General features: G+C 41.6%; 4 protein-coding genes across 5 annotated transcripts; 3 read left to right on the top strand and 1 right to left on the bottom strand.

Moving 5' to 3' along the window:
* The first annotated feature begins 1023 nt into the window (after positions 1 to 1023).
* LOC118372630 (programmed cell death protein 4) lies at positions 1024 to 10069 on the top strand. The gene is given in 19 exon segments (XM_052526084.1): positions 1024 to 1027; positions 1939 to 2005; positions 2007 to 2025; positions 2176 to 2289; positions 2528 to 2588; positions 2591 to 2651; positions 2653 to 2679; positions 2681 to 2732; positions 7152 to 7229; positions 7231 to 7249; positions 7942 to 8021; positions 8023 to 8058; positions 8429 to 8536; positions 8733 to 8760; positions 8763 to 8842; positions 9072 to 9114; positions 9117 to 9210; positions 9306 to 9320; positions 9322 to 10069. Coding segments are annotated over 19 exon segments (1029 nt in total). The 3' UTR covers positions 9365 to 10069.
* A 55-nt stretch (positions 10070 to 10124) lies between these two features.
* On the bottom strand, positions 10125 to 11537 carry LOC127932357 (BBSome-interacting protein 1). The gene is made up of 3 exons (XM_052527936.1): positions 11462 to 11537; positions 11190 to 11254; positions 10125 to 10657 (listed from the first exon to the last, which is right to left on the bottom strand). The coding sequence occupies exons 2-3, from the start codon at positions 11233 to 11235 to the stop codon at positions 10494 to 10496; spliced, it is 210 nt and encodes a 69-aa protein (XP_052383896.1). The 5' UTR covers positions 11236 to 11254; positions 11462 to 11537; the 3' UTR covers positions 10125 to 10493.
* Positions 11538 to 15007: 3470 nt separating this feature from the next.
* On the top strand, positions 15008 to 44251 carry LOC118372625 (leucine-rich repeat protein SHOC-2). 2 transcript variants are annotated; one of them, XM_052527934.1, is made up of 10 exons: positions 15008 to 15165; positions 29251 to 29927; positions 31113 to 31548; positions 32521 to 32658; positions 32993 to 33123; positions 33209 to 33397; positions 33704 to 33826; positions 34074 to 34211; positions 36961 to 37078; positions 37824 to 44251. In XM_052527934.1, the coding sequence occupies exons 2-10, from the start codon at positions 29664 to 29666 to the stop codon at positions 38030 to 38032; spliced, it is 1746 nt and encodes a 581-aa protein (XP_052383894.1). In that variant the 5' UTR covers positions 15008 to 15165; positions 29251 to 29663; the 3' UTR covers positions 38033 to 44251. The 2 variants fall into 2 exon arrangements, with proteins under 2 accessions (XP_052383894.1, XP_052383895.1); XM_052527935.1 differs by lacking the exon at positions 15008 to 15165 and adding an exon at positions 15514 to 15655.
* Positions 44252 to 46706: 2455 nt separating this feature from the next.
* Positions 46707 to 49253, top strand: LOC118372626 (alpha-2A adrenergic receptor). Its single transcript, XM_035758564.2, has 2 exons — positions 46707 to 47049; positions 47189 to 49253. The coding sequence occupies exon 2, from the start codon at positions 47380 to 47382 to the stop codon at positions 48697 to 48699; it is 1320 nt and encodes a 439-aa protein (XP_035614457.2). The 5' UTR covers positions 46707 to 47049; positions 47189 to 47379; the 3' UTR covers positions 48700 to 49253.
* Positions 49254 to 61265: the final 12012 nt, after the last annotated feature.

Here is a 61265-nt window from a genome sequence, read left to right as displayed (position 1 = left end):
ATCAGCCACGGCACAGACAACATTCTAAAGGGGCAGAGCTATATACAGGCGAAATGTAACACACACACACACACACACACACGCTGGGTGGGACTTATAGGAGGGTGGGGGGTTTTTTAAAACATGTAGGCCTAGACACGCTGAGCTGCTTTGGAAATGGCTCTCTTCTTAAATAGACTGACAATCTGTTTCTACAGAGCCACCAACAGATGTGGCTTTGTGTAACTTACTTACTAATGAGGAATGACCCCTTTTTTAAAATATGTGGTCTGTCACCAGTTGAGCCTTTAAAGTCTATCCTTTCTGACAACACACACTATATAGGAAGTGTCATATCGAGGAAGGGGTATTGTTGTGCTCCCCTTATCTGTACCCCTGTATAGTTAGGCCAGTTCCTGTTGGTAATGTTTCATATTGGCCTCTGCGATCAGTAGTGTCTCCGTCTGCCTGTGGTGTTTTGTGACGTATGTTCTGTCTTTCTGGAGAAGGGGGTTTTCAGTGTTTCACTTCAGTTGTATTGGAGACATCCTGTCTGAAGCACAGAACGCTGCTGCGTGTGTGTGTGTGTGTGTGTGTGTGTGTGTACTGTTGATCTTCTTTCCTTTGTCAGCACAGTGTTTGTGTGCCGTTCAAATGTAGGCTGCATTGTAATGTCAACCCGCTGCAGGTGACCACATACCGGCTACTGGATAGTAGTATGTTTTTGAAAGCTCTGGGGTGACTCAGATCCAGGATCACCTTGCCTTCCCTAAATCCTAACCTTAACCCCAAGAGGGGGAAATGCGAAACTGACCCTAAAACCAATGTCTAGGGATGACTTAATCTGAGCAATGCATCAATAGTAGCAACCTTTTTATAACTCACATTGCTGAAGAAAGGAGCATTATGTGGCTATTTTTATACTGAACAAATATATAAGCAACGATTTTATGGCGTTACAGTTCATATAAGGACATCAGTCAATTGAAATAAATCATTAGGCCCTAGTCTATGGATTTTACATGACTGGGCAGGGGTGCAGACATGGGTGGGCCTGGGAGGGGCATAGGCCCACTGGCTGGAGCCTGACTTCCCAGTTAATCAGAATGCATTTTCCCCACACAAAATACTTTATTACAGACAAATACTACTCAGTTTCATCAGCTGTCCGGGTGGCTGGTCTCAGATGATCCTTTAGGTGAAGAATCTGGATGTGGAGCTCCTGGGTTGGCGAAGGGTTACACGTTGTGAGGCCTGTTGGACGTACTGACAAATTTTCTAAAATGACATTGGGAGGCGGTTTATGGTAGAGAAATGAACATTTAATTCTCTGGCAAGAGATCTGGTGGACATTTTTGCAGTCAGCTTTCCAATTGCACGCTCCCTCAACCTGAGACGTCTGTAGCATTCTGTGTGACACAACTGCACATTTAGAGTGGATTTTATTGTCCCCAGTACAAGGTGCATCTGTGTAATGGTCATGCTGCTTAATCAGCTTCTTGTTACGCCACAAACTGTCAGGTGGATGGATTATATTGGCAAAGGAGAAATGCTCACCTCATAGGGATATAAGCAAATTTGTGCACACAATTTGGGAGAATACGCTTTTTGTGCCTATGGTAAACATGGGACCAACACTTTGCATGTTGCTTTTTTATATTTCTGTTCAGTATATGTGGCGATTTCTACTGTTAAGTTTTGTCTTTGCAGTTGAAAATACAACATTTTGGGCTATGTAAAGAGTGGTTTAGATGGTACAATGATTCTCTACACTATAGTTACTTGTTTTTGCAAACTATTTCAGCAACCAGGAAACATTTCTGCATATTGCATCTTTTAAATCGCACTGCCAGATTATAATATTTTAATGTTTTGCTACATACAGATTTAAACTATTTTGCACCATGAAACTGTTTCTGTTTTGAAAACATCACAGGCATTGTCTTTGTTCTTTGTCAGGTGGGGGGCGGGGGGCAAGGGGTGGGGGGCCCACCTGGGAAGTGTACGACCTGGAGGAGGTCGACGTCCAACTATGACGAAGCTCAGGTATTGGACCATTTTTATATTGGACCTATGACCGTCTGCGTTAGGGTCCTAACCATATTGTACCGAGTTTTACCTGCTCATAAGAACTCGGGGCCTTGTAAACTATACACGTTTTTGGTATCCAGTCTTGATGGGCTTCATTGTCTACAGGAGAACTGTGTGTATGAGACGGTGGTTCCTCCGCTGGAGGAGGGGGCCTTTGAGAAGACTCTCACTCCCATCGTACAGGAGTACTTTGAACACGGCGACACCAATGAAGTAGCGGTAGGTTAATTTCAACGGAGTTCTCTGTAGGGCGAACTAGTGCTTTTAATCCTAAACACTGGTGGACCTGCTTCTGCCTTTTATCTAACAGTAGACAGAGTTAATTCTGAAGGATGTAATGTCTCTGATTTGACCTATGAGCCCACTCCTCTTCTTGGCCCAAGTCTCTCTGTCTCTCTCCATGATCGACTCTTTATTCCATCTGACCAAAACCCATCCCCCTCTCTCCCCTCCGTAGGAGCTCCTGGGTGAACTCAACCTGGGCTCCATGTAGTGGGGTGCCCATAGCCTGGCCCCTGGAGGCAGGCCAGCCACAGAGAGCTGACGTCCATGACGGACCTGTGTGGCCGCGTGCTGAGCCAGCGACGTGGAGAGCTCATTTGACAAGTTACCGGGAGCTGCCTGACCTGGTGTTACCTGGAGCCCTAATACCTAGAATAGAAGTGTTTGGGTGTATCTGTGAAAATGTCTAATTGACCGTGGAGGCCACGTGTTGGACAATGACTTACACCACTACAATACAAACAAGTGTTCTGCATGCAAACTGGACCATGTTCTGCATGCAACCGGACCAGTGTTCTGCATGCAAACTGGACCCAGTGTTCTGCATGCAAACTGGACCAGTGTTCTGCATGCAAACTGGACCACTGCACAACTGGACAAGCGCAAACTGATTCCAGTGCATCTCAGAACAGAATCGCATATGTTCTGTTTGGAAATTCTATATTTGGGTCTCAAAACAAGTAGTTACAATAGCCACCTGACGGTTCACATTCGGCAAAAAGTCAAGACACACTGTTCAAACACGGTATTTATTAGGGATCCCCATTGCTGCCAAGGCAGCAGCTTCTTTTCCTGGGGTCCAAACACCATCACATATAATAATACATATACACATTACACCACTACAATACAACATGTACCACTACAATACAACATGTATAATACCACCCACAACAATATTACACCACTACACAATACAAAACATGTATAATACCACCACACAACAATATTACACCACTACAATACAACATGTATAATATAATACCACACAACAACAATTACACCACTACAATACAACATGTATAATACACATCCACCATACAACAATATTCTACAATACAACATGTATAATACCACCATACAACAATATTACACCATATAACAATATTACAATACAAACATGTATAATACCACCACACAACAATATTACACAACATACACATGTATAATACAATATTACACCACTACAAATACAACATGTATAATACCACCACACAATAATATTACACCAACAATAATGTATAATAATACCACTACAAACAATATTACAACAATATTACACCCACTACAATACAACATGTATAATACCACCACACAATAATATTACACCACTACAATACAACATGTATAATACCACCATACAACAATATTACACCACTACAATACAACATGTATAATACCATCATACAACAATATTACACCACTACAATACAACATGTATAATACCGCAGTTACATGCAGTTTCCTCGTGAATTGCAATGTAATCGGCGTCCAAAAAAGCTGATTATCGATTGTTATAACTTGAAATCGGCCCTGATTACTCGGTCGACCTCTAGTATGCATGGCTGTCCGAGCTGTGTGCTAGTAGTTTTTAAACAGACACCTCGGTACATTCAGCTTGTCAACACTTCTTACAAAAACAAGTAGTGGAGTCAATCTCTCTTCCACTTTGAGCCATGAGATTGACACGCATGTTATTAATATTAGCTCTCTGTGTACATTTAAGGGCCAGCCGTGCTGCCCTGTTCTGAGCCAGCCGTGCTGCCCTGTTCTGAGCCAGCCATGCTGCCCTGTTCTGAGCCAGCCATGCTGCCCTGTTCTGTCATTTTCCTGTCCCTCTTTGTGCCGCCTGACCACTTGACTGAACAGTAGTCTAGGTGCGACAACACTAGAGTCTGTAGGACCTGCCTTGTTGATAGTGTTGTTAATAAGGTAGACCAGTGCTTTATTATGGACAGACTTCTCCCCATTTTAGCTGCTGTTGTATCAATGTGTTTTTACCACGACAGTTTATTCATTACATGATTTGGTGAATGATTTGTCCCAGATACAATGCTTTTTGTTGGTGTCACTACTGTGTGGGATGTATGTTGTATTGTACCCTGTGTGCATAACAGGGCTGGGTTCAACCAGCATTTGAAATACATTTGCCTCAGAGTGCCAGGTGGACAAGGTTTCCACTTTGTGTGTTCCATTCCACTGCGCCAGGCAAGCTCAATCAAGCCCAGTTGAAGAATTGTCTCAACCAGCTTCACCTGGAATGCTTTTCCAACAGTCTTGAAGGAGTTCCCTCATATGCGGAGTGCTTTTTTTGCTGCTTTAATTCACTCTGCAGTCCACCTCATCCCAAACCATATAAATTGGGTTGAGGTTTGGTGATTGTGGAGGCCAGGTCATCTGATGCAGCACTCTATCACTCTCCTTCTTGGTCAAATAGCCTTTATACAGCCTGGAGGTGTGTTGGGCCATTGTCCTGTTGGAAAAACAAATGATAGTCCCACTAAGCGTAAACCAGGTGGGATGGCGTATTGCTTCAGAATGCTGTGGTAGCCATGCTGGTTAAGTGTGCTTTGAATTCTAAATAAATCAGACAGTCACCAGCAAAGCACCATCACACCTCCTCCTCCATGCTTCACAGTGGGAACCACACATGCAGAGATCATCCGTTCACCTACTCTGCGTCTCACAAAGACAGTGGTTGGAACCAAAAATCTCACATTTAGACTCATCAGACAAAAGGACATGTTTTCACCAGTCTAATGTCCATTGCTCGTGTTTCTTGGCCCAAGCAAGTCTCTTCTTATTGGTGTCCTTTAGTGGTTTCCTTTCAGCTATTCGACCATGAAGGCCTGATTCACACAGTCTCATTTGAACAGTTGTCTGTTACTTCATTTATTTGGGCTGAAATTTCTGAGGCTGGTAACTCTAATCAACTTATCCTCTGCATCAGAGGTAACTCTGGGTCGTGCTTTCCTGTGGCGGTCCTCATGAGAGCCCGTTTCATCATAGCGCTTGGTTATTTATTTTATTTAACTAGGCAAGCCCAGTTAAGAACAAATTGTTATTGACAATGACTACACATGAATAAATGTTAAAAGTTCTTGACCTTTTCCTTATTGGCTGACCTTCATGTCTTAAAGTAACGATGGACTGTTTTCTCTTTGCTTATCTGAGCTGTTCTTGCCATAATATGGCCTTGGTCTTTAACCAAATAGGGCTCTTCTGTATACCAGCCCTACCTTGTCCCTACCACACAACTGATTGGTTCAAAAGCATTAGGAAGGAAAGAAATTCCACAAATGAACTTTTAACAAGGCACACCTGTTAATGTAAATGCATTCATGTGACTACCTCATGAAGCTGGTTGTGAGAATGCCACGAGTGTGCAAAGTTGTCAAGGTAAAGGGGAGCTACTTTGCAGAATCTCAAATATAAAATATATTTTTATTTGTTCACCACTTATTTTTTATTACTACATGATTCTATGTGTTATTTAATAGTTTTGATGTCTTCACTATTCTACAATGTAGAAAATAGTAAAAATATAGAAAACCCTTGAATGAGTAGATGTATGCAAACTTTTTGACTGGTACTGTATATATTTACTGATAGCCAAGGGGCACTCAGTAATAATTGACAAATTAAGCATTTGTGTTTTAATGAGTCCTCCAGATCAGAGGCAGTAGGGCTGACCAGGGATGTTCTCTTGATAAGTGTGTGAATTGGACCATTTTCCTGTCCTGTTACATTTTGAATGCTTAACGAGTACTTTTGGGTGTCGGAAAACGTATGGAGTAAAAAGTACATTATTTTCTTTAGGAATGTAGTGGAGTAAAAGTCGTAAAGTACAAAACTAAAGTTGTGCCTTACAGTATTTTTACTTAGGTACTTTACACCACTGAATAACACTAGTACTGTTTACTGTAGATAAGACTGTCTGAAAGAAAGCGATGGTGAGTTTCAGCTCTTTTCTTTCTGTTCTCCCCGTCCACACAGAGCAGACATGCGATCTCTCGCCTCATTGTCTCGGCAGCGCCAGGCACAAAATGCCAGCTCAGCGTAGGAGGCTGATAGAAGGGTTATTTATCATCCCTCCCTCTCTCACTTTCTCTCACGTGTCTGTCCTCCTACACTCTCTCTCTCTCACTTCCCTGCAAGGCCACCCTCTCTGTTCTTCCCCCTGACTGTGCAGTCTCTTTCTCTCTCATTCCTCTCTTTCCAGACTGGTTCTGGTCAGATGCGTTTGGGGCTCTCTTGTCTGCACAGACACAATGGCTTGTTAGCAACAGGCTTTGTCCAGTTTGTCCTGTCCAGAACAGCAAGGCCAGCTCTTTCTCTGGCTTTTCTCCTCCCCGTCACGCTCTCTCTCATATCTCTGACTCATGTCAACAAACACTGCCACGGTCACCTCATCCCAAACAACAAGTGTTTATGCATCCATCCAGCCTCTGGTCTCTCCGTTGGCCTACTTTGATGCTAAATGTAAGTGATTTGTTGTCTATTTGCCTCTGCAGTAATTCATTATAAAATGTGTGTATTGTACTATAATGGTTTATGGCTGTGCAGTTACTTGCATGTGTTCCTGACGCTTCATTTCCAAATGGATTACATTATTCTGCAGGCAGGATATTTCAGGCCCATGGGCATGCTATTTGGCAACAGTTCAGTCTGTCCTCTTTATTTTGATTTCTTTGTTGGCAGAGCTAACTTCCTGTTCTGTTGTTTTTGGTGGACCAGAGAGAACAGTGTTCGAGACCAGTGTGTGTGTGTGTTAACAGTGTTTTCTTTTTGTCTTTCAGCTCGTCGGCCAATTCATTGCCCGGGCTGTCAAAGATAAGATCCTCTCCAAGAGCTACTTAGACGGCTACAAGGGGAAGAGTCGACTGTGTCCATGCAAGGTATGTGTTGGTGTCCTTTATTAAACACGAAACGCCTTCTCACATTTCTGTGGTATGATCATGGAGATGTTGTTGAGGGGTTTACAGTATACCCTTATAGGCACAAGGTCTGGGAGGCTCACAGAGATCTACAATACTCCATCAAAGATTCCGTTTTCAACTCCATACCAGTTTTTCAACTCAACTGTAAAATTGCCTGCTCCGTGGGAAAATGTGTGGAGTTTCAGGAAATTAGCTTTAAAATCGCAAAATGTTCTCTCTGATGCAGAGGGTGGGCCTTTTTAAAAATGTTCTTTAGCACTGCAGCAATCGTAATAAAACACTTTTTTTTATCACACTCTAAAGTTGGAGTTGTGTTCTGATATTGAGGGGTCCCTGATGAATTTGCTATCTATCATAAAAGGTCCCCCGACCAAAAAGTTTGGGAACCCCTTGGGTTATGTTGTGTTTCGCCTTGTAATTTGGTGGGTGTATTCACAGAGACCAATGAGTGAAGCTTTGGGAACTTGAGGGAAATCTAATACATCCCGAGGATGGTTTATGGGAGTTTGGAATGAGAGGGTATAAACCAGGGCAGCAGAATTCATGACTAAGGGAAGGATAATTCCATGAACGAGGAGGTAGAGGTGGATGATTGACTGAATGATGACAGCGTCCACATTGACTTGTCGCCATGTGTTTTTCCATATAGGGGCGGCCTTGGACCGGGCGGCGGTGCTGTTGAAGATGGGTCTGGGCGGCCTGCGCATCGACAACCTCTGGGGAACAGGCGGGGGGTCAGAGACCTGTCACCCAGCTCGTCAGAGAGGTGAGACCTGCTCATTTTATAGAGGACGGAACGAGCTGCTTGTCAGGTGTGTTCTCTATGCTCTGTCCTTTATGTCTGCCAGCTATTAAAATCCTGTCTGTGCTGTTAAGTTATTGGAATGTAATTTCATTGAGCTTTCACTATGAAAGGGTGAGGTCATCGAGACCTGCTTTAGTTTAACTGATGTCTCCAGTGATCACATGATATCGACACATCCATTACGGCTACTCGGATGTACATGCCACCCTTCACGTGAACATCTCAGCCGTTGAACTATCTATGAGGGGCCTTTTTGTTGTCATCGATGAACCTCAGGTGTTCAATGGGCATACATTGACTTTGGATATCCCCTTTTCTCTACTTGTATCAGATGACCCTGTTGCTGAAGGAGTATCTTCTGTCTGGAGACAACAAGGAAGCAGAGAGGTGTCTGGGAGAACTGGAGGTGCCACACTTCCACCATGAGTTTGTCTATGAGGTAACTCACGGCATCTGTTGTGTAGTTTTTCTTTCCCCAGTTTTCATGTTGTCTTGTATGAACGTCTTTCCTGTAGGTGCATTGGAAATGTACTCTGTTGGAAGGTTGTTTGCTTGAGAATATCAAACTGACATACTGAATTTTCCTTAGTTGATTGTAAGAAAAGTTATTAATCTTGTCTTCCTATTATCAATAGGCCATAGTCATGGTCCTAGAATCCAAAGGGAGAGAACGTTCAAAATGGTTCTGCAGCTGCTGAAGTTTCTGTGGGTGTCCTCCATCATCACTGTGGACCAAATGAGAAGGGTGAGCTTGAGTGCCACCTGGTGGTAACATTCTACTACTGCAGTGCATATGGCGCCACCTGGTGTTGAAACTATTGTGGGTCGAGAACCAATGGGATATATAATACTTTTTACCTGAAAATCAACTGCATCTCCTTGTTTACCATTGATCTATAAAATGTTCACACTTATTATTATCATTGGAATTACATTGAAAGTCACTGTTTACATGATAATTCTCTTGTTTGCAGGGATATGAAAGAGTTTACATGGACATAGCTGAAATCAACATCGACGTCCTCGTGCGCACTTCATCTTGGAGCAGTTTGTCGACAAGAGTTTCAGTGCTGGCTTCATCTGTGAAAAGCTGAGGGATCTTTGTCCTAGTCGGTAAGTATCTTTTTAATTTGCTATTTTTGTTTCTCTCTCACACATCCATGTTTTAAGATTGATGGAGATGTACTGATTTTGGCTATTTTTCACAGGGGCCGGAAGAGATTTTGAGCGAGGGGACGGCGGTCGCTTCAAATTGGAAAGCTACTGAGAAGCCATTTTGTGCCAGAGATGTTCCGCTAAACTGAAGCTACTTTTACTATGATCCATATGTCAGTTATCGTTTTCCTTAACAGTGAAAGAATGTACATTTATAAAATAATAAGTAAAATCGCACTTTGTTCTTTAGTTGAAGAAAAGTTAGACGATACACCCATTTAAGGTGTTTGAGTATACATGTATAAGCTGAAAACCCAGAAAGTGCCACACCTCAACGAGTCATTCCATGTTGTTTTTATATTTTCTCTTTATTTCACTGCCACTCCTTTCTTGTTCTAGATGAAAGTGTTTGTACAAGAATTAAAACTGGTTTGTGTATAAAGCTTTTTAATGAAAAGGGGGACAGATCGTTGGTTCGAAGCAACACCTTCACTCACCAGCTGCTGTCTGTTTCTAGCCTGGTTTCAATATCTGTTTGTGCTGTTTTACACAACTATCATAGGAATTTGGGCAAGATGGCACAAAACAGATCTGGGTACCAGACTAGTCTATTTCTATGCTGTGCTTGACTTTTTTTTAATTACTCAAGGCAATTAATAAAAAAATAAAGTTAAGATATTGGGAACTAGTTTGATCATTTCACAACAAAATGGTGTCCAGAATGTTTATTTTTATATTTGGGAACACTGTTGTGAAATGTAGCAAGTCTTAATTGCTCCCTGATTGTCAAAAGTTCAATAAATTGCAATACAAAATGTTTGCTATTGTCAATGTATTTGTGAGTAGATGAAAGATGACTTGAATCATGGTACTAGATTTAGAAAACACCATAAGGGAAATATTTTATTTGAAGAACATGTTCACAACAATGTTATTTACCTAAACTCCAATTCAACTTCTCTCAGAAATAAGACTTCCCATAATCACAAGGCTATAAAAATAATCCATGAGATTGATGCCAACAGTGCTATATTGCAATATTAGGTTGTGACTAGTGTGAACCTCTGCCCTCCATTGTATCCATCTTAACTTCTGTCTGTAGTCCATTTTGTGTCTACTTGTGTAGCTACTGTCCTCCATTGTGGCTCATTTAGTTCCTGTTGCTTGATAATAAAACTACTCTGGCTATTGTCCATTTTGTGTCTACTGACCCTACTACTACATGGGCTGCCATTGCATGTCTACTGTGTCTCCTGCTGCTCTTTCAGTGCCAGATCCTGTTGCTTGATGGCCTCCTGGGCCTCCAGTTGCATCTTCTCCAGTTTCTCCAGGGTGACTGATTTCAGAGGCATCAGCTTGGGCTTACACAGCACCATGGTGGGGACATCCTCCATGGACAACTGCCCTTTGGATGGTAGCATAACCAAGAGTGAAGTTACAGGCTTGTCTTCCAGTTATCAGAATGCATCCACAAAATAAGACACACCCAGGTTTCCTGCATGCACAAGCCTAGGAATTAACCAACTCGCACACTTACCAAGACTGTCTTTATAGAATAGACTCAATACTATGATCAATACAATCAGCATGGTATACTCTTGTAGCACTGTGCAGTTTCTCTGAACATACTGTAGTTAAGTTCAGGTAAAGAGAAAACAAATCTGGTGGGCTACGTGTAGGTGTATCTTTGGGGTCAGTGACCGGTTTCAACAGTAGAGAGGTATTTTCAGTAGGAGTAAAAAACCTGAAGGAACATAACATCGGTCGGCACACACTTGGCAGTGTTTCGAGGTGTTCCTTCTACTGAAAGGAATGTGTTTACGGTATTTTAGAGCATCTAACGTTACTGCAGAAGTGAAGGGGTGGCTGTGTTGAGTTGCATGATAGACGAAATTGCTCATTTATACCAGTCTTTATTGATAATGGTCGTTACTCACCTTGTTTGGGCAGCACTTCTCTGAACATCGATTTGACTTCAGGCATTATGTATTGTTAGGTCCAGCTGAAATAAAAGCATGAATAATTATAGTTGGCATCTGAAAAATATTAAGGCACGATAAGATGGCTAGCAACTGTTGTTGAGCTTAGTTAGCTACTACACGATTTATTTAGTCACTGATGATTCAAAACACATTTATCAATCCTTCTTCAGTCATATAGGTACGTGATGTTATCGTCACGAAATTTATTTTTTTAACCATAACATTACCTCAATTGACAGATTCGGGTTGCCAAGCCAAAAAAACCAATGTTTGTTCCTTTCCGGGATTGTCAACTGGCTTTTCTTCTACAGTTTTACGACCCGGTTTAGAAACAATGCATCGCATTGCAGCCATCTGGTGGGCAGAGTTGGAAGTTTATATTGAGTTCATAAAATCTTTAAAAAAACACTACACAACATATAAATGTGATAAAGACAGAAATCACGAATTTTCTTTACATAATTTAATTTAAACATATTTTATGTAGCCTAGAGAGAAAATAAGGAGTGAGAAGATATGTCATATGTAGAGGTTGGCAGTGAAGGGCTGCCAACTTTTAAAGAAAGCTTGGAGTGGGATTTGCTATGAGAGTTGCACTGCCTCCTGGCACAACCCCTAGATGGGAACTAGGGGTCCTCCACCAGTAAAATGTTAGTTTTAAATCTCATTTCCTGGAATTCTATGTATTTTGACATGGCTTAGGCCAATTGGGGAGGGGGGGATAAGAAAATAAAACCACAGGAGGCTTTGAACATGAAACAAGCTCTCAGACTTCAACGACATTGTTACTTTGACATTTATGCTAATATTTTTTGTAAACATGTTTTTTTAAGTAATTTGACACTTTGTTCAGACAATAATGAAATGAGATAGGGAGACAGGCAAATGCTAGAAACAGTGGGAAGGTTGGAAGTAGGGATTGATCCCCGTTCTCGGGTGGAATGTTGTAAGTGACATGTGCCAAGGACATGTACCAGTACACCACGGCTCTCCACAGGAAATGTTAATATTAACGGTTCATGACAGTGGGTAACCAAATTATAGATTGCACTCTCCTTGTCCATAGACTGCTTTCAAGGTAAGGACACAAACATTTGTATTTTGTCATTTGGGTGAACTCTCCTTAAAATCAGGCTGGAAGAAAATGTAATTTGCTCTCCAAGAGGGTTAACCACCCCTGACCCTGTATATTTTCCAAGTGCTAGGTGTTTGCAAATGTTGTTGTTATAAAAATACATTTTTCAAGATCACCCAACCTTCAAGAAAAATCGAATGATTATCAATATTCAGGTGGTGTATGCCTACCAGTTGAATATCAGTGGCATCATCTTACTCTACATAGACGAAACTATTGTCTATGTACAGTAAGATGATGCCAAGGACCTTCAACTCGTAGGCGTAAATGAAGTTGATATGATGTGTTTATGAGTTGTGAGACCCCATACCATCTCTGCCTAGCATGCACACCAGTGGCGGATTTAGGCATCGGCGACATGGGCAACCGCCTGGGCAGCATCTTGCCTGGGGCAAGATGAATAAAAAAACACAAAGAAACAACAAATATTCCGAATGGTGACATTTGCGCGATGGTTTTCTATCACTCATTTGCACATCATATCAATGATATCATGTCACCGTGTGGGACTGTGGGTCAATGAACCTTGTCGGAGTGGGAGCCCTGATTCTAGTTTGTAAGCGAGGCAGGCTACTGCCTGGGAAGTTCTCCCACTCAGAAGTACGAGATAGGGAGGGGGACGGGGGGGTAGGTTGACCTCAGGTCTCCCACTGGAAGCCAGAGGAAGGGGAAGCGGGGAATCTATCAAATAGCGCACCTCTAACTTAGTACAGTACTAATGCAATTAGTAATGCAAGTACTTGTGCAATTTAGTTGTGTGTGTTTCTTGTTTGAAGTTCAATAGTGTAATAATCAGGTTCTCTTCCATTTAAGCGTGTTATTCTATTTGTGTATTTGTGTAATATAGGATTGGTGCAATTTAGTTTTATTTGTGTGTTTTTTGTTAGCAATAGGGTAATAGTTTAATAATTCAATTCTCTTTTTTATTTGTATTTATAAACTACAATTTGTTTCTATTTGTCTTTGTTACTTCTTTTTTATATTTATGAGTCTTATTTTTGTGTATATATTTATATAGTTTTAAATGTTATGATTACTTATTTATGTTGTTCCAAATGTCTGAATAAAAATGACAAGTTAGCACAGGGGTTCGCCCAGGAGCCATACAAGCTAGAACCGCCACACAATTCTACAATGTCAAAAATGATATTTGATTCCTGGAGCATTTAATATCCAATGCTTATTTGTATGACTTATTCAAAACTGTTCATGTACGGCTGAAAAAAAAATACATAGCTTCATATCATTTGCACACACTGTATATAGACTTTATTTTATTTTATATGTGTTATTGACTGTACGCTTGTTTATTTCATGTGTAACTCTGTGTTGTTGTTTGTGTCGCACTGCTTTGCTTTATCTTGGCCAGGTCGCAGTTGTACATGAGAACTTGTTCTCAACTAGCTTACCTGGTTAAATAAAGGTGAAATAAAATTAAAATTAAAATTTAAAAATCATTTTCAAAGACACAGGTCAGCATATCAGATTTCAAATACTTAAATACACTGGCAAAATTGGGAAGAAGCAGAAGAATAAAATACGTGTGGGGAATAACAGTTGTGTTCTTTCTGAAAATGTAGCCCGATGTTAAGAATGAGAATTGTTCCACTGATCAGACTAAATAAAGTAAATAGATAATACAATCTCCTGAAAATCACATAAAACTACCCTTCACCAAAACCAAATCATTTTTATATTGTTTTGTCCCCCTCTTGAATCAAACGTAGTTCACAATCTGTTTGACCAAATTATTTGTTATAGTTACCAATTAGGTCACAATACCAAACTTCCCTACTAAAACTGTGTGCGTCTGTCTGCTGCCTGTTCGTTGTCACAACCTAAATGCCAATCACCAAACGAGGGGACTAAATGCAAACGTGGATTAAATCGACATTAGTACATGCTGTCTAAAATCTGATTCTGCAATAGGGAAGGCAGTAACAGCAAGCACATTTTGTTGACGACATTGTACATAAAACAGCGCGCTACCGTTGTGCACACACCTCAGCACAGAACGTGGTCTCTCTCTCTCTATTTAGCGCCACTCAAATCTTGAGGGGCGTTTCTTTAAAACATGCCTCCAATCCCCTTGATCTCTTACATAATTAGGCCAATCATATGCTTCAATGTGCCGCTGTTCACAGTGCTGTGGCAAGACAAGGCCCTGCTCGTGATGTTACATTGCAGACGCAGATGCCCTGATTTCAAAACGATTTGGAGCACAGTTGAAAAGTGAACGCGCTGTCTATACAATTGAATAATTAGACAAATAAAATCAGAGGACTTTTCAATGCGTGTGATATAAAAGCTGTGCCGTGAGAACATGAGAAGAGGGTCAAATGCGTGTCTCACCGCTAATGCGTGAGAGTTGGCAGCTCTGGTCGTGGCTAAAATAGATGCTCATGGAGCAGACCTAATCCAACCTCTTCGGATGTGCATTATTATTCGAACTGACTGTTTGAATACGAATATAAACGAATTTATACTGAACCCTACGAACAATATATGCTTGCTTCAAACATTCAATTTCACTCCCAGGAAAAAGCTCTGAGTTATATTCCGGGTTTTTCTGACTTTTACACTTTTATGATGACAATAAATATGCCAGGTAGCTAAATTACACATTTTCACCACTTTCACTTACACTCACCCAAACACCTTTTTCTGTTCAAGTAAGTCTCGTGATACATTGGTAATGCGTGCGTGTGACGCAATTTGGTGGTAGGGAGGGGACCCAAGCAACAGCAGTGGTAGGAAAGAGGAGGAAGCAGGGATGGTAGAGTCACACCTCTGAAGGTAAAACACTTATATTATTTCATACCTTTCAATACACCTTTAAATCAAGCTGATGTTTTTATAGTAGGCTTCTTAAATGTCCTTTTTGTCATCCGCATAGCTGGGTTGATGACGCAGCCTTTCGGTAGGCTGAGAACTGCACTCTTTTGTTCAAGCTTCGTTCGGAATGGCCGCTGTTTTGAGAATGTTTTATTTTTTTCCTCATTTCACTACGAGAGCGAGAAAAGGGCTCTGCGAAAATGCTTGACGAGAAACGGTCTTGAATGATGACCAAGTGTCAATCTGTAAACTAACGATTTGAACATAATAGTTGTTATTATTTAGGTGTCAGTACAGTTGAAGAAGGTAGCTACAGGATTGAGCTGCGCGATAGTGGGGTTGCGTGCTTGCTTATTTCCCCGTGATAGGCTCGCGATTGTCGGGATGGTGTTCCAAGTCTGACAGCTGCTTTTGGTGGGGCCTACGGGAACCGCGCAGTCAGAACGCTCGGGTATGTGAGCTTGGAGGTTAACGTTAGCAATTCATTTTTATAATTAAGAAGGCCATCTAGCTACTGAGACTGATATTTGTTTCCTCTACCAGAATTGCACCTAGATATGACGTTGTCCAGGTTGTTTGCTCTACGATTTGACTGAATGGTTGCAAAAAAATGTTTGCCAGCCTCACTTAGCTTCTGAAGTTAGCTTGATGTGTTTACGTTTCGTTTTTTGATTTCATGACCAGTTTAAATGATTTAGCTAGCTTGCTTAGATTTTGTTAGCACGACAAGGGTGACACTAAGAATAGCTAGCTATTTGCGGCTACTTTTCCTAAACAATCAATAGCTAACTAGCTAGTTTATGTCATCCAGTTCGTAGGCTGGCTAACTAACCAATTTAACGTTAGTATGTGGCTCTGACAAGAACAGCAGGACCACCCCATCGGTTGCTGCTGTATCACACACACACAGGTTGGTTTGCGTCTCGTTTTTACGCATATCAATCGTGATCTTGGACGTAACTTGACTTCCACGAACTGTGGCACCGGTTATATCGATAATCTCTCTTTCCACGGATTTGTCATTGGCACGGTTACGTCCTGCGTGTGCTGTGGGCTGGTTATGTAGCTGCCTGCCACCTCACCAGTGCATCTCTTGCCATCACTGTCAAATGTAGACACACATTACAGGAGCTGCGTAGTATTAGGCCTATTGGTTGTAATCATCTTTTGATAGTCAGTCAGTGAGAGAGTTGTTAAGCCTGCCTAGTTAGCTAAATGCTTTGTAAAATGAAAAAAGATATGCAAGGGAAAGAGAGCAGACATAAACTGTCTGTCATTCATTCATTCAGGAGTGGACATGGGGAGATTGTTCCAAAGTCCTTAACCCCCAATCAATTACAAATCTGGCAGCTAAATGTATTTGCACAATTGTAGTGATTGTATCATATCAAAGCCTAAACCTGTGTGTTATTCCAACTTTATTCCAGTGATGATGATATATGCGTATACTTATGCAATCCTCAAAGGGAGAGGACAGAGATGAAGAAAATTGGCCAGTCTTGAGCAAACATGACGCAACAACATGGGAAGACTTGGCAGGATTGGTAGTAGTGACTGCTTGCTTTGCCCAAGATGTCCACCAACTGGCTATAGGCTACATTATACAAGTAGAGGCTTAACAATTGGCACGTGAATTGAGGAAAGCTACAGTGATGATGGTGGTGGTGGATCATCATCATAATAATCATCAGAGGAAAATGGTGTCCAGCCTTCTCATTTTATGTATATCATCTATTGCACTGCCTGTCATTCGTCCCAAACTTGGTTCCTTTCCTTTTGGTTCCTCTCCATGGAGTGGAATCTGGAATGATCCATTTAGTCAGTCAGTGATGAAAGATAACTGGAAAGTTGCTGCGCTCTGTGACCCTTGACCTTATGTGCTTTTTCTACAGCATGACTTCGCCCACAAGTCATTTTTCTGGAGTGGGGGGGTGAGAGAGAGTGCTCCTTCGGTTCGGTCACCTGCATATTATTAAACTAGCTTATGTTTGTTTCAAACCTTTGGGTACATTTTATGGTTTTGAAGAGGAATTTAAAGAATAAACAAACACTGACATCACACCCACTGCTTGTTTAGGTGAGGGCCAGTAGGTTTGTTCTCTGCTTGCCGTTGCCATGTTTATTGTTGGGATTTTGACATGATGCACCCCAGACTATGCCTGGTGACCAATCCACATCTCTCCGGCCAAATGCCACGCCCATTAAAATGTATTCTCCACAATGAGTCTGGATTTGATCTCCTCCCAGAGGACTTCTCGAATGCGAACACGTTCAAACCGCTCTGGTTGGTCCCAGTAACCGATGGGTGTGGCCAGAGCCTGAACACGTGGGTAAAGCGGCGTTTCAGAAATGGTCATTGCTTTTGATACTGATTGGTTAGGGACAATCCAATCGCAGATGACTTGTTTTGTATAACGCCCCTCACTTTAACGTCAGCAGAAAGGACTTCTACGATGGCAGTCTGACTGAATGATAGTTAGAGCAGCAAAATGAAATTCAGAATGAGTCGCCAGGCAACCCCAGACCCCACTGCCGTGTTGCATAGTTGCCTTTATCTAAGACATGATTGATGTGATAGCCTACTTACCCTATTTTAGGGTTTCCACAAGTTACCAATGCCACAAAGTCAAAATTGGCTATATTGTAAAAATACTCTACATGAAAACAGAAATGTGCTTTTTGGTCTTAAGTTTAGCAGTGACTTTGTGGCACGGGGTTTATGACTTTGTGGCAACTAGTGACGAGGGACCCAAAAGAAAATACAAAGAAGCTGCCTGCTTTGATACAACCAACTATTATTTTATACAGTCATGTGTTTTGATATTCAACGTCCATCACCTTTCTCTTAGTTCATTAGAATCTGGGTTGAGTCAGAGGTCATTCAGTGATTGCTGCTTTGCTCTAGGCCTAGTTCACAGTATAGTCTCATTGTTATTTATGTATTTTAATATTCACCATCTATTTTCTCTCATTTTATTAGTAGCCTAATATAGAGTTCAGTTATCCTAAGTCAGTGAGGTCCGTGCTGCTAGATACTTCTCTGTTGAGTGAACATAACTGTTACTGAGAAGAGCAGCACAAAATGTACCTACAGAGCCATATTAAAGACCCTGTCTAGTCAACATTCAGTTTTTCCTGTGTTTTTGTATAATATTGTGCTGATGAAACTGCCAATAACAGCAAGTTTCAAGCTTTCCCCACTCTGACAGTCGTAGCAAAATAATGTAGGTTTTTTTGCTAATAAAGCAATGTTTGTTATTTTTGACTATTTTTAATTGTGAGCTATTACAGAATTTATTTGATATAAAAACAGCAGAAATTGGGCCTTTAAGCTTATCTCTTTGTCATTAACAGGACCCCTTTTTACCCCTATAGGTTTTATGAGTCTTATGCTTTGAAGACCGCTTCCTCCCAAAGATTAGACACACACAAACACCTACTCTCAGCAGCAGTGCTAACCTTTCCCTTAGCTCTGATCTGTTGCCAAGCCTGCTCTTTTTCTACACACACACATACCTAGAGCATAACAGATTACTTTATTAGGCTTCATACTGTAGCCTATTACTACATACAAATGATGCTACTACTGTACTACAGGCTGTGAGATGGAACCACAGAACTAGAATGAGGGTTAGAGGTTCCAAACCTTTCCTAGATAATATATTTCTATGGACAGAACAAAGACAGAAACCAAGAGCCTTTGGTTTTATATAAATCATTTTGATGTTGAAGCTCTTGACAGTTGTTGTCAATTTGTCTTTTATGACCTTTAGGTTAAGTCAGGCCAACCTACTTACCAGGTTTTCTCAACATCACTTGTAGCTATTGTAGTACCTTCATTGGCTTACAATGTCATATCACTTAACCTGTTGAAGTTGCCTATGGCCTAGCTTATTCACTAATAGAGCTGGGAATTGCCAGAGACCTCACAATACAATATTATTATCACAATACTTAGGCGCCGATACGATATGTATTGTGATTCTATGCATTTTGATTAGAGCTGTCCCCAAGAAGAAAAAAATGATATATTGGTCAACCGAGTCGTCTGTTCTTTTGACCAATTATTTGGTTGACATTTTGTGTATTTTTCCATTATATAGACACAATCCTACATGCTTTAATCAAATCAGATATGCACTGAGCTTGTCTGATGCTTTAAGCAAACTGTTCAATTAAATAATTAAGACACAAATGACTAGATGAGGACGATCGCAATCCTCCCTGCTGCAGCGACCACCACGGAACATCAACAGTGTTTAACGCGTTGTCCGTGTTGCTGAAGCTGCAACAGTCATTTCTGACTGAAAATCCTTAATTTGTTTAGGAAAAACATTCCCTCAATCCTTGCTGCCTTCACATGTATGTATTGCATGCGTGTCACCAATAGGGCCTGGCCTATAGCATATCATAATCACATCAATAATTGCTTATAACAAACTCTTAACACTAACACGTTACATCAAAATGAGGGAATGTTTACTGGTTGCTCAGTAGGTAAAGGGGAAGTCAGATGTGTGGAATGAGTTTGACTAGTTATGGAAAATACTGGAGATCAAGAAAAAGAATGTAAGGAGCAAGCAGTGTGTGCATATTATGTGTGCCAAACGGGGGCTGTTAGATTACAATAAACATTTTCTGACTGTTTGGAACAATGTAAACAACACTAAATTATAAGCATACCAGAGTTTGTAACGTTCGTGAATGAAATTTCCGAAATGGAATGGTTTATTTGTTGTTTACGCTAATTATTCAAGGCTTACTATATTTTATTTTAAAACTAAAATGGTTGATTGCATTTCAAATCATGAATGACTTGTATGCTGTGTGATATAATGAAGGAATTCATGATTTATTGATGCAGTACTGTAGCCTATTGAAATATAGGCCTAAGTAAGTTATGGTATTAAGAGTAAACAGGAGGTGCTCTTAGCTACAGCTCTTAGGCTGACAGCCTGGGGCAGCAGGTAGCCTAGTGGTTAGAGCTTTAGGCCATTAACTGAAAGGTTGCAAGATCGAATCCCTGAGCTGACAACCTAAAAATGTGTTGTTCTGCCCCTGAACAAGGCAGTTAACCCACTGTTCCTAGGCCGTCATTGTAAATAATAATTTGTTCTTAACTGACTTGCCTAGTTAAATAGATGTTACAAAAAAACAACATATGGCAAATAGAAATCAACTGGATGGTGTTCAGAGATAGATGGAAGGGGTTGAGGGGAGCTGAAGGATGGGACTAAAGACTAACATAACTAATGTAAAATATAATGTGTCTGTAAAATGTATATAGTACGTATAAGCTGGAAGTAGAAGCCTAAGTGGTGGTGTTCATTCGTTTAATCCAATTATGGGAGGGGTGGTAGTGTTAAAGGAAAATATCCCATATTATTTTACATATACATACACAGTAACAGTCAAAAGTTTGGACACGCCTACTCATTCAAGGGATTAAAAAAAAGTATACTATTTTCTAAATTGTAGAATAATAATTGAAGACAAACTATGAAATAACACATATGGAATCATGTAGTAACCAAAAAAGTGTTGAACAAATCTAAATGTATTTTATATTTGAGATTCTGCAAAGTAGCCACCCTTTGCCTTGACAGCTTTGCACATTTGGCATTCTCTCAACCAGCTTCACATGGAATGCTTTTCCAACAGTCTTGAAGGAGTTCCCACATATGCTGAGCACATGTTGGCTGCTTTTCCTTCACTCTGCGGTCCAACTCATCCCAAACCATGTCAATTGGGTTGAGGTCGGGTGATTGTGGATGCCAGGTCATCTGACGCAGCACTGTCCTTCTTGGTCAAATAGCCCTTACACAGCCTGGAGGTGTATTTTGGGTCATTGTCCTGTTGAAAAACAAATGATATTCCCACTAAACGCAAACCAGATGGGGATGGTGTATCGCTGCAGAATGCTGTGGTAGCCATGCTGGTTAAGTGTGCCTTGCATTCTAAATAAATCACCGACAGTGTCACCAGCAAAGCACCATCACACTACCTCCTCCATGCTTCACGGTGGGAACCACACATGCAGAGGTCATCCGTTCACTAACTCTGCGTCTCACAAAGACATGGAGGTTGGAACCAAAATCTCAAATTTGGACTCATTAGACCAAAGGACATATTTCCACTGGTCGAATGTCCAGTGCTCGTGTTTCTTGGCCCAAGCAAGTCTCCTCTTCTTATTTGTGTCCTTTAGTAGTGGTTTCTTTGCAGAAATTTGACCATGAAGCACTGATTCACTCAGTCTCATCTGAACAGTTGATGTTATGTGCCTGTTACTTGAACTCGAAAGTATTTATTTGGGCTGCAATTTCTGAGGCTGGTAACTGTAATGAACTTATCCTCTGCAGCAAAGGTAACTCTGGGTCTTCTTTGCCTGTGGCGGTCCTCATGAGAGCCTGTTTCATAGCTCTTGATGGTTTTTGTGACTGCGTTTGAAGAAACTGTCAAAGTTCTTGAAATGTTCCATATTGACTGACCTTCATGTCTTAAAGTAATGATGGACTGTCATTTCTCTTTGTTTATTTGAGCTGTTCTTGCCATACTATGGACTTGAGCCTAATTTGGTAAAATATATATTCTGTATACCCCCTACCTTGTCACAACACAACTGATTGGCTCAAACACATTAAGGAAGGAAATTCCACAAATGAACTTTTAGCAAGGCACACCTGTTAATTGAAATGCATTCCATGTGACTACCTCATGAAGCTGGTTGAGAGAATGCCAAGAGTGTGCAAAGCTGTCAAGGCAAAGGGTGGCTATTTTGAAGAATCTCAAATATATTTTGATTTGTTTAACACTTTTGGCTACTACATATGTTATTTCAGAGTTTTGATGTCTTCACTATTCTACAATGTAGAAAATATTAAAAATAAAGAACACCTAGTAATTCAAGGGTTTAAAACTTTTTACTGGTAGTGTATATATGGATGATTTATAAAGCCAGGCACATTTAACAGTTAGGTTATTGATTATAGACCTAATTTAAGTTGGTTTCCTCCTCCTTACTTTTCTTAGATGATTAAGGCAAGGGCTGTGTTCTTGTCTCCTAACTTCGCTGCTGCCTCCTCCACAGCTTTCTTCTCAACACCAATATGCTGGTTAACTTCTCTATTATGCACATAGCAACATGGTCTCGGAAAATGTGCCAATTCAGCAACGCGCTGATGTGTTTCAGAACTGAGGACAGCGAACACTATCCATCGCAGGAGAAGGCACATTTGTTATAAAATATTATTTTTATTAGTGTTGCACCATTTGTTCTTACATAATATAACCATATACAATTTAAGTAGCATATGTCTTAGTGATGGACTGTGCCACCCCCACGATGGATCAGTCCACTCAAACAGGTGCCAGTCAGACAGGTGTCTTGTACACCATGATTTATTTATTTTTTGCTACTGCTAGACAAAAAAAATCTTGGTCGACCAAAAGCCAATCAACCAGTCGACTAAATGGGGTCCACCGTAGATTCGGTACTGTGATTTTATTGCTCACCGTGGTCTCCTGCAAAAATGATTTTGATCAGTCATGGAAATAAGTGCTGAAAACATTGTCTCCCTATTTAAAAATATGTAGAGACATTATTGCATTGGCTCTATGCACACTCACTGGACTCTACCCACACAGTGACTACACTGACGCTCCAACACATACACACGCATTATGACACCACACACACTCAGTCGCACATTGACACACTTTCACACTCTCCACATACGCTGCTGCCTAGTCACTTTTACCTCTACCTACATGTACATATTACCTCTACTACTTTTATATAGCCTCGCTATTGTTATTTTATTGTCAGTATTTCATTTTTTTCTTATTTGCAATTTTTTCAAATTCAATTATTTTTTGTTGTTGAAAGGACTCGTAAGTAAGCATTTCACAGTAAAGTCTACACCTGTTGTCTTCAGGGCATGTGACAAATATAATTTGTTTTGAACAAGATGTGATGGAAAAATACTGTAGTTTTGGTACAGCCAGCTAGCTCAAATAATATTGCAATGTTGTGAAATGATAGAGAACGACCGATAATCTTCCAAGCCGACGTATCAGGACGATATTGGCCTTTTCTATTCTATCGGCTTAGCTGATAGTCCTTCTACATAGCAAAGCTGTACCAGCCTGAGCCACGAGCATTGCACATAGGGCTGGGCAGTATACCGTATTTTACTATATACCGGTATTGATCCATGGACTGTTTAGTAGTGTTTTTTTTGTTTTGTTTACCTTCTATAACAGTATTTGTATGTTTGGTTTGTAAATGTGATATGGCGTGTGTAATGAAAAATATTTATAGTTACCTCTACTTGAGTCATCCCCTTCCGCTCTCGCATTCCATGCCGCTTCCCACATTGACTTAGCCCCGTCCCCTTTCATTCAAGGAGCGCATTTGTTGTTGCTTCACCATGAGACTCTTGCGTTCAGTCTGCATGGTCAATGCAGTTGTCATCAACATTGTTGCATGTACGATGCTGTTTCATTTGATGACTATACATTGTGCTTAATGTAAATCCTCAAGCTTTCTATAATTACACTGTGTTTGTCTTTTCTTAGCAAGTTTTAGCCGCTAATCGCTAGTTAGCTAATAAATCTAATGAGGCAAAGCTAGCTAATACATCTTGATAACAGTGATGGTGTAGGCCTAAATCACCATGTTGTTTGCGCAACAGTATCTTCAAAATCAAAGAGGAATAGGCTAAGCATGACTATGTTGGCTACATGAAGGAACATTTTAATGTAAGCAAAGATTATAGAGTCCCCTAGGAAATGCTGACTAACACTTTGGTACCTACCCTGTCACAATAACTCCTCCCTGGCATTTTCATTTCTTGTCATGTTAAATAACACTGTATTCTAAGTGCCCACATTCTACTTCCATGATTCCAACAGTTCACCCAAGTGTTTTTGATCTAAATCACAATTTGAAACATTTGGTTAAAAATAAGGCTTAGATTTGCTTAGATGTGTTGCCTGTATTGTGCAGCCCTATGGGGCAGTGTGGAAATTCTCAAATAAGTGCAGGAAATGCAGAAAAAATGTACTGTAAAAAATACCATGATATGATAGCCCTAGCTCTAATTGCACAATGCTGAGGAATGTCTAGCTGGGAAAATCAACCACAGCAGCAAGCTTGGCTCATTCTCCAACAGGAAGGTGCAGTATTGAGAAATGGATGAATTGACACTGTGACCAAAATAAAATATTTTAGTTAATTCACTAATAATAAAGCTTGTGTCGACGTGCCCGGACATGCATGCAGTAATCAAGCATCAAATAACCCCCACGATTTCAGGGAAGTTAGGAACCAATATACACAGGCAGTTAGGAAAGCAAAGGATAGCTTTTTCAAACAGAAAAGTGCATCCCGCACCACAAATTCCAAAAAGTCCATGGTCAATAAGAGCACCTCCTCCCAGCTGCCCACTGCACTAAGGCTAGGAAACACTGTCACCACTGATAAATCCATGATAATTGAGAATTTCATTAAGCATTTTTCTATGGCTGGCCATGCTTTCCACCTTTCCACCCCTACCCTGGTCAACAGCCCTGCACCCCCACAACAACTTGCCTAAGCCTCCCCCATTTCTCCTTCACCCAAATCCAGATGGCTAATGTTCTGAAAGAGCTGCAAAACCTGGACCCCTAAAAATCTGCTGGGCTAGACAATCTGGACCCTCTCTTTCTAAAATTATGAGCCAAAAGTGTTGCAACCCCTGTTACTAGCCTGTTCAACCTCCTCCTTCGTATCATCTGAGATCCCCATAAATTGGAAGCTGCTGTGGTCATCCCCCTCTTCAAAGGGGGAGACACTCCAGACCCAAACTGCTACAGACACATCTATCCTACCCTGCCTTTCTAAGGTCTTCGAAAGCAAAGTTAACAAACAGATCACCGACCATTTCGAATCCCACCGTACCTTCTCCGCTATGCAATCTGGTTTCCAAGCTGGTCTGGGTGCACCTCAGCCACGCTCAAGGTCCTAAACGATATCATAATCTCCACCGATTTGACAATACTGTGCAGCTGTATTCTGGCCAAGGCTTTCAACTCTGTCAATCACAACATTTTCATCGGCAGACTCAACATCCTTGGTTTCTCAAATGACTGCCTCACCGAGTTCACCAACAACTTCTCAGAGTTCAGTGTGTCAAATCGGAGGGCCTGTTGTCCGGACCTCTGGCAGTCTATGGGGGTGCCACAGGGTTCAATTCTCAGGCTGACTCTTTTCTCTGTATACATCAAGGATGTCGCTCTTGCTGCTTCTTTGGACACTGTATTAACAAACCTCCAAATAAGCTTCAATGCCATACAACACTCCTTCCATGGCCTCCAACTGCTCTTAAATGCAATTCAAACTAAATGCATGCTCTTCAACCAATCGCTACCAGCCCGTCCAGCATCACTACTCTGGACGGTTCTGACTTAGAATATGTGGACATCTACAAATACCTAGGTGTCTGGTTAGACTGTAAACACTCCTTCCAGACTCACATTAAGCATCTCTAATCCAAAATTAAATCTAGAATCGGCTTCCTATTTCCCAACAAAGCATCCTTCACTCATGTTGCCAAACACCCTCGTAAAACTGACGATCCTTGACTTCGGGTGATGTCATTTACAAAATATCCTCCAACACTACTCAGAAAATTGGATGCAGTCTATCACAGTGCCATCTGTTTTGTCACCATAGCCCCATATACTCCCCACCACTGTGACCTGTATAATCTCATTGGCTGGCCCTCACTTTGGCTGGCCGCCAAACCCACTGGCTCCAGGTCATCTATAAGTCTTTGCTAGGTAAAGCCCCGCCTCATCTCAGCTCACTGGTCACAATAGCAGCACCCACCCGATGCATTTGCTTCAGCAGGTATATTTCACTGGTCACCCCCAAAGCCAATTCCTTTTGTGGCCGCCTTTCCTTCCAGTTCTCTGATGCCAATGACTGGAACAAATAGCAAAAATCAATGAAGCTGGAGACTCATATCGCCCTCACTAACTTTAAGCACCAGCTGTCAGAGCAGCTCACAGATCACTGCACCTGTACATAGCCCATCTGTAAATAACCCATCCAACTACCTCATCCCCATACTGTTATTATTCATTTGTTTTGCTCCTTTGCACCCCAGTATCTCTACTTGCACATTCATCTTCTGCACATCTATCACTTCAGTGTTTAATTTCTCAATTGTAATTATTTTGCCACTTTGGTCTATTTATTGCCTTACCTCATTTGCCAATGCTGTATATAGACTTTTTTCCTATTGTGTTTATTGACTGTATCTTTGTTTATTCCATGTGTAACTCTGCTGTTTGTGTCTCACTGCTTTGCTTTATCTTGGCCAGGTTGCAGTTGTAAATGAGAACTTGTTTTAAACTAGTCTACCTGGTTAAATAAAGGTGGAAAAAAATAAGCAAGCTAAGCACATGTGACCTGTTAGCAAAGATTAAGATTATTAGCCATGTCATCTGTGGTGTTAGCTAGCTAGGTATATTAGCTACTCTAGCTAGGTATATTAGCTACTCTAGCTAGGTATATTAGCTACTCTAGCTAGGTATATTAGCTACTCTAGCTAGGTATATTAGCTACTCTAGCTAGGTATATTAGCTACTCTAGCTAGGTATATTAGCTACTCTAGCTAGGTATATTAGCTAGATAAGCATGGTCCTAAGATATCAAATTGCTAGCTACGTTGGCTATTAGCTCCTAACATTAGCTGGTTTTTACACATGCACCATTTTCGGCAACGAGACATTTCCCCCTTGTCCTTGTTAGATATGATGTACATTTATGACTTGGTAGCAAATGCCATTGAGCTAGTTGTCATAGTAGCAGTACACAGCACCAAATGAGATGAGAAAGTAAACGGAGTTACAGCCTCACGCTATCCAATCGTAGCAGTAGGATACAAGTTAGAACCCGCCCATTTCTTGACAGATGGCTGAACTAGCCAATTGAGTTGTTTTGAATTTTGTCTTGGTAGGTGAGTTTACAGTTCTGTCCTGACTGCAGAAAAAAACATTTTTCACAGAAAATGACATACTAGTTTCATAAGCAAACCCATTTACATTGAATAGATGTTATTTCATATCCTCAAACTAACAGCAGTGCCTACATGCCGGCGTGATGCTTCTATGCAAATGTTGTTAATCAGTAGGCTAATATATTGTGTATTTGGACCCCTTCACTTTTTCCACATGCAGCCTTATTCAAAAATTAAATAGTTTTTCCCCCTCAATCTACACACAATACCCCATAATGACAAAGCAACAAAAAAAACGTTTTTTAGAATTTTTTGCTAATTTATCAAATAAATAAAATCCTCCCATTCTTCCCTGCAGATCCTCTCAAGCTCTGTCAAGTTGGATGAAGATTTGCACAACTTTTTCCTGGCTTCTATAGAGTTTTTCGATCAGGTTCAAGTCCGGGCTCTGGCTGGGCCACTCAAGGACTTTCAGAGACTTGTCCCAAAGCCACTCCTATGTTGTTTTGGCTGAGTGCTTAGGGTCGTTGTCCCTTTGGAAGGTGAACCTTCACTCCCATCACGGATCTCTTGGTACTTTGCTCCGTTCATCTTTCCTTCAATCCTGACTAGTCTCCCAGTCCCTGCTGCTGAAAAACATCCCCACAGCATGACAGCACCATGCTTCACCGTAGGGATGGTGCCAGGTTTCTTCCAGATGTGACGCTTGGCATTCAAGCCAAAGAGCTCAATCTTGGTTCAGACCAGAGAATCTTGTTTGTCATGGTCTGAGAGTCTTTAGGTGCCTTTTGGCAAACTCCAGCGGGCTGTCATGTGCCTTTTTACTGAGGAGTGGCTTCTGTCTTGCCACTCTACCATAAAAGTTTGATTGGTGTAGTGCTGCAGAGATGGTTGTCCTTCTGGAATGTTCTCATCTCCACAAAGGAACTCTGGAGCTCTTTCAGTGTGTGGGTTCTTGGTCACCTCCCTGACCAAGGCCCTTCTCCGAGTCCACTGTGTTCTTGGGGACCTTCAATGGTGCAAAAATGTTTTGGTACCCCTCCCCAGATCTGTGCCTCGACACAATCCTGTCTCTGAGCTCTTCGGACAATTCCTTCAACCTCATGGCTTGGTTTTTGCTCTGACATGCACTGTCAACATGCGGGGCCTTATGTGCCTTTCCAAATCCTGTCCAATCAATTGAATTGACCACAGGTGGACTCCAAGTTGTAGAAACATTTCAAGGTTGATCATTGTAAACAGGATGCACCTGAGCAAAGGGTCTGAATACTTATGTAAATAAGGTACGACTCCACTGATCAGCCAAAACTAGCCCAATCACTCGACGCCCCTATTGAATATGCATTTACCTGTATTGTGAGTAGGCGTATGCCATCTTCATTTACAAGAGATATACCATTCAAATAAAATTATTGCCATTATGTTTTGTAGTTAGATTGGTAAAAACAAAGTAAAATGTATTGTTTGATTTTTAAAATTGATACATGAATGCGTGCATGGCTCTCTTTTCAAAATGTTCACATTTTAAAGCGGCAATCAGTAGTAGAAACAATAGTAATGTGTACTCCCCACCCCTGGTTAGGTAAACAGCTGAGGCATGGGGCTGGAGACATTGACTCACTCTCAAATTCATAGACAGAACTTTGGATGCAAGGATTAGTCATCCATGATATCAACATTCGTTTGAACCATGTTTTGAGGCTATATAGTGTTTGTTTACATTTTACTGTGTTTTAACATTGGAGTGAAACAAACTTATTTTTCGGGTTCTGTTGGGGTGTGACAGTTGAACTAAGATCATGAGGCATTTATAAGTGTATATTCATCAAGAATCAATGGGTACATATCATTAGTCCAAAAATGAATGTAGCAACTGCTGATTGCCCCTTTAATGATATTGAATATCGGCCTAAAATATCATCCACCTGCCTCATTTATTACGGCTATTCACTAAGATATCAAATGTGATTTTTGACTCGTCATTTCAAATATGATCACGTTGAACAGCCTTTTGACTCATTGTCTATGTTTTATTCAACAGCATTCAAAAAGCCCAAAGGATGATGAGAACCTCGATGACCTTTCTAGTCTGAACTGGCTTCAAACCAAACTGAAGGGAATCGTCTGCAGTTCAAACAACTAGGTGGCCCATGGCTGCCATCACCACTCCTGTCAAGTCACAGCTTCAAAGGATTTACTCCCTATGGCGTTCTGAGAAACGAAACCGCTTGGATCACAGGGATTGATTTGTGAAGTAAATGTATAGGCCCACACAGGTATGTATCAGCTGGTGTGTTTATAAAGGTCGTCTCCTACTCTTATCCCTCTCCACGCCTACTTGTCGGCTGACTGCTTTTTTGAGGGAAAACTCCAAACAAACCAAGGAGAGTGACAGTTGGGGAGTTGCGGTCCCATGAGAGACTCCGCAGGGGGACCGACAACCACGTCGACGCCATGAGTAGTACTTTAGGTAACAAAGACAAAGACTGGAAAGAGAAGGACCTGAAAGGAGGTCCGACAGGAGGGAAAGAAAAGGAAAAAGAGACCAAGGCTCTGGCTGGTTTAGGCGGCAAGGATCCCAAGGCCAAAGGGAAAGACGCCAAAGAAGGAAAGAAGGATGCAGGTTCCGCGTCGCCTGCCGTCGCCTTCTCCGTGGACAACACGATAAAGAGGCCCAACCCGGCGCCGGGGACACGCAAGAAGTCCAGCAATGCCGAGGTGAGATGACACTTTATCACAAAACACACAGCCTAATGTATCATAACGTACACATTATTTGTGGTTGAAAATTTATTTTTTTAAATGTAATGTTTTTTTGGGGGGAGGGGGGGTACTGTTTGGACATGGGCAGCCCAAAAGCAACTTGGGTTGCCTGCCCAGGACTTTTATTTGCAGTAACAAACCTGTAATATATGCCATTTAGAAGACACTTTAACCCAAAGTGACTTATAGCAGTGCGTGTTCAGCAGTCGGATGGCAATCCTTATATATTTAAAAAATATATATATATATATATATATATATATATAACCTGACAAGTGGGGCATATCAAGAAGCCGACTCAACAGCAGGATCATTACACAGGTGCACCTTGTGCTGGGTACAATAAAAGGCCACTCTAAAATGTGTAGTTTTGTCACTCAATGCCATGGTTGTCTCAAGTTGAGGGGGCTTGCAGTTGGCATGCTGACTGCAGGAATGTTCACCAGAGCTGTTGCCAGAGAATTTTAATGTTAATCTCTCTAACATAAGCCACATCCAATGTCATTTTAGAGAATTTGGCAGTACGTCCAACAGGCCTCTCAACCGCAGACCACATGTATGGCGTTGTGTAGCTTTCGGATACAGATGTAAAGTATGTATAAAAGATAATGGACCAATATTAAATTTTCAATACTTTGAGAACAAATATCTATAGAACAAATGTCTATAGATATTATTACAAATGTCTAAAATTAATGTTTGAGTCACTCCGATAGCATAAGACATGGCAAAATGTGTAGAATTGCAGGAAATTAGGTTTTAAATGGCATATTTTCGTCTCCGCTACATGGCAAATTGTGTAGAAATGTAAAAAAAAATGGTTGGCGTCCACACCCCTGCCACACCCACCACCTAAGCCCAATTTGATCCAGAAAAAACTATTATTATTATTATTCTACATCACACAACACAGTGTTTCTCAAACTCAGTCCTGGGGACCCCAAGGGGGCCACATCTTTTTTTATTCTAGCACTGCACCATTCATTCAAATAATCAAAGCTTGTCGATGAGTCGATTTATTTAAATCCGCTGTGTAGTGCTAAGGCAAACTAACCGTGGGTCCACAAGACGGAGTTTTGGAAACCCATAAACCCATAACATGTCTTCAATAACATGGACACACAACTTTCCCATTCCCAGGTGATCAAAGAGCTCAACAAGTGCCGTGAGGAGAACTCCATGCGTCTGGACCTGTCCAAGCGTTCCATCCACATGTTACCCACCTCCATCAAGGAACTCACCCAGCTGGCAGAGCTCTACCTGTACAGCAACAAGCTCCAGAGCCTCCCCTCAGAAGTGGGCTGCCTGTCTGGCCTGGTCACCTTAGCCCTGAGTGAGAACTCTCTAACCAGCCTCCCAGAGTCCTTGGACTCCCTGAAGAAGTTGAGGATGCTGGACCTGAGGCATAACAAACTGAGGGAGATACCGGCGGTGGTTTACCGGGTGACGTCGCTGACCACACTGTACCTGAGGTTCAACCGGATCACGGCGGTGGAGAGGGACATCCGGAACCTGGCGAAGTTGACCATGCTCAGCATCCGTGAGAACAAGATCAAACAGCTGCCTGCCGAGATAGGTGAATGAGAGAGGAGGAGGGAGGGAAATGGGGGGGTTGGGGTGAGGGAAATGGGAGAGAGTGGTGAGTTGGGGCGAGGGAGGGAAATGTGAGTGGGGGAAGGAGTGGGAGGAGAGCGGGAAGGAGAGTCATCCATGAGAACAAGATCAAACAGATGAGTGTTGAGGAGGAGGGAGTTGAGGCTGGCAGATTGGGTGATGACGATGCGTCGTCATTTTTGCCTAACATAACCTGGGGGCATACACACACTTTTGGCCCTGATTTTAGCTGTCCCAGACACGTTTTTGAGATCGGAGACAAAATCCCCATGTCGCTGCGTACTTGGGGTGCACGGCCGTCACCGACGCTCAGTTCAGTGACGCAATCTGAGGGCTACCGATCCCGTCTTTCAGACGTCCAAATATTTTCGAAATCTCCAATGCTCTTGTAGTGTGAGAGTTGCAATGACACGTTTTGAGAACAGTGATCAGCAATAGCCAATGAGAGCTCGCCAGGGAGATGATGATGATGATGGACTCTCCAGAAGGAGTGATGACTACTACTAGTATGCGTTTGTACTTGCCTTTAACCAAAGCCAAAGTATCAAATCGTTACAGCTCTGAAGTTTACTACCAGTGTTATTCAATTCCAAATGTATTGGCTAGACATTTCAACTCTGTATGGCAAGCGTGAATGTCTGCCTGAAAACGTTTGAGGCTTGTCTGAGCCACATGGTTTAGTGTGCGCACCACTACGTTAGCCAGACAAAAAGAAACTACAGGAAAGATGTTGGTTAAATGTGAGCAGCTCAGCGACGTTAGGATTTTGAAAGTCGTCTCGTGTAAACCCGGCATTACAGAAGACATTGCTGCAGTGTTGTCAATAAGCTAAAGCCATCAGCTAAACAAGTCTTTTAATAACTCTGATTGCGCTTCTTGTCCAGATTAGTCACGTTTGTGTGTTGACTGTTGTATTGGCCCTGCCTCTCTGCAGGGGAGCTCTGTAACCTCATCACCCTGGACGTAGCTCATAACCAGCTGGAACATCTACCCAAGGAGATCGGCAACTGCACCCAGATCACCAACCTGGACCTACAGCACAACGAGCTACTGGACCTACCAGAAACTATAGGTGAGACTGACCGGGACCTCAGCAGTCAGAAATGTTCTCTCCTCAATGCAATCATCTGCCTATACTCTGCCTACAGGATACCAATACTGAGACAGCTGCACATTCTTAACTGTACATTGTGGCGATAAAACATTTGAGAATTGTCATTAATTGTATAATCTACAGTTTTAGGAACTGCAAGTGCTGGTATTTAATAAAAGATGGTACTTTATTGATCCCCCAGAGGGGGAATTTGATTGCACCAGCCAATAGATACATACACTTGAAATGCTTAACATGATATCTAATATCTGACTTTGTTGATTGTCATTTTCGTAACCGTCTCTCGTTGCAGGTAACTTGGCAAGCATAAACCGCTTGGGTCTGCGGTACAACCGGTTGTCAGCCATCCCCAGGTCGCTTGCCAAGTGCAGAGAACTGGAAGAGCTCAACCTAGAAAACAACAACATCTCTGTGTTACCAGAAGTGAGTGGTGCTTTTATTGATTGCTGCATTTAATGGTATTGTTAGGGATATAGCATCTCTATCTACCTCCTTCTCTCTATCCCAGGGTCTCCTGTCTAGTCTGGTGAATCTGACCAGTCTAACCCTGGCGAGGAACTGTTTCCAGTCCTACCCGGTGGGAGGACCCTCCCAGTTCTCCACCATCTACTCTCTCAACATGGAGCACAACCGCATCAACAAGATCCCCTTTGGAATCTTCTCCAGGGCCAAAGTCCTCAGCAAACTCAACATGAAGGTAAGGATGCTGTCCATTGTTATGTGTTGTCATCTCCTTCCCTCTGTTTTGATGACTTCTAGTAAGAGGACCAAGACGATAGTCCCAGACATTATGTAGGCAGGACAAAGTCTCTTTCTTCTGACGCTAACAGTAGATAAAGGGCCTCATTGCTAAAATCCCGAACTATCCCTTTAAGGTTGACAATGGTTGGTGATGATGGTGGCTTAGGTAAAGAGGTGACATTGTTCAATAAGGTGTTGCTCATCATGTCTTCTTTCTCTTCTGGTTCTGGAATTGTTGTCATTGTTTTTTTGTTTTTTTCAGGACAACCAGTTGACGTCTCTGCCTCTAGACTTTGGCACGTGGACCAGTATGGTGGAGCTCAACCTGGCCACCAATCAGCTGACAAAGATCCCTGAGGACATCTGCGGTCTCGTTTCGCTTGAGGTGAGGCCTAGATAGAATTCCCAGATGGGATCTTTCCTGAGAAATGTGGACTTACTACTACTATGTATGAATTGCCATCATCAATTCATACATTATTCAAACGGACCAGAAAATCTAAATTATTATCACTCTCCTATTTAAGCATACAGTAGGTGATCAACTATTTAGTTATTTTTAGGTCTGTAACACAAGCTACAGGTTGTGACCGTTCGCTTCAGTGTTCTGAAACATCTTGTTTTTTTCACAGGTCTTGATATTGTCCAACAATCTTCTCAAGAAGTTGCCACATGGTATTGGCAACCTGAGGAAACTACGGGAGCTCGACTTGGAGGAGAACAAGCTGGAATCGCTCCCGAATGAAATCGCTTACCTGAAAGATTTACAGGTTTGATACTATTACGTTATTTCCCTACACTGTCACGTAAGCATTTAGGCCTACAACCTTTAACTAAAATGTGTTGAGTTATAAACCATTCAAAGACCACTAACCGATGTAGTGATACTGTAGTGCTGTGATGAGTCATTCCATTGACACAAGTAATCTTTCTTCTACTTTTAAAGGCTCAATGCATTGAAAAAATAGATTTATATATACTTTTATAGTGCCTTTGGAAAGTTCAGACCCCTTGACTTTTTCCACATTTTGTTACTTTACAGCCTTATTCTGAAATTGATTAAATAGTTTTTTCCCCTCATCAATCTAGACACAATACCCCACAATGACAAAGTGAAAAAGCTTTTTTACGGAAGTATTCAGACCCTTTGCTATGAGACTCGAAATTGAGCTCATGTGCATCCGGTTTCAATTGATCGTCCTTGATATTACTACTCCTGAGTGGTGCAGTGGTCTAAGACACTGCATCTCAGTGCTAGAGGCGTCACAACAGACCCTGGTTCGATTCCAGGCTGTATCACAACCGGCCGTGATTGGGAGTCCCAAAGGGCGGCGCACAATTGGCCCAGTGTTGTTAGGGTGTGGCCGTGGTAAGCCGTTATTGTAAACAAGAAATAAACTACAACTTGGTTGTTCACCTGTGATAAATTCAATTGATTGGACATGATTGGTGTAAAAGGTGTATATAAGCCCCCACAGATGACAGTGCATGTCAGAGCGAAAACCAAGCCATGAGGTTGAAGGAATTGTCCGAAGAGCTCAGAGACAGGATTGTGTCGAGGCACAGATCTGGGGAAGCCTGGCACCATCCCTATGGTGAAGCATGGTGGTGGCAGCATCCTGCTGTGGGGATGTTTTTCAGCTGCAGGGGCTGGGAGACTGGTTGGGATCGAGGCAAAGACGAACAGAGAGATCCTTAATGAAAACCTGGTCCAGAGCGCTCAGGACCTCCGACTGGGGCGATGGTTCACCTTTCAACCAACAAGACAACGACCCTAAGCATACAGCCAAGATGACACAGGAGTGGCATCGGGACAAGTCTCTTGAATGTTCTTTAGTAACCCAGCTAGAACCCGGACTTGAACCCGATCGAACATCTGGAGAGACCTGAAAACAGCTGTGCAGCAACGCTCCCCATCCAACCTGACAGAGATTGAGAGGATCTACAGAGAAGACTGAGAGAAACTCCCAAGCTTGTAGCGTCATACCCAAGAAGACTCAAAGCTGTAATTACTGCCAAAGGTGCTTCAACAAAGTACTGAGTAAAGGGTCTGAATACTTATGTAAATGTGTTATTTTCTAAAAACCTGTTTTTGCTTTGTCATTATGGGGTATCGTGTGTAGATTGAGTGGGGGGTGGAACAATTGAATCTAACAAAATGTGAAAAGTCCAGGTCTGAATACTTTCCGAAGGCACTATGTGTATATATAGAAATGCATGGACCCCTTCAAATGAGTGGATTTGGCTATTTCAGCCACACCTGTTGATGACTGGTGTATAAAATTGAGCACACAGCCATGCAATCTCCATAGCATTGGCAGTAGAATGGCCTTAGTGTAGAGCTCTGACTTTCAACGTGGCACCGTTATAGGATGCCACCTTTCCAACAAGTCATTTCGTAAAATTTCTGTCCTTCTAGAGCTGCTACGGTCAACTGTAAGTGCTGTTATTGTGAAGCGGAAATGTCTAGGAGCAACAACGGCTCAGTTGTGAAGTGGTAGATCACACAAGCTCACAGAATGGGACCGCCGAGTACTGAAGCGTGTAGAGCGTAAAAATCATCTGTCCTCGGTTGCAACACTCACTACTGAGTTCCAAACTGCCTCTGGAAGCAGCGTCAGCACAACAACTGTCGGTCAGGAGTTTCATGAAATGGCTTTCCATGGCCAAGCAGCCGCACACAAGCCTAAAATCACCATGCACAATGCCACGCGTCTGGAGTGGTGTAAAGCTCGCCGCCATTGGACTCTGGAGCAGTGGAAACACATTTTCTGGAGCGATGAATCATGCCTCACCATCTGGCAGTCCCCATCAAACACCCTTGGGATGAATTGGGACGCCGACTGTGAGCCAGGCTTAATCGCTCAACATCAGTGCCTGACCTCACTAATGCTCTTGTGGCTGAATGGAAGCCAGTCCCAACATCTAGTGGAAAGCCTTTCCAGAAGAGTGGAGGCTGTTCTAGCAGCAAAGGGGATACCAACTTCATATTAAGGCCCATGATTTTCGAATGAGATGTTTGGCGTGCAGGTGTCCACATACTTTTGTATTTCCACACTAAGGTTGGAATAATGCTGTGAAATTGTAAAAATTATGGTAATGCTCTTTTAGCGTAAGAGCTGTTTGAAAAGACCGTCTCTAAAATGTAAGCCTGTTTTGGTTGATTGGAGTTTTGGCCTGACATCACCAAGTGGTAAATGAGTTAATAGACCAATAAGAAAGAGTGCTCTTATTGGTTTGGGAATCTTTCACTTGTCCCCTCCCCACTCAGACCACTCTGACACTCCTAGCACAATTTTTGCTGGAGAAATTGCTCTTGGATAATAATCTCTTTTTATTTATTTTTTATTTATTGAAAACAATTTGATATTGATCTGCTGCATTGGACCTTTTTAAATAAACCATTTTATATCTCCAGGGTTTTAACGATGGAGCTCTGATAGAATAATTTATTCACCAACAGCTAAGCTGTTTTCATCATGTGATATTGACATTCCATTTTTGCTTGTATCCTCTCAGAAACTAGTGTTGACCAATAATCAGCTGACCACGTTGCCCCGTGGGATCGGTCACCTCACCAACCTGACCCACCTGGGTCTGGGAGAGAACCTGCTGCAGCACCTGCCAGAGGAGATCGGTAAGTACATTTTACCTCATACCACTGGGTACCGGTCTGTTTCTGCTGAGACCACTCGTTGTACTCTGTCATTTGCCAAATATACAGAAAGACTGGTACCCAGGCTACAAACAACTCGGACTAGGAGTGAATCTCAAAAGTACTTCCTTGATTCCTTCCATCCTCACCTGAACTCCAAATGTCATCGAGAAACAAGGAGCTTATTGGAGGAGGTCACAAGCTTTCATTTGGATACAGAATAGAGAGAGAACTACATGTGGCCCTTTGTAGGTCAGTTGGTAGACCATGGTGCTTGTAACGCCAGGGTGGTGGTTAGATTCTCGGGACCACCCATACTTAAAATGTATGCACGCATTTATTTAACCAGGTAGGTGAAACCATTATTTAACATTATTTAACCAGGTAGGCTAGTTGAGTACAAGTTCTCATTTATAATTGCGACCTGGCCAAGATAAAGCAAAGTAGTTTGACACGAACAACAGAGTTACACATGGTGTAAAACAAACATACAGTAGAAAAATAAGTCTATATACGACTATGACTTAGTCGCTTTGGATAAAAGCGTCTGCTAGATGGCATATATTTATATATTACATATAAAACGTAACTTCAGCTAAACAGTTTAATTAGCATATTTTAGCCCCAGCGATAATTACTGTATGTACCTGATCTGTCTGTGCCTCCAGGTAGAATATAACACTCCTGTATCCTCCATCCCTCTCTCTATCCTTTCTTTCTATCCTAGGTACACTGGAGAACTTGGAGGAGCTGTACCTCAATGACAACCCCAACCTGCACAGCCTCCCGTTTGAGCTGGCCCTGTGCAGCAAGCTGTCCATCATGAGTATCGAGAACTGTCCTCTCAGCCATCTGCCCCCGCAGATCGTCGCCGGGGGCCCCTCCTTCATTATCCAGTTCCTCAAGATGCAGGGGCCCTACCGGGCCATGGTCTGATAGGGCCCGGAGGCCAAGATTGTGGTCTGAGGGCCCAGAAGGAGGCCATGGTCTGAGAGCTGATTTGATGGCAGATATACCAGGCCCACGCAAGGCCCATGATCTGACAACGGACCACGCCCATAATTGGATAGACCACGCCCATATTCTGAAGGCCGACGCCCACCCAATCACTTACCTATCCAACTACGTGTGTCATACACTGTAAAAAAATATATAAATCATAACAAAAACAAACTAAATGTACAAAAAGAGGAAAACATTTTCAGTTCATACATTATCTATCTATATGCGGAAAAAAACTAAACAAGTACATTTATATTGAGACTGTGCTCCAGTGTTTCTGTTGAGGAATCATAGCCATTTAGAAGGCCAACTTCTCCAATATTTTATTCCCGAATCGTGTAAGACAAAACTTAAAGGGTCATTACACAACTTTTATTTTTTTAAACATTATATTAATTAATTCCAGCACCATATGATACATAATCTGTTTTCATACATGTGAAGACACTGGTATAGTGCTGGAGGTAATGAATAGGAGATTACAAAGTGGTGGAATTGTCCTTTAATATCTCTACCACCTTTTGCCAAACCGGATCATGTATATTGAGTAACAGTGAGCTAAAGTGGCTATGATTCTTTTAACATAGAAACCAGATTCCCAATGCCAACATATTTACAGTAATTAGGTATGTATATTAGGAGAGCTTAGGATACAACTATTGTATGCAAAAATATTTGAAACTTTAATTTTTACTGCTGCTGCCATTATCAATGTTAATTTTGTCTTTTTTTTCTTTTTGATATGTATATATTTTTTTTACCACTCGACTAAAGATTTGTTATCGTGAGGTTTGAGGTTAAAGAACAAAGGTCTAATGTTGTTTTTAATTTCACATTAATACGTAAAAAAACAGTGCCTATATGCCCGGGAAGGTCCACTGGTTTTTCTGACGCTCTAAACACAATTGTCCATTATACAAAGGTATCATTTAGTTAAACAAATTCTTTCTAGAATTATGGTATTACTTTTTACATTTGTTTTATATTAGTTCTATCATAGTTGGATGACAATGATTCTATATAATAAAGCGGTAAAGTATACATTTGAATCAATGGCGTTCGGAGGTTTTACATTTAAAAAATAAGCAGTCATCTTTAAACAGTAAGCTAGTAATATATAAAATAAATGCAAAATCTTTAATGCTTTAAAAAATGGACTTAACAAGTTTGACTCAAACCTTTCCAAAATAGGCAGTAATGTTGCCCTCATGTTTTAAGATATTAGATTTGTTTTTGCTTTGAGAGAAAAAATAACAAAAATAGTTAAACTATAAAAAGACAGGTGATTAGATAAGTGATCTGTAGTGATTTTTATATATTCTATAAATACTGATTGTTGCCTTGAGTGCAATTTGAGTCATTGTAATGTTTACTTTTTTGCTATGTCTTCAGTGTTGGGGCTGTCATACAACGTGGAAACGATTGACCAACAACAACATATCAGGAACGTTGAAGGAAAGGTGTCAATATAACTAATGACTAACGTTGCCATGGTTACGGTCGTTAAGGTATGCCAAAAACACGAATCAAAACCCATTTGTCATTTTTACATCCAGTTTCTTTGACTGCTTTTTTAATACGCCTCTTCACGAGATCTGAAAGTTTGTGTTACTTGGCTTCCTTTTTTTTGTTGTCCCACACTGTCCCAGCAATGATGCTGTTCTTATGCACTTTCTAAATGACATTGGCATCATCCTCTTAACAATGACAATATCCTTATCTCCATGGTTACGTTGAACTGGGGCATTTTTGTTTCACAGTGAAGAAGTATTTTATCTCTTTGAACAGTTTCATGTATATTTTATAATGGTGTCAAATGAATATTAAGGATGAGATGACAAGCTCAAAATAAATCTAAACTAGTAAGTATGTGGAGCGTTGAATTCAAACCTTTTGGCTTTCGTCCTATCAATCTTGATGGAAAATATTAGCTTGAACTGTATATGTCCAATAAGGGTCTTATTGATATGTTTAAAAATGTATTAAAGTACCCCATATCTTGCTCATATGTACTACAAGCAAAAATGTTTTGTCAAATTATTGCAATTCATTGAGATCCACATTGTAAAATGTAAATCATTTTCTGTTACTATAATTTTTTTGACACTGTATTGGGTTAGTATTATATCACGTGACTGTACATTAAAATCCCAACTAAGGTAGATCAAACCAAAAGCTTTTTTGGTTTTGGAAATGAATGTGTTGCGTCCAAGCTTTGTACTCAATCATCTTTTAGTATTTATTTTCAATCAAGTGTGGGTCTAGTTTTTTGGCAGCAGCTTACGATTACAGTTTCGATGTGGGTTGTGGACTGCTAAGAAAAACGAGGCCTGGGCAGAGCACACACCCAGACAAAATGTATTGCTGCTTCTAATCCTACCAGCAGAACCTGTTGCTGCTTGAAAAATATGCTGTAAACGATTGATGGGGCGGGAAAAGTGAGATCTATCCTTAACAAAATCAACATCGATATACAAGACTCGTACAGTAGCCTGGCTGGGAAGATTGACCTCTGCCCTTGACCTCTGAGTTTGGGGTCACATGAGGTTTGGTGGTTTTCAAACAGATCAAATTGTTTGGACCGACGTACAACAAGGAAAAACCAAGGTGCATATTTGAGCCTATAACGACGCAGTTACAACAATACTTTTTTGAAAAGACAAAAATGTAAAAAGGGCTTTCTTCTCGTTCACGCTCAAAGAACACCACCAGAGGCATTGCATTCCTGGTTTTATATTTTAAAAAAGCTTCGGAAGAAATGAAAAAAAAAAATGTAAATTGTTTTGGGGGATTGGTTGTGTATTTATGTTTTAGCTATAAACAAAATGGAATCATTGTGAAAATGCCTTCAGTGAGATGTGCATTAGGGTATGCAGCGAGAGAAACGCTGTTGTCCCCTATAATGTTGAGTCTGTTTTTGTTCATATTTGTATCTATGTGCCATTTGCAAGGTGAGGGGACGTATGTCTAGAGAACCTGAGACATAATCGTCATTATTCAGAAAAGCATTTATCAAAACAAGGAATGTAAGTTTAAATGCGCTTTTTGAAAAATAAATGTGTGACAGTCTAGGTTTGGGGGTGGTCATATTTTGGATTGTTGTATCTGAGGTTGATGACGAAGAGGTATTGTTCTGATGCATCCCAATGATTTGGAGACAACTAGGTGGTGTTTATTTTTCAATCGTCTGATTTTGGGTCATAGAAAGTGTGTAATAATCATGGCCATTTTTTTCTTTTAGCAAAATGTATTTTGTGTCTCAATCCTTTTTCTTGCCTGACTATTGTGTAGGAAACCAAGCATGTTAAAATAATTTGACATGGTTTTTTGTCTGGGTTGGAACTACGTTGATGTGGCGAGTCGTTGTATATAGAAGACCAGCTAATGTTGCTACTATTTGGTATCTGCAAAAATGTTTCCTGTAGATTTATTTTGTACATTTCACAGTATTTGAAACATTGTGCAGCCAGCAATGCTTTACCTACCTATTCTTTATCAAGCAGCCTTAACTGTTAAACCTTTTTGTTATTAACCCTTCTTTGTGTCTGTGGCTGTAGTAGATAACTTTCATTTTCTGTCCTTTCTTGCTCTGTGCATGCATATTTTAACCTGACCTAATGATTGATTGACAGTTCACATAAGCACTCTCCAAACTGAATTCTGTGTTCAGTTTCATTATTCTGGAACACTAGTGAGCAATAGTGAAACAACACAATTCATTTCAGATTCCATGCTAGCTACAGGCCACCCCAAACAATCCCTATACCAGTGGTCTCCAACCCTGTTCCTGGAGTGCTACTGTCCTGTAGGTTTTTGCTCCAACCCTAAACTAACGCACCTGATTCTAATAATTAGCTGGTTGATAAACTGAATCAGGTTAGTTACAACGGGGGTTGGAGCAAAAACCAACATTCATTTGACTGCCTTAAGTCGTGCACCAAGCATCACCTCTCCCTCAACTTTCACCCAGTCAGACCTTCAGTCACTTGGCTCTTTTTACTTACGTAAAACAGAAAATCAGTTTGATATAAAATCGGGGAAAATGCTTTCCCCAACCTGTTATGTGACCAGTCACCTGACCAGGAAAAACTAAGGCTAATATTTTATTATTGGCTACAGCCGATAATAACTATATGGCCCAGGACCCCCCTTCTCAGGTCACAGCAGGGTTAGGAATAACTCCTGGCCCTAGGCCTATACACAAGTGAGTTGACTGTTTAATGGTCAGAAATGAGATTGATCGACTATGTTCCAGAACACCACGCTGTTTTTTAAAGGTTCTCTTTTCTGTCTACCAATATGAGTACAGGATATATGCAGACCTGACTACGGTGGCCACCATGGTCCAAGTAGCGTATGTAAGAGAATTGGAAAAATGGTGACATGACATATTTATTTTACCTTAACATTCTACTGTTTAGTACCGAGAGACATGCCTTCACTAAATATTACTTGGCAAATGAAATTAGAAAAAGGATTTGTTTGCTTGGTTGTAAATGACACAATTTTTAATCAAAGCCGACCCATTGTAAAGAAAATTATTCAGACTCAAGTTTGCAAAATGGGTGACAAACTGTAATGTTTGACGTTCTGCATGTACATACATCTTTTTAATTAATAAACCTATAAACGTTTACAAATTGAAAAAAAAAAGTGACTTGTAATTTTTAATTTTTTTGCTTTCACCAAAAAGTACTGCAAAATGAACATGGTTGGTTGTTTGCCGGTCACATTGAGAGAGCAGAACAGAGCTGCCTATGTCCTCAAGTAATTCCTATTTTTGTCTTTGTTATTTTTTTTCCCTTCTTCTCTGTAACTGAATTTGTATTTCTTTTCAAAACACATGAAGCAGCATTTAAGCCAAGAGTCCTGCACAGTATATGACCTTTTAGCAATGCAAGGGCACAATTTCAAAATCCCAATCATACAGAAGAGAATGGCACTTAGACCGTTTACACAGGCAGCATAATTCTGATCTTTTTTCCCAGTAATTGGTCTTTAGACCAATCACACACGATTTTTTCACATCAGCTCTTTTTCAGAGCTACTCTGATTGGTCAAAAGACCAATTAGTGAAAAAAGATCAGAATTGGGCTCCCTGTCTAAACGCAGCCCAAGTGTCTGTCTCAAAGTAAGAGTGCTGATGTAGGGTCCGTTTCACCCTTTAGATCATATTGAATAAGATTATATGGACAGGTGGAGACCTGATCCTAGATCAGCAGTCCTACTGTGAGATTATTTTTGAACACTGGCCCAGAGTCCCACCTGTCCATGTAATCTTATTCAGTATGATCTAAAAGGTGAAACGGATCCTACATCAGCAGCACACCTACTCTGGAACACTTGATATACGTAGGGTGCCCAAACTTGTTGCCTGAAGCTAAATTAAAAACTAAACTCATATAGGCTTTGAATTGTTGCTATACCGTCTAGGCCCAGAATGTTTTTGGGCTACGTAGATTCTAGAAGCATTATCTACATTATCCGGTACTAGCTACATTGTCTGGCCCTTTTGCTAAAGGTAAAATTGAGTTCAGTATATATCTTTGGTAGTGAAGTGCATTCAACATCTCTGTCTATTATAGACAGCAGTATCAGCTAGAGACCGTTGAACAGTATGTTAGTCAGCAGGGATCCATTTCAATTCAGTTCATTCCTGATGTTTGCTGAAATTACATAAAGGAGCATTGAGGGAAATTGGAATTTGATTTTGTACTTCTTGACTTAATTTAAAATGGAATTGATTTATTATCATGTTAGTCAGTTAACCAACCCCCCCCCCCCGCCCCCAGAAAAAGCAGTTGAAATGTTTCCCATATTTGAAAAAGAGGCAATATTGTGCCTTTTTTCATATGTTCAGGACTGGGCTGTTCTCTCTCAAATGTCTCTTTTGTACCTAGAAAAACGTGTGTGTCATTTGTTGTCATTCGAGTGTACAAACTTCATCATTTCAGAATGTTCTGATGTTTGTATATTACTCCCGTTATGCCTGCACAATGCTTTGGTTTTCATTTTCTATTTGAGGTTTTCCCACTATTTGTCAAATTGTGGAATTTAAGCTCTGGAAAAAAAAACGGATAAATGTACTTTTAATCCAATGAATTGTAATGTGCAGTTTGTTACTTGTTGAACATAAAGAAAACGGTTACCATGTCTCTGTCTTGAATGTATAATGATGTTGTATGGATGTGTTGTTCTTTCAAATGAGAAAATATAACTGACCATTATATCAGTTTCCCGGCCAAAGATTAAGCCTGGTCATGGACTAAAAGCTAACTCAATTAGGCTTAATTAGTGTGTGGGAGACTGCCCCTAATATTGTCCAATTGGATAAAGCGATAACAAATTCATAGACTGGTAGTGTCTTGCTGTTTCAATACAGTCTTACATTAGTTCAATATCTTCCTCTTATTTCACTTATGGCACATGACCGTTTATCCCAAATTGCACCCTATACAATGCACTGCACTACTTTTGACTAGGCTCCCTGGGGTTACGGTCAAAAGTAGTGCACTATATTGGGAAAAGCGTGCCATTTGGGATGCATACATACAGTAAGGTTACGTCAGACTGACCAATGAAAGGTCTAAACCGCAATCGAAGAGCAATAACAGGCACGTAGAATATCTGAATGACTAACTTTGTGTAGAGCTGTAGTCGAGTGGTGACATTCATGGCACATGTACAACTCCCCACTGTTCAATCTCACATCCACTCATTCTTCTGTACTGATGCTTCCCTGCCTCCCACTCTGTTTCCAAACTGTCTAAATAAAAACGATATATACATAATTACACTTTCTATTTATATGGATGGGTACGTCTGACTTTGATTCAATATTACAGTTGATGAATTATGAATAAGTAGATGGATATGGTCTGTAATAAAACTGGAAATTGTACTTCTCAATCTCGACACGTTCCATTCTATTGCACCTGTACCCAGAGAGGCGAAAACGGCTCTGCCTGTCCCAATACAAGAGCGTCCCCTACTGGATCATTGAAAACATGGTCCCTCACATCTCGACTCCAGTCAACGTCATTTACTTTCACCCTTCAACTTCTAAATATATTTGAATTCTAGTCAGATTGGGGTTTTTGACTGGGGTTTCAGAATACATTACATTAGATATATTACAAGTGAGGTACGTTTTTTTCTCTTCTGTCTTGTCGTTTGCCATTTAAGCCACCACGAGAAAATGGAGAAAGTATCTGGTAAAATAACTGGTAAAGTATCGCAATACTTCATGTGTCATCTGAACTGGAAGTCCAAATTTGGACTGCACTTAGCACGTGATGATGATGTTGCATCGGAGTACATTACAATTTAGTGCATTAACCAAATACCTTGCCTAAAGATTTACCTAGGATAGTCCTTTCTTAACCTATTTAAATTATGTCAAATATGTGACGCTTTTGCATTTTTAAAAATGTTTTATGGTAGAACAGAAGTTGGAAGCACCTATGGTCTTATTAGAAAAGGTCAAAGTTAAAACGGATAATAGTTCATATTGTTTTCAGTAAAAGCATAGAGTACTATGTGGTATAATTCGATACTTAACGGTAGGTTTTACAATCCTGAACGTCACATAACATCAGTGGTGATGGCGCGCCTCAGACTATTTCTTCCAAAGCGAATCCGAGAGAGACCGACGCCGGGCGCGGAAGCTTTTTCAGAAGACGACAGGTGTCACTGTGTCCTCGCGCTCCATCCGCACGCTGACGCATGATCACTAGCAGTGATGTTTACTCAAAACACAGGATTCCGCTGTCATATGATATCACACTAACAACACCTTCCTCCACTCCCCAACTACACATGATATGATAGAAAAGCGTTATACTGATAGAAGGCTATGTTATTGAAAGTACCTGTTCCAAAATGGAAGAGTGGCTAAATTGGGCATAGCCTACCTCTTGGTGTTATCACTCTTCAAGTTGATCCAATGCGGTCTGTCTCAATGACATATGTTACAATATGCAGAAATCGCTCTGCCATTTCCTGGTTGCTAAAATCCGTATAGCCTAATTTCAGTTTGTGACAAAACAAGCAATTGTATCATCTAATATGTTTTCAATAACCACAAATATTGTTTTTTTCAGTTGTTTAAAGCGGGTGTGCAAAATCGAAAATAAAATACACGAAAACTAAACTTAAGAACAGGAAGCATAGAAGTAGTGCACATGGAACAGATCTATCGCTTCTTAGACTTGCTTTCAATGAAAAGGACAGATCTGTAACTCACATTTCGCGGTCGTCCATCAATGTTGATCCATCAATGATCATCACATGGGCTGACATTGGTTATTTTACCCTATAGGCTAACTATTAAGCTTAGGCTAAAGCCAATGTTAACTGGTCAATAGTTTACTGCTTAGTCTATAATTATCTTACCATTGACTATGAACCCCAGCCCCTTTCGTTTTTTTCTATATCGTTTTAACAGTTTTAGAATGGTTGGTGTGACAATAAATGGTGCTTGAAATGGGTTGGTTCGTGAACGGAATGGAGTTGGCGCGCGCCAAGTAAATAAAAAGCCTGTGTTTAATTTCCACGTGGTGTAGGCTCCGGGTGCTGCTATAGCAACGCAGTTCTGGGTGGTTGGGGTTATAAATAGAGGGCGTGGCAGAACTGAGTTTGGAGCGGCCAACAGTAGCATAGTAGGGCGATAGTCTCCACTGATAGAACCGACAGCGGCAGCAGGAGCAGCAGCCACAGGATAACGTGATTACGGCTCTATTAGCTCTCCGCTAGTGAGACAGACTTAGATACAGAGCTGTGCAGAGGAAAACTGACTGTGAAACCTTAGCTCGCGCTCGTCCATGGAACACAGAAGAGATGCGTGAGAAGCCAGCTGATTCGGGTAACTGACCTGCATGAAGAAGTTGCTCACTGTCCATTCTATTGTCGGCCACTCAAAAGGACCCAAGTGACACAGCACAATGCTTGAGGTAAGAGTTATATTTAGTGTGTACCTGCTATATTCTTGGAAAGTATAACTAGAGAGTTATGTTGTATTTGTGTAAATTGACAGTTAAGGCATCTCCAGTTCCTGCTAAAATTCTTACTTCTGCACCTCCTATTTTTCAGATGAAGTGACAGTCAGCTGTATTCAACCTAAACTTCTTGATTGACCAACATGCAATGGAGCGAAAAATAACAAAAACAAAAACACTGAAGAGTCCCACACCCTCACTTTCCAGTCTTCCAGTTGCAAACTACATGGTCTCCTGGATGACATTTGCTGACCTTACATGATTGTAAGGATCTAAGGAGAATCAATGGCGGGGTGGGACAACATGACGAACGTGACCAATGAGACTCTTACAAGCACGACCATCATGAGCAACATGACCAATGAGACCATCCTTTGGGGTCCGCCCTATAGCCTCCAGATCTCGTTGCCCCTAACGATCCTGGTCGGGATGCTCATCCTATTGACAGTCTTCGGCAACGTCTTAGTGGTCATCGCTGTGTTTACTAGCCGGGCCCTGAAGGCCCCTCAGAACCTCTTCCTGGTTTCGTTGGCGTCGGCGGACATTTTGGTTGCAACCCTGGTCATTCCCTTCTCCCTGGCCAACGAACTCATGGGCTACTGGTACTTTGGTAAAGTCTGGTGCGAGATCTACCTTGCACTGGACGTTCTCTTCTGTACGGCATCCATCGCCCACCTGTGCGCCATTAGTCTGGACAGGTACTGGTCAATCACCAAGGCCATCGAGTACAACCTGAAACGGACACCGCGCAGGATCAAGTGCATCATCGTCATCGTGTGGGTCATCGCCGCGGTGATCTCATTCCCGCCCCTCATCAGCATGGAGAAGGAGAGCGATAAAGAGGAGGGGCCGGTGTGTAAGATCAACGAAGACAAGTGGTACATGATCTCGTCCAGTATCGGCTCGTTCTTCGTGCCCTGCATCATCATGATCCTCGTTTACATCCGGATCTATCAGATCGCTAAGAAACGGACGCGGGTACCACCGGGCGACCGGAAACCCAAAATGGCGGCCGCAGTGTCGCCGGTGACGGGCAAGAAGGAGAACGGAGTTGGGGGAGTCGGAGGTGACCAACACGCTTGTCACGAGAAGCTCAACGGAGAGCAAGGAGACAGAGAGGGGGATGAACACAGAGGAGAGGACGAGAAAGAAGGGGAGATAAACGGCGTGGACATGGAGGACTCCTCGTCGTCTGACCACCAGGTCAACAACCCCTGTTCTATCAAGAAGAAGAAACGCACGGCAAAAACCAAACTGAGCCAGATCAAACCAGGAGTGGACCACCCGGCGCTGCCTAAACTGGTGGTGAGACAGAGCTCTAAGGGGAGTCGATGGAAGGGGAGACAGAACAGGGAGAAACGGTTCACCTTCGTCTTGGCTGTGGTCATTGGAGTTTTTGTCGTTTGCTGGTTCCCCTTCTTCTTTACCTACACTCTGACGGCGCTCTGTGACTTGTGTTACATACCTGACACACTGTTTAAATTCTTCTTCTGGTTCGGCTACTGTAACAGTTCAGCCAATCCCATTATCTATACAATCTTCAACAATGACTTCCGAAGATCTTTTAAAAAGATTCTCTGCAGGGATAAACGAAGAATGGTATGATTAGACTTGGGACTTTTTGGTTGTTTGTATGTTTTTTTAAAAATATAAATTGTTATCGTGCATGGTCGGATCCGTGGCTTTAAACAAATAATGTACCTACCTGTGACAAAACATCTACATGTTTTATGTTGCAAAGGCTTTTGGGGGAAAGACTAAAACCCACTACAGTACGTGCAGTAAAAGCATCAAAATGTTGTTTTTCCAAAAGGTCGGCAGCACTACGCCACACCACAGCTTGGAAACAAACTATCCTGTGAATACAGACTTTAAAAAAGCTCAACCATTCCAGCCACGTTCCAACATTCAACCAATGTTTTTCTACAGTTTTGTGAATGTCTAAAACACAATATTGGATAAACGTGGCCAGGAGTATGATGCTATATGTAGTATTTTATGATATGTTGATATGATGTTGAAATAATTGTCTCTTTCTGAGCCACCTTGGTGTTTTCTATTCATTGTTAAACACACGGCCATTTCATATGATATCAAGCTACATCTGGGAGAAAGGTTTGCCATAGTTATGTTAAAGAATAAACATCTCTCAATGACCATTGTCATGGTTTCTGAACTCTTATATGAAGGTCAACTCTGAGATGACAGCATCACAATAGTATACGTGGTCACACACACACACACACACACACACACAGACAGAGCAGTGCTACTTCTGATGAAAATAATAATGCCTTAAGTTCATGGCTAGGGAGAGAACACAGACAATGGGATCGGGAGAAAGAAGTGAGACTGATCATTGTTCACGAAAGAGCTGAAAGACACTGCTTCAGTTTGAGGACAGAGAATATAGTGTGTAATTTCAGAAGTAGCACACTGTATAAGGATAGCGTTCCATTTTGAACATAGCCTAGCAGCTGTAATCAAAGGAACAATGTTAATTCCCAGTCTGTTCAGACTGACACACACACACACACACACACACACACACACACACACACTGGTAGTTAGGCAGTTATGAGAGCAGGTCTCATCTATGTTGCAGAGTAACGTATCATTTAGAGTTCCGCGTACCGCCGCCTCACGCATCATTAAACCCAGGATGTGGATCAAGCTGGCTCATCAAACCAGAACCTGATAGACTGGTCATGGGCAGAACACTCACAAACAAACACACACTCTCTCTCGCTCTCTCTAACTACTGAGCTCACATTTAAAGAAGACATCAAATGAATGTTAGTCTAATCCTAGCTATGAATGTTAGTCTAGACCTAGCTGTGAATGTTAGTCTTGCCCTGGCTATGAATGTTAGTCTAACCCTAGCTATGAATGTTAGTCTAGCCTTAGCTATGAATGTTAGTCTAGCCCTAGCTATGAATGTTAGTCTAGCCCTAGTTATGTTAGTCTAGCCCTAGCTATGAATGTTAGTCTAGCCCTAGCTATGTTAGTCTAGCCCTAGCTATGAATGTTAGTCTAGCCCTAGTTATGTTAGTCTAGCCCTAGCTATGAATGTTAGTCTAGACCTAGCTATGAATGTTAGTCTAGCCCTAGTTATGTTAGTTTAGCCCTAGCTAAGAGAAACAGACCATAGACTTTTTTTGTAGATTTTTCACTCCAAACAAACCACCACGCTCTGTGTTCGTTCACTTGGGCCACATAACAAGAACCTCATATGAGTCAGCTCAACTAACAGACCGGCTGGTAAGTCTACAGCCACACACACACACACAGCCAAACACACACACACACACACACAGCCACACACACACACACACACACACACACACACACACACACACACACACACACACACACACACACACACACACACACACACACACACACACACACACACACACACACACACACACAAAAGCACACACATCCCTCATGGTGATAGATCAACAAACCTGAGTGCTCATTTGTCACCAAGAGGGCCCAACCAATCAAAATAAAGGAATCAATGTCACCCTCTTTCCTGCCATCTCCGACATATCAATTGAAGTTAGGAGGAGATGCTGTGGAGCTGGAATCACATTTGACCTGACTGCCTCACTGGTGATGTTATAATACCGTATAGTGGAGGAGGGAAATGATGATGAATCCAACACACCTGCGTAATATTCTGACCTCCAGGGCACTTTCAGCAAAAAACATCAGCTTTTTCAAGGTTCCTACCCAAACATACCAATCAATATCATCGGGTTAGAATAGGGAAATAGGATTATGGGCATTGGTGTGATGATGAATTGTAGAAAGCTGAAAAACATACGCACATCCAGGTACTTTCCTCAGGTACTGGAGTTGTAGGCAAACTAATGGACAACAGGAAGGAAAACGCTGCACACTGCTGCTCATGCTCCCAGGTGATATTTATTAACAACAAGGTTTCGACCCCTAGGTCTTCATCAGGCATCCATAACCCAGGTGGGGGTGGAAGGTCCTACAGTACCTAGATACAGGTTAGTATAAATAGGAGCCATAGTGCTCCCCATTGTTGTCCCTTTGGTCTGGAGGAAGAAGTCTCCTCTGAAGAGATAGTTGGAGGGTAGTGCCAGTTCAGCCAAGTCCACCATACAATTGGTGCTGGGTAGAGCATTAGGGGGACGTACATTGAGGTAGAACATGAGGGCCTCTTGGCTGCCCTGATGGGGGATGTTAGTATATAGACTGGTAACATCAAAAGTACACAGAGTAGAATTTTCAGGTACAGTTGAAGTCGCAAGATTACATACACTAAGGTTAACAAACAATAGTTTTGGCAAGTCGGTTAGGACATCTACTTTGTGAATGACACATGACACATGCATGAAGTAATTTTTCCAACAATTGCTTACAGACAGATTATTTCACTTATAATTCACTGTATCACACTTCCAGTGGTCAGAAGTTTACATACACTAAATTGACTGTGCCTTTAAACAGCTTGGAAAATTCCAGAAAATTATGTCATGGCTTTAGAAGCTTCTGATAGGCTAATTGATATCATTGGAGTCAATTGGAGGTGTACCTGTGGATGCATTTCAAGGCCTACCTTCAAACCCAGTGCCTCTCTGCTTGACATCATGGGAAAATCAAAAGAAATCTGCCAAGACCTCAGACAAAAATTGTAGACCTCCACAAGTCTGGTTCATCCTTGGGAGCAATTTCCAAACGCCTGAAGATACCACGTTCATCTGTACAAACAATAGTACGCAAGTATAAACACCACGGGACCACGCAGCCTTCATAGCGCTCAGGACGGAGACGCGTTCTGTCTCCTAGAGATGAACGTACTTTGGTGTGAAAAGTGCAAATCAATTCCAGAACAACAGCAAAGGACCTTGTGAAGATGCTGGAGGAAACAGGTACAAAAGTATCTATATCCACAGTAAAACAGGTCCTATGTTGACATAACCTGAGAGGCTGCTCAGCGAGGAATAAGCCATTGCTCCAAAACCTCCATAAAAAAAAGCCAGACTACGGTTTGCAACGGCACATGGGGACAAAGTTCGTACTTTTTGGAGAAATGTCCTCTGGTCTGATTAAGCAAAAATAGAACTGTTTGGCCATAATGACCATCGTTATGTTTGGAGGAAAAAGGGGTACGAAAGCCAAAGAACATCATCCCAACCATGAAGCACGGGGTGGCAGCATCATGTTGTGGGGGTGCTTTGCTGCAGGAGGAACTGCTGCACTTCACAAAATAGATGACATCATGAGAAATAAAAACTATGTGGTTTTATTGAAGCAACATCAGGACATCAGTCAGGAAGTTAAAGCTTGGTTACAAATGTGTCTTCCAAATGGACAATGACTCCAAGCATACTTCCAAAGTTGTGGCAAAATGGCTTAAGGACAACAAAGTCAATGTATTGGAGTAGCCATCACAAAGCCCTGACCTCAATCCCATAGAAAAATTGTGGGCAGAACTGAAAGCACGTGTGTGAGCAAGGAGGCCTACAATCCTAACTCAAGTTGCACTAGCTCTGTCAGGAGGAATGGGCCAAAATTCATCAAACTTATTGTGGGAAGCTTGTGGAAGGCTACCCAAAATGTTTGACCCAAGTTAAACAATTTAAAGGCAATGCTAGCAAATACTAATTGAGTGTATGTAAACTTCTGACCCATTGGGAATATGATGAAAGAAATAAAATGAAATAAAATCATTCTCTCTACTATTATTCTGACATTTCACATTGATAAAATAAAGTGGTGATCCTAACTGACCTAAGACAGGGAATTTTTACTAGGATTAAATGTCAGGAATTGTGTATTTGGCGACGGCGCATGTAAACTTCCGACTTCAACTGGAACAAGGATTTTTTTAAATGGACGAATTGTGAAAAAAAAAAAAAGAAGAAATAAAAAAGGACAGAGAGAGAGAGAAAGAGATACATGAATGTATTTAGCTACCTGTGTTTTCCACAATGAGAATGTCGTCTACGTGGCAGTAGAATACCCCCCAAAATGTTGATGATTCATCGGATTTAAAACCTGTTATTAACTTCCAGTAGGCCTAACTTAATACCTATTATTAAATATGTTAGCTTAATAACGGCAACAATCTATTTGCAATTAGTACTGTTCGTACACTGAGATTGTAGCATAGAGGTTGGACATACCAACAATAGGTCATGGTAACCTTAATAATAATCTCCATGACAACTACATTATATATTTTCTTGTTAATTGAACCTTTATGTAACTAGGCCCATCAGTTAAGAACAAATTCTTATTTATAATGATGGTAGCTACTGTATTCTAGTCTGGGTGAACACATAAAGCTATTGTTCACTTCAACTGGAATAATCTATTTGATAATGGATCGGGCTGTATGTCCAACACATGATGAATATATGCCAAAACCAGTTTATGGTTAACCTTAATAATAACCTTAATAATCTCTATGATAAATGCAGGGAAATGCCAAAATAATGGAAACACTTGCGTAAATGAGGGATACAACGTATATTGAAAGCAGGTGCTTCCACACAGGTGTGGTTTTCTGAGTTAATTAAGCAATTAACATCCCATCATGCTTAGGGTCATGTATACAAATGCCCAGTTGCCCACTACTGTGGCTACCATGGCTAGAAGAAGAGCTCTCAGTGACTTTGAAAGAGGGGTCGCAAAGGAGCATAGGGAGTATGTGTGTGTGTGTGTGTGTGTGTGTGTGTGTGTGTGTGTGTGTGTGTGTGTGTGTGTGTGTGTGTGTGTGTGTGTGTGTGTGTGTGTGTGTGTGTGTGTGTGTGTGTGTGTGTGTGTGTGTGTGTGTGTGTGTGTGTGTGTGTGTGTGTGTGTCAGTCAGTCACCAGATCTCAACCCAATTGAACACTTATGGGAGATTCTGGAGCAGCACCTGAGACAGCCTTTTCCACTAAATGATGGAATTTCTCGTGGGAGAATGGTGTCGCATCCCTCCAAGAGTTCCAGACACTTCTAGAATCTATGCCAAGGTGCATTGAAGCTGTTCTGGCAGCTCGTCGTGGCCCAACTCCCTATTAAGACACTTCATGTTGGTGTTTCCTTTAGGTTGTCAGTTACCTGTATATGATAGTACCATAGAAATATAATGAATATCTATTTTAAATGAATAGATCTATATTTCTATGGATAGTACTGTATTAGGCTGGGTGTATTGTATACCATGATGCCAAATTCCCTAAACACAGATTTCCCGGAAAACTATTTGGGTGGACAATCTATTTTCCAGAGCTCATTATTACCGAACGCAATTATCTCTCATCCTCTCACAGACAAACAGAGGACATTTGGGGATTTGATTATTGAGCCTTCCTGTCATTCTGAAACACACACAGGCGCACATGCACACAGTCATACACTCACAGACACAAACTCTAAACAGACACACATACTCAGCCGTTTTTTTCTCTCCTCTCTCTCTGTGCCGTAGATGGAAACAGGAAGATTTCCTGTTCACTCTGATAAGAGACATAACATTGATGTTTTCAGTCGCTCACAGTTGCATTAATGAGGCTTTAACAGAATACAGCAAAGACACACACACACACACACACACACACACACACACACACACACACACACACACACACACACACACACACACACACACACACACACACACACACACACACACACACACACACACACACACACACACACACACACACACACACACACACACACACACACACACACACACAATCATAAAGGAGATTCTTCCCATGAACAAACGTCAATCATGGATATATTAGAGTATATTATATTATAGGGTTTAATTCTGATATAATAATGATAGATGATTATAACAGTTATATTAAGACCCATTCCTATTGGTGCTCTCTGATCCAGTGTTCGGGTGTTCATCCCTCACTGTGTGAGGGCATACAGTATAAAGACTGTTGTAAAGGAGGGACAGAGCTTCACTGTGTTCTCAAATTCATGTTCAGGGAGAGATATTATTATTCTAATCTGAAGTCACATTGAGTGGGTGATGATGGACAGCTTGTGGGTGTGTGATGGAGATTAGACCTAAGAACTCTCCTATTTGGCAGTCTGTAATGGCATTAAACATAAACTGACATTTTGATCCAGAAACCAAAACTGATCCTAGATCAGCAGTCCTACTCTGAGACATTGTGGATACGGGCCCCTGATATGTTTGTCTTATGATGAACACAGAGGTGGTGAACAGTAGGTGGTAAAGGCTCTTTGATTAACAATGTGACTGAACAAATACATTGACAGGAAGCAGTGTTGCCAAACATAACTACTGACCTTAATTCATCATTAGGGTTAGACTGACTGTCACGCCCTGACCTTAGAGAGCCATTTTATTTCTCTATTTGGTTAGGTCAGGGTGTGATGTGGGGTGGGCATTCTATGTTGTTTGTTTCTATGTTTTGTCTGGGTATGGTTCTCAATCAGGGACAGCTGTCTATCGTTGTCTCTGATTGGGAATCATACTTAGGCATCCTTTTTTCCTTTTGGTAGTTGTGGGTAGTTGTCTTCGTTTGTGCATGTAAAGCCTTACGGAGTTTCACGGTCGTTTTTGTTGTATTATTGTTTTGTTGGCGACATTTGCAAATAAAGGAAACTGTACGCTCACCACGCTGCACGTTGGTCCATTCCATACGACGGTCGTGACACTGATATTCATAGCTAGGGCTAAACTAACACTTATAGCTATGTCTAGATGAACATTCTTAGCTTGGGTTAGACTAACATTCCTAGCTAGGGCTAAACTATCATTCCTAGCTAGGGCTAGACTAACATTTCTAGCTAGGGCTAGACTAACATTCCTTGCTAGGATTAGACTAACATTCATAGCTAGGATTAAACTAACATTCCTAGCTAGGTCTAGACTAACATTCATAGCTAGGGCGAGACTAACATTCATAGCTAGGATTAGACTAACATTCCTAGCTAGGGCTAGACTAACAACCCAAAAGGCAGACTATTATGTATCAGGCATCTACTATGGTGGGAAATGAAGACAGCAGCTGACAACTTATGATAAGGCTGAGGACTGCTGGCAGAGTTAGCAAGACAGAGGAAATGACTATTCATTAGTTAAAGGACCAGTTTAGAAAATTTGTTGTGGAAACAGAATGGATGTGATAATGAGGATTCAGGAAGTCAATGAGAATGGAATCGATGAAGCAGAGGGCCGCAGATGAAGGATCCAGAGGGTTGACCCTGTAGAGTTTGGCTTGGAGTCTCGGGTAGACGTCCCGGGGCTGTGGTAGCAAGGCTGCTGTGGTGATGACAATCCCCCCCAAGAGATCCTCGGAAGAACCTTAAAGATACTAGCGAGACGGATGCAAAACCTTGATCAGGCTCGTAACATGCAGTGTCATTCAACGCAACATGCACTAGACTAACATTCATAGCTAGGGATAGACTAACATTCATAGCTAGGGCTAGACTAACATTTATAGCTAGGGCTAGACTAACATTTATAGCTAGGGCTAGACTAACATTTATAGCTAGGGCTAGACTAACATTTATAGCTAGGGCTAGACTAACATTCATAGCTAGGGCTAGACTAACATTTATAGCTAGGGCTAGACTAACATTTATAGCTAGGGCTAGACTAACATTCATAGCTAGGGCTAGACTAACATTTATAGCTAGGGCTAGACTAACATTTATAGCTAGGGCTAGACTAACATTCATAGCAAGGGCTAGACTAACATTCATACCTAGAGCTCGACTAACATAACTAGGGCTAGACTAACATTTATAGCTATGGCTAGACTAACATTTATAGCCAGGGCTAGACTAACATTCATAGCTAGGGCTAGACTAACATTTATAGCTAGGGCTAGGCTAACATTCACATAACTGTAAACTCTCAGGCAGAGATTGTATTGCCAAAGAATTCCTTCACATAATTCAAACCAGACGCAAAGAGATTCAGGTTCACAGCCAACAGGTGTGTGTGTGTGTGTGTGCTTGCATTGTGATGAAATTCCTGGCTACCCCCGTCCACAACACCCTCGCAAAACTAAAACCTACTTGAAGGTAACAGCGCTCACTGTTGCCCCTAGTGGCTGATTTCCACGTAATCTCCAGACGTCCTCAGATGGATGATGGATGGAACAGATACCTACAGAAAGCATCTCTGTGTCATTTCATTGGGGTTGAATGTAATGGTGTTATCTTTCATATTGGAACCCGACACCTTGATTCTGTATCTGTTATGTTGTTAGAGGAAAGTTTCCTATCAAAGAAAAAAAGTTTCCTATCTCTTATACTTCCTACTGAGAAGCATTGTGATCATAACTAATTTCAATCTCCTGTTACATACACACACACACACACACACACACACACACACACACACACACACACACACACACACACACACACACACACACACACACACACACACACACACACACACACACACACACACACACACACACACACGCACACACACACACACACACACACACACACGCACACACACACGCACACACACGCACAACTCGCCTTTCCTGACACAGTTGAAACAGTCCGTCTCTGTCCTATTCAGACACAGTCGGCAAATTTACCACGGTAACTCTTCCTCTCTGTCCGTTGGTTTATAATGAATCTATACACCAGCCTAGCGCTCCAGTCTCCAGCAGAAACAGACCGGCCGTAGGGCAGTTTGGCAAATGCCAGATGGGCTGGTCCATTGTTAGCTGAGTGGGCCTGTCTAAATAGTTTTTCTTGAGCAGAATTATAATTATTTGGTTAATACTGGGGGCCTTGAAGAAAACCATGGGCCTTTATGGGGGCCTTGAATAAAACCATGGGCCATTATGGGGGCCTTGAAGAAAACCATGGGTCATTATGGGGGCCTTGAAGAAAACCATGGGTCATTATGGGGGCCTTGAAGAAAACCATGGGCCATTATGGGGGCCTTGAAGAAAACCATGGGTCATTATGGGGGCCTTGAAGAAAACCATGGGCCATTATGGGGGCCTTGAAGAAAACAATGGGCCATTATGGGGGCCTTGAAGAAAACCATGGGCCATTATGGGGGCCTTGAAGAAAACCATGGGTCATTATGGGGCCTTGAAGAAAACAATGGGCCATTATGGGGGCCTTGAAGAAAACAATGGGCCATTATGGGGGCCTTGAAGAAAACAATGGGCCATTATGGGGGCCTTGAAGAAAACCATGGGCCATTATGGGGGCCTTGAAGAAAACCATGGGCCATTATGGGGGCCTTGAAGAAAACCATGGGCCATTATGGGGGCCTTGAAGAAAACAATAGGCTAGTTCGGGGGCCTCGAGGAAAACCAGTGTGTTAGAAATGCCCAGGCCGATTTCTGGTCCCAGTCCGTCTCTGGTCTCCAGCCCATAAAGCAATATATTATATTATATTATATTATATTATACAAATCTCTCCTGTCATTCTCTCTCCACAGTCTCTATGGGCTTTTTCATTACTGGTACCTACTAAAAGAGAATGCTAGAAATTAATGGAATGCCTTCTTATCCTATTAGAACCCAATGGCCTGTGGAAAGTATTGGGGGCACACACACACACACACACACACACCACTTCCCTCTGTCATCGCAATGCGTCATTAGAGGTTTTATACATTTTTTGCATTTCTAGAAAAAAGTCATGCCGGTGATTCATAAATGCAGATTTTTTTATACAACTGCATTTTTCTATGAGTATCTTGTTGTAGCTGGAACCTGATGCACCTGAGGGAGGGATGTGTGTGTTAATGTGTGTGATGGACAACAATCAGCCAGGAGCAGAGAGCTCTTAATGGGATGACATGAATGAAACAGATATTGAAGAGGGCCAAACAGATATTGAAGAGGGCCAACAGATATTGAAGAGGGCCAACAGATATTGAAGAGGGCCAACAGATATTGAAGAGGGCCAACAGATATTGAAGAGGGCCAACAGATATTGAAGAGGGCCAACAGATATTGAAGAGGGCAAACAGATATTGAAGAGGGCCAACAGATATTGAAGAGGGCCAACAGATATTGAAGAGGGCCAACAGATATTGAAGAGGGCCAACAGATATTGAAGAGGGCCAACAGATAACAGATATTGAAGAGGGCCAACAGATATTGAAGAGGGCCAACAGATATTGAAGAGGGCCAACAGATATTGAAGAGGGCCAACAGATATTGAAGAGGGCCAACAGATATTGAAGAGGGCCAACAGATATTGAAGAGGGCCAACAGATATTGAAGAGGGCAAACAGATATTGAAGAGGGCCAACAGATATTGAAGAGGGCCAACAGATATTGAAGAGGGCCAACAGATATTGAAGAGGGCCAACAGATATTGAAGAGGGCCAACAGATATTGAAGAGGGCCAACAGATATTGAAGAGGGCCAACAGATATTGAAGAGGGCCAACAGATATTGAAGAGGGCCAACAGATATTGAAGAGGGCCAACAGATATTGAAGAGGGCAAACAGATATTGAAGAGGGCAAACAGATATTGAAGAGGGCCAACAGATATTGAAGAGGGCCAACAGATATTGAAGAGGGCCAACAGATATTGAAGAGGGCCAACAGATATTGAAGAGGGCCAACAGATATTGAAGAGGGCCAACAGATATTGAAGAGGGCCAACAGATATTGAAGAGGGCCAACAGATATTGAAGAGGGCCAACAGATATTGAAGAGGGCCAACAGATATTGAAGAGGGCCAACAGATATTGAAGAGGGCCAACAGATATTGAAGAGGGCCAACAGATATTGAAGAGGGCCAACAGATATTGAAGAGGGCCAACAGATATTGAAGAGGGCCAACAGATATTGAAGAGGGCCAACAGATATTGAAGAGGGCCAACAGATATTGAAGAGGGCCAACAGATATTGAAGAGGGCCAACAGATATTGAAGAGGGCCAACAGATATTGAAGAGGGCCAGATATTGAAACAGATATTGAAGAGGGCCAAGCGTGTCATGATGAATGTATTATTCGACAAATTAGATATTTTCACTCATCTTTGGTAAACTTTTTAAAAAACATTTTTTTACAACATTGCTCCATTTCAACTGACACTATTTTTTGTGCACGTTATGGGGAATAGGGTGCATTATATAGGGAATAGGGTGCATTATATAGGGAATAGGGTGCATTATAAGGGAATAGGGTGTTATTTGGGGTGCTTCCTAGAATGTAATTCAGGCCCCTAGTCCAGGTCAATATATAGTAGGAGGAAGATAGCCTTACTGTCATAGTCCGACTCACTACCTGTATGTCAGTTGGGATAGAGCCTTGAGTACAGGTTGGGCCCTAGCCTCTCAGAGATGTCTTCATGGGCCTGTTCACAGCACCACAGTGTAGGAGGAGGATACTAGAGGATAACCTTCCTGTCACAGCCTGTGATTTACTACCTATCTGTCTGAAGGGGGGCTCCAGTCTCTCACTCATTCAATTACCACTGTTTTATGACTCGCAGACCATCCACAGAGCACACATGCGCACACGCACACACACACACACACATCATCCCCCAGAGTAAACACAGTAATCTCTGCTCAATCAAATACAGCCAGAGGGCCTCATCCAGATGGGATAACTCACAGTCCTGAAGATGCCATGCTGCCAGGCAGTCCCTACTCCCCACCTTTATTGGTCTGTTTGGGCTTTTACAGCAAATAGCTAATAACTGAGTCTGTTTGGTCTCTACCCTCTGCTGCCACAACAATACAAAAAATGGGTCTGTTTTTTTACACTCATTTTCTCCTGGCTGTCACTGAGCCAAAGAGCTGTTCGGTTGTTCATCCATAATCTGTTTATCAATATGTTTCCAAGCCCACAACCAAACATAACATCATGTAATGTTCTACCGTGTATGTTGGCGATGAGGACAAAACAACAATCGGGATATTGACGATTCCTCAGACATGTTCTTTGTATTTCCTGTCCGTCACTGTAGAACGAGCCGTTTGTCTGTCCTTCCATAAACTCGACAAAACCTGCCACCGTTAGTCCAAGTAATCACACATTACAAACATCTCGTAGACCATCTATGTTGGAGATTAGAGCAAAACAACAATTATCACTGTCTAGGCTTCTCCTTATTGGTTCAATGAATCTCAATCACATGCTGGTAATGATCATAACAATCTCCTTCCACACCTTGCAATAACCCTGATGTAATGA

The sequence above is a fragment of the Oncorhynchus keta genome, chromosome 10, assembly GCF_023373465.1.
Source record: "Oncorhynchus keta strain PuntledgeMale-10-30-2019 chromosome 10, Oket_V2, whole genome shotgun sequence".
NCBI lineage: Eukaryota > Metazoa > Chordata > Actinopteri > Salmoniformes > Salmonidae > Oncorhynchus > Oncorhynchus keta.
Note: the sequence above shows the minus strand (reverse complement) of the source record. Positions and strands in the feature narration are given on the sequence as shown.

What these genes read in the sequence shown, in the direction of transcription:
- LOC118372626 (XM_035758564.2), top strand. Translation starts at nt 47,380, where the DNA reads ATGGCGGGGTGGGACAACATGACGAACGTGACCAATGAGACTCTTACA.
- LOC118372625 (XM_052527934.1), top strand. Translation starts at nt 29,664, where the DNA reads ATGAGTAGTACTTTAGGTAACAAAGACAAAGACTGGAAAGAGAAGGAC. An exon ending in AGAAGTCCAGCAATGCCGAG is followed by an intron (nt 29,928 to 31,112) that starts GTGAGATGACAC and finishes TCCCATTCCCAG; the next exon opens with GTGATCAAAGAGCTCAACAA. An exon ending in ACATCTCTGTGTTACCAGAA is followed by an intron (nt 33,124 to 33,208) that starts GTGAGTGGTGCT and finishes TCTCTATCCCAG; the next exon opens with GGTCTCCTGTCTAGTCTGGT.
- LOC127932357 (XM_052527936.1), bottom strand. Translation starts at nt 11,235, where the DNA reads ATGCCTGAAGTCAAATCGATGTTCAGAGAAGTGCTGCCCAAACAAG. An exon ending in AGAAGTGCTGCCCAAACAAG is followed by an intron (nt 10,658 to 11,189) that starts GTGAGTAACGAC and finishes TACCATCCAAAG; the next exon opens with GGCAGTTGTCCATGGAGGAT.